At 56.5% G+C, this 70,479-nt stretch overlaps 5 non-coding genes and 2 pseudogenes across 5 annotated transcripts; 4 read left to right on the plus strand and 3 right to left on the minus strand.

Moving 5' to 3' along the window:
• Window positions 1-15,457: 15,457 nt before the first annotated feature.
• LOC135892206 (splicing factor U2AF 26 kDa subunit-like) lies at window positions 15,458-16,908 on the plus strand (annotated as a pseudogene).
• A 15,892-nt stretch (window positions 16,909-32,800) lies between these two features.
• On the plus strand, window positions 32,801-32,986 carry LOC135892854 (U2 spliceosomal RNA). The gene has a single exon (XR_010562309.1). It is a non-coding gene; the product is annotated as a U2 spliceosomal RNA (small nuclear RNA).
• Window positions 32,987-34,393: 1,407 nt separating this feature from the next.
• LOC135892849 (U2 spliceosomal RNA) lies at window positions 34,394-34,600 on the minus strand (annotated as a pseudogene).
• A 26,728-nt stretch (window positions 34,601-61,328) lies between these two features.
• On the plus strand, window positions 61,329-61,514 carry LOC135892856 (U2 spliceosomal RNA). The gene has a single exon (XR_010562311.1). It is a non-coding gene; the product is annotated as a U2 spliceosomal RNA (small nuclear RNA).
• A 1,205-nt stretch (window positions 61,515-62,719) lies between these two features.
• Window positions 62,720-62,904, minus strand: LOC135892848 (U2 spliceosomal RNA). The gene has a single exon (XR_010562304.1). It is a non-coding gene; the product is annotated as a U2 spliceosomal RNA (small nuclear RNA).
• Window positions 62,905-66,673: 3,769 nt separating this feature from the next.
• On the plus strand, window positions 66,674-66,859 carry LOC135892853 (U2 spliceosomal RNA). Its single transcript, XR_010562308.1, has one exon. It is a non-coding gene; the product is annotated as a U2 spliceosomal RNA (small nuclear RNA).
• A 1,405-nt stretch (window positions 66,860-68,264) lies between these two features.
• LOC135892866 (U2 spliceosomal RNA) lies at window positions 68,265-68,456 on the minus strand. Its single transcript, XR_010562319.1, has one exon. It is a non-coding gene; the product is annotated as a U2 spliceosomal RNA (small nuclear RNA).
• Window positions 68,457-70,479: the final 2,023 nt, after the last annotated feature.

A 70,479-nucleotide genomic window follows, 5' to 3' on the forward strand; every position in this document is an offset into this window, starting at 1 on the left:
CCCTGCGTGAGCGGGGTTAGGTTCCCCCCAGTGGGGGCCGTAGTGTATGAGCCCCATTGTATTGACATGGGTCAGTCCTCGCCTCGCAGGGGGATCTCCCGTCGCAGGGGTCAGGGACAAGAGCAAGCCCTGGTGCAGTGGCTCTGTGCTGCCCATAGAACTGCGCTGTCCTTGCTATAAAGTGTGGCCATCGCTTCGAGAGACCCCTGGCTCCCGGCTACAGAGCCTTGGCGTGAAGGCGTGAAGGCGAGGGAGCCACCGGGAGATCAGCCCTGAGGCTAGTGGTGGGTGTACCCTGGGCTGGGCAGGTGCTGGGGCCCGGCTGGCTCTGGGGTGAAGGATCCTCCACATCCTTCGTCCCGGCAAAGCGACTCTCTGAGCAGCGTCCACAAGTCCCACGGCCAGGAGGGCAAAGGATCCACACAGCCAGTATCACAGACAGGGTCACGGTGCCCAGACAGGCCACCAGCAGCCAGACGTGGCTGCATCTCTGCCCTGCAAGAGAGAGCCCAGAGCTTCCTGTGAACAGGGCCCAAGAGCTGGAGCGAGCTCCCCAGGCTCAGCGTGTCGCCCTCCCGCCCGGGCTGTTGTGGAGAAGCCCAAACTTGGGGCTACCACGCAGCAATACCCCACTCTGCCACTGGAGGGAGACAATGGGTTAAATAACTTTGCTCAGCCGCTAATCCCCTCCCCACGTCCCGCTGTGGGGCAGAGCCCTGCACCAGCTGGACAATTCCCATCCCCCTTCCCTCACTCACCGGGTCCTGCTGCCACTGTGATGTGCTGCACGGGGGTCTCCCGCCCGGGCACTGTCACCAGGAGCACAGTGAGGTTGGTGCTCTGCCCCATGGGCACGGCCAGCTCGCTGCACAGGGTGTAAAGGCCCCGGGTGTCCACAGACTCTGTGGTAGTGCTGAGCTCTGTCAGGTTGGTTCCCATCCCGTCCCTCCACGCCACGCTTGCCCGGGGGTACCCGCCCCCCGAGCTGAAAGTCAAGAGGGTGTGGCCCAGCCGAAACGAGAGGTCAAGGGTCAGATGAGGCTCACTGTAGGGTGCTGAAAGGAAAAACACTTCCCATGTCTCTGGAGTTTTTCACCTCCAGTTGCTTGACAGGCTCCAAACACAGGAATTGCTCCCCCAGTGCAGAGATGCAGCCGCCTCTGGGGTGGAACAGCCAGGTAACAGCTGCCCAGCAAGACAGCACAAGAGGTTAAGTTTTGCAGTTTGAGGTTAAGACATGAAGTTTGGGGTTTGAGCCAGCTTTGAGGAGGGACATCGCCTGCCGTTTGTCTGAGATCAGATCCACTCGGGATGGCCAGTGTCCACCCCACACACAAACACTCTCCCCACCTTGGTCTTACCAGCCAGAGCCAGTTACCATTTACAGGAATACTGGTTTCCTTCTGCAGAAGATGTTTTGACACCAGATAGGGATCTGGCCCCAATTGGCCATAGCGCCATTGGAATCAATGGGGCTATGCTGGAGAATCTTGTCCTCGGGGTTTCAGTTTTGTTTCCAACATTAACTTCATTTTCTTCCCACTGATATTTAAGAACATAAAACGTCCAGACTGGGTCAGACCAAAGGTCCATCTAGCCCAGTATCCTGTCTTCTGACAGTGGCCAGTGCCGGGTGCCCCAGTGGGAATGAACAGAACAGGGAATCATCAAGTGATCCATCCCCTGTTGCCATCCCCAGCTTTTGGCAAACAGAGGCTAAGGACACCATTCCTGCCCATCCTGGCTAATAGCCATTGATGGACCTATCCTCCAGGAACTTATCTAGTTCTTTTCTGAACCCTGTTATAGTCTTGGCCTTCACAACATCCTCTGGCAATGGGTTCCACAGGTTGACTGTGCGTTGTGTGAGGAAATACTTCCTTCTGTTTGTTTTAAACCTGCTGCCTATTAATTTCCTTGGGTGACCCATAGTTCTTGTATTATGGGAAGGAGTAAATAACACTTCCTTATTTACTTTCTCCATACCTGTCATGAGTTTATAGACCTCTATCATATCCCCCCTTGGTTGTCTCTTTTCCAAGTTGAACAGTCCCAGTCTTATTAATCTCTCTTCATATGGCAGCAGTTCCATACCTCTAATAATTTTTGTTGCCCTTTTCTGAACCTTTTCCAATTCCAATATATCTTTTTCGAGATGGGGCGACCACATCCGCACTCAGTATTCAAGATGTGGGTGTACCATGGATTTCTACAGAAGCAACATGATATTTTCTGTCTTATTATCTATCCCTTTCTTAATGATTCCCAACATTCTGTTCGCTTTTTTGACTGCCGCTGCACATTGAGTGGATGTTTTCAGAGAACTATCCACAGTGACTCCAAGATCTTTCTTGAGGGGTAACAGCTAATTTAGACCCCATCACTTTGTATGTATAGTTGGGATTATGTTTTCCAATGTGCATTACTTTGCATTTATCAACAAATGAATTTCATCTGCCACTTTCTTGCCCAGTAACCCAGTTTTGTGAGACCCCTTTCTAACTTTTCACAGTCTGCTTAGGACTTAACTATCTTGAAGAAGTTTGTATCATCTGCAAATGTTGCCACCTCACTGTTTACCCCTTTTTCTAGATCATTTCTGAATATATTGAACAGCACAAGTCCCAGTACAGACCCCTGGGGGACACCACTGTTTACCTCTCTCCATTCTGAAAACTGACCATTTATTCCTACCTTTGTTTCCTGTCTTTGAACAAAAACAACAACAAAAAAAGAATGAGGAGTCTGGTGGCACCTTAAAGACTAACAGATTTATTTGGGCATAAGCTTTCCTGGGTAAAAAACACATGGAGTCTGAAGTGGTTTTTTAACCACAAAAGCTTATGCCCAAATAAATCTGTTAGTCTTTAAGGTACCACCAGACTCCTCGTTGTTTTTGTGGATACAGCCTAACACGGCTCCCCCCAGATACTTGTCTTTTAACCAGTTACCATCCATCAGAGAACCTTCCCTCTTAGCCCATGACAGCTTACTTTGCTTAAGAGACAGAACCCAATTTGTGCCTCTAGTTCTACCCCCCCCCCCCCCAGTCTGAACTGTAGAGTCTGGAGTGCCGGTGGCCAGCCTGGAAGGACACATTTCTGAATCTGTGGATAACTACCACTCTCTGCCATCCTTCAGCCCTCTATGGCACATTGCCTTGAGCCCCAGACCCCTAAATGGAGTTGGTAAAGCAGTAAAGGCTGATTCTAGGCAATACTTCTCCCACCACAGTACAAGCCTAACCCATGGAACTCCTTCCCACAGATATCACTGAGGCCAGGAGCACAGAAAGATTGAAGTAACGATTGGACATTGCTATGGCGCAAAGAATCCAGAGTCGTGATCGAGGGCTGCAAACCCTCCTGCTTTGGGGAATCAGCTGTAGGTCGGAGATCTTCGAATCTCTGCTCCTGACAGGAGACCTCTCGAGGTCCCTTCCAGCCCCACATTTCGATGCTAAGATGCCGTGTCCACGTTCGTCTATCACTGTGCACTAGAGTTACCCTTGCCTCTGCCTCTCAGCAGCTGGCCACCCTTGGAAACGGGCTACCGGGCTACGTGGCCCCATGGATCTGAGTCAACCTTATCTTCTCCGGGCAGCTGGTGGAGCCTGTAAACCTACGTCACAGCATCTGGGGTCAGCGCCGATTATACCCACAGTGCCAGGCACTGACCTCTCCCGTCCTGCTGCCCGCTGGCATTAGGTGGGAGATTATCGCCGAATAAACTAGCTTCCAGCCCAGCCTCCCTCAGCCCATCGGCTATCGAAAGGCAATGGAGCATTAGGAGAAACTTCAGGTGGAATGAGCCGTACCCATCACTGTAACCTGCCTCGTCTCCGAAGTTGTGCCCAGCTCCGAGGTGACGTGGCAGCGATAGACGCCCTCATCCTGCGTGCGGACACCCCTCAGCATCAGGGACGCGATCCCCCGAGCCAGCCCCTCTGGATCCAGCCAGGTCCGGTTCCTATAAGCCTCGTCCTGTCTCGCCAGCTGGTCCGTCCCGTAATAGTGACTATGAACCACCAGGGCCTCTGCCCCCACCTGCTCCTTCTGCCAGGTGAGGGTCAGGTGCTGGAGGTTCATCCCAGGCTGGGACAGGAAGAGGCAGCTCAGGGTGACGTCCCTCCCGAACTGAGCAGTGACGGGCGACTCGGCTGTGATGAGCCCTGAAAGGGAAACAGAGTCAGGGACAGAGATTCCAGCCACTGCCCAGTCTCCCCCTGCCCTGGGGCCTCTGTAACCCTAGGGGTTAGTACCAAATGGGATGGGAGCTTGGGGGCAGGAAGAGATGAAAGGGGACACGGGCTGACATGCTTCAGGGACCAGGACATGGAGCCTTTCACACGTCAGCCATTAGGTCAGTCAGTGGCTCATATGTGAGACGAGTTGGTGGTCTCAGCCCAGTTCCTAGCAGGACCGGCCGTCCACACCAATAAAACCACCCTCCCAACGGGCCCTTTGCTTAGCAGCAGAGAGGCTGAAGGCTCGACAGGCTCCAGAGCTTGATCTCCAGCCATCCCCCTATATGGCAGTGGGGCAAATTGGTGGAGGGGTAAGAAAAGGATCTCCGTGATGCTCTCTCCCCTAGCATGGACATGGCTGACACTGAAACAGAAAGGCTGGGGAGACGTTTGAACACTGGAGCCATGAGCTTGGCGTAGTAATCAGGCAATTGTAACTAATAATACACGGGCTGTTCTGCTCATTGGCCTTCTGGCTTCCGAGCCCTCGGGCTGCACCAGGTCGGGTTTGCAATAGAGCGGGTCAAAAGTTTGGTCTGAATTGTTGTTTTCAAACAAAAAATGGCTTCTGAGGTTGAAATGAACACACGTCCCCCCCGGCCCCAATGGCTGAACGGTTTTGGGCAGCCAAAATCCCCCAAATTTGAGTCACAAGCAAAAATATTCTCAATTTTCTAATTTTCAGGGTTTTCAATGAAAACGCCCCAAAATTCTGAGGAAAAATGTCAGCAAAACCCCAAACTTTTCCACTGACGTTTTTCTTGGCAACAAAAATCCACATCCCGGCCCGCTCGGGCTTCAAAGCTTTTCTCCACAAACGTGAGGGCGGAAATCTTAGTTTTGAACCACATAATCCTCTGTAATCCCCAGTCAGCAAGAGCTGGGCTTTCCGTGAAACGCTCAATATCACCATCAAGTCGTGACCCTTTGGGACGGAACGGGCAGAGTGTGTGGGGAAAGGAGGTTTCTTAATCGAAATGGTTTTAGAGAGCTGAACAAATATCAACTTGTTTTCCTGTTCGTGTTCAAAAACACCATTCCCCGCACTGGCGGGCACTAGAGCGTCGGCCCCGAACCTGAGCTCGGGAGCTACAAGGGAGCTCGGGAAACTCCCCGTGGTTTGTAAACAGGGCAGGACAGGACAGCAGGGGCTAGCAAGTGAGATACTCACCCCAACGAGCCCGCCACACAAGGAACAGGAAAATTGGGGAACAAAGGCCGGGGCACATCACACGCTGCAGAGACTCAGATTTGCCCTGCAAGGGAAGCGCAGACACTGATTGGCAAAGCGACCCCCCAACGCCCTACGGAATTGATTTCACAGTTATGCCCCCCCGTCCTCCAACAACATCTCCCAGCTCCCAAGCAGGGCCCAACTCAAACCAGCGACTTCATCCCAGCCCCAGGTCAGCAACGAGCAAAAGCCGGTGCCATTTCACACCTCCTAATGGATGTACTGGCTCAGCCAGCCCCATTCCGAGCGTATCAGCCCCCTCTTGAGCCCACTGTCCCACCCCATTGCCCTCCCTCCGCCTCTCGGCCATGATCAGAGGTCAAGACATTCCGTGCCCTGGATCAGACATCGCTGCTCAGCCACGGGGCAGATCCCGTCCCAACCGTGGAGACAGGCGGATGCTGTCTGAGACAAGCAACCCGAGTCACTGACGTACTCACCGGAGCAGCCCAGCAGGACCCAGCAGACAGAGAGCCCAGAGAGAGTCGTGGTCAGGAAATGGGGGACCGGCACAGGCAGCGTGGCCTCCTGAAGCCTGCTCTGAATATCAGTCGCTCCTTGTTGGGTATTTAAATTGCTGAGCTAGGGAATTCCCAGCAGCCGATTACTATGGGGGGAAGCACAGGGGTTTTCAAATACAGTGAAAGAAAATGTCCCCAAACTGATTGGTTTTAGCCCCCCCATGACCAATTTCCTGTAACCAAGGTGGAAGACGAAACAGACGGCATCCCCCGTAGTTTGCTTTGGTCTTCGACCCCCCAACATAGGCAGCCTCTGAGGGACCTGCTGCTTCTCACCGTGGAGCTGTCAGACCCGTCAATGGCTGGGGGGGTTAAACGGCCTGTGACCACAGCGTATCCTGTGGTAACTGAACCCTTCCGCCAGGTGGGGTCAGCAGCAACAAGGGCCGGGTTCCGTATCCAGGGGTCCCTCTTAACAACGCAGCGGAGAGCCGGCACGAGCCCCCACCCAGTAACCTGGGAAATTACACACCAACCCCAGGAGCACCTCAGTGTCCCAAAACCCTGAGTCAGTGCACAGCAAAAAAAAACCCGAACTTTTAATACAAAGGGGAAGGGAACCTGGCATTGATTTGGGAAAACACCACACTCATGACTGAAACATCTGACCACGAGAAACCCCCCGCCCCCGAGTCATCTTGGCAGCGTCCTTTGCCTCAGTTTCTCACTGTGCAGTGTGAAAGTCTGTCAGACAAATGCCCCTTTAACACCCCGCTCCCATTTCCCCACCACCACACCCCACTCACCGCTGCTACCCTGGGTCAGCGAAGACCCAGAGGTCAGAGGTGTGTTCATGTGACTTCATCTCCCACCGGAGGGGAACGTGGAGCAGCGCCTCCATTGCTGTCACCACCATGCCACTGTCTGCCCTGCTGTCGATGGCCCTGCACCGTCAGTTTCCGCTGCCACCTACCTCTCTGCTGCGACTCTGCCGCTCGGTCTCTTGAGGCTCCCCCCGGCTCTCCGGGATTTCAGCGGATAGTGAGGGAACCTCACAGCTAGGGCAGGCTGGGCAGATTCTTCCACAAGAATATGGTGCCACAGCAGGGGGGAGCAGGGTCTGCCTTAGGGAAAATGGCGCCCGGGGTGAACTTGTATTTTGACGCCCCCCCCATCACCCCTCCACGGGCCCCACAGGCTCCCTACTCCATCACCTCTGGGCCCCGCTGCCTACCCCCCGTGCTTAATTTGTACTGAAAGAGATGCCAGAGCTCAGCCCTGGCACAAATTAAGCCCTGGCAGGGCTGCCTAATACCAGTGGGTGCTGGCCGGGCGCCCAGCTCTCAAGACAACACCACCGCCAGCAGCAGCGCAGACGTAAGGGTGGCCTGGCATATGGCGTATTGCCACCCGTACGTCTGCACTGCTCCTGTGGCTTGTGGGGCCTGGTGCTCGGCATGTGGCTTAAGGCGGGCTTTGCGCTGTCACATGGGGGCTGCATTTTGCCAGAGCCCATGGCCCTCCTGCAGCCCCCTGGCCACTCCTGGCTCACCGGGGTGCCATTTCAGATTTTCGGGGGTGGGGTGGGAGGAAACTTTAACCATGATTTCAGGGACTACTTAGGCACCTGAAAACTCTCGGAGCTTTTGCAGATAATAACTTAGGAATTAGCCGACAGGAGCTCTGTATCTAATTGTTATATAGGGGGCGGGATAGCGTTTGTTAAATGGGGGAGGGATAGCTCAATGGTTTGAGCATTGGCCTGCTAAACCAAGGGTTGTGAGCTCAATCCTTGAGAGGGCCATTTAGAGATCTGGGACAAAAATCTGTCTGGGGATTGGTCCTGCTTTGAGCAGGGGGTTGGACTAGATGACCTCCTGAGGTCCCTTCCAACCCTGACATTCTATGAAACATACAGGTATCACTTTCCACAGCAGACTTACTCAGCCTCAGCAAACCTGGGGACAAATTAAGCCCTGGATGGATAGGCAGCAGGGACCAGGGGCAATGGGGGGGGGGGGAGGCAGCAGGGAGCCAGAGCCTGACGGCTGGGGGACAGGCCCCCCAGAAGGAGCTTAAAGCCCCATGGCCAGAGCCTGCCACCCCACCATCCCAGGGCTGAAGCCCAAGCCCCACCACCCCTGGGAAAGTGGGGAATTCACAGGTTGCCTTCTCCTCCAGTGTTGTGTCCCAGGTGTTTCCAGAGGGGGGGGCAGTGGCAGGGGCCAGCCCCAGCAACCTACATCAAATTGGCACATCCAGGAGCAACAGGGAGGGGGAGGGATGGCTGCTTTTCCCCCCCGGAGGCTGTGGCCACAAGAAAAGCCTCTGGTGGCCACATGCGGCCATGGTGACCGCATTTGAGAATCACTGCTTTATACACTATCTTTAGCAGAGATAAATACAAATCAATAAATCGGATTAAAATCTGTTTACTTTCTCTAACAGACACACTCTGTGTTACTACCATTATCTTAGTCAATTGTTTTTCACTCCACTAAAACATACTTAATGTTAACATACCTGATTAAGGGTTTATTAAGAACGGGAATTTATTTTTCTAATTATTCTGGCATTTATGTTTACCGATCACAATCATGTACGTGACTCACTAACATTTGACTCCACCATTGCTATTAGTATCATACCTGGAACTGCATTTATTTTCATACACATTTTAAGTTATTTTAGGGGCTGGTCTACACTGGGGGGGAGGGGGAAGGAGGAGGATAGATTCAGCTACGCGAATAGCGTAGCTGAAGTCGAAGTATCTTGGATCGAATTACCTGGGGTCCACACGGCGCGGGATCGACAGCCGCGGCTCCCCCGTCGCCTGCGCTACCGCCGCTCACTCTGGTGGAGTTCCAGAGTCGACGGTGAGCGCGTTCGGGGATCGATATATCGCGTCTTAACGAGACGCGATATATCGATCCCGGATAACTCGATTGCTACCCGCTGATACGGCGGGTAGTGAAGACATACCCTTACAGATATAACTAAAAATACAATTTGAAAATAAGTGACCTTCATCTGCCCAGTATCTAAAGTTATGTTTTTAGCTAATGTTTTTTAAACTGGCACTGCTAAGGTGAGTACAAGCTAAAGTTACATTCTAGAAGGATACTATTATTTGATTGTACTATTTAAAATAAGGACTGTCAAAGCACAATATGGTAATAAAAGTAATAATGATAATTACTCCAGCCAGGATAGGTTAGGCATTTTAGAACTCACTACTCAAAGAATTAAATTTCAGCATCAGAGGGAAATAAAATTATGAAATGCACAGACCAGTCAAAACACTAAAATAACAGCACTGCAATCCTTAATGAAGTTTGAAAGAACAAAATTCCAGAGAATGTATGTGAATTGCCCATTTCAACAGGAAGTACCAAGAAGTATAACAATAATAATACAAGTGTGTGTTGCGTGGAGAGTGTGTGTATTGGGGGAGTGAGAGACTCTGTGTGTGTGTGCAAGAGAGAGCACGCACGCGCATTGGGGGAGTGTGTGTGTGTGTGTTGGGGGAGTGAGAGACTCTGTGTGTGTGTGCAAGAGAGAGCACGCACGCGCATGGGGGAGTGTGTGTGTGTGTGTTGGGGGAGTGAGAGACTCTGTGTGTGTGTGTAAGAGAGCACGCACGCGCATTGGGGGAGTGTGTGTGTGTGTGTTGGGGGAGTGAGAGACTCTGTGTGTGTGTGCAAGAGAGAGCACGCACGCGCATTGGGGGAGTGTGTGTGTGTGTGTGTGTGTTGGGGGAATGAGAGACTCTGTGTATGTGTGTGTGTAAGAGAGAGCACGCATGCGCATTGGGGGAGTGTGTGTGTGTGTGTTGGGGGAGTGAGAGACTCTGTGTGTGTGTGTAAGAGAGCACGCACGCGCATTGGGGGAGTGTGTGTGTGTGTGTTGGGGGAGTGAGAGACTCTGTGTGTGTGTGCAAGAGAGAGCACGCACGCGCCTTGGGGGAGTGTGTGTGTGTGTGTGTGTGTTGGGGGAATGAGAGACTCTGTGTGTATGTGTGTGTGTAAGAGAGAGCACGCATGCGCATTGGGGGAGTCTGTGTGTGTGTGTTGGGGGAGTGAGAGACTCTGTGTGTGTGTGTGTGTGTAAGAGAGAGCACGCACACGCATTGGGGGAGTGTGTGTGTGTTGGGGGAGTGAGAGACTCTGTGTGTGTGTGTGTGTAAGAGAGAGCACGCACACGCATTGGGGGAGTGTGTGTGTGTTGGGGGAGTGAGAGACTCTCTGTGTGTGTGTGTGTGTAAGAGAGAGCACGCACACGCATTGGGGGAGTGTGTGTGTGTTGGGGGAGTGAGAGACTCTCTGTGTGTGTGTGTGTGTAAGAGAGAGCACGCACGCACATTGGGGGAGTGTGTGTGTGTGTGTTGGGGGAGTGAGAGACTCTGTGTGTGTGTGTAAGAGAGAGCACGCACGCGCATTGGGGGAGTGTGTGTGTGTGTAAGAGAGAGCACGCACATTGGGGGAGTGTGTGTGTGTGTGTGTGTTGGGGGAATGAGAGACTCTGTGTGTGTGTGTGTGTAAGAGAGAGCACGCACACGCATTGGGGGAGTGTGTGTGTGTTGGGGGAGTGAGAGACTCTCTGTGTGTGTGTGTGTGTAAGAGAGAGCACGCACGCACATTGGGGGAGTGTGTGTGTGTGTGTTGGGGGAGTGAGAGACTCTGTGTGTGTGTGTAAGAGAGAGCACGCACGCGCATTGGGGGAGTGTGTGTGTGTGTGTTGGGGGAGTGAGAGACTCTGTGTGTGTGTGTGTGTGTGTGTAAGAGAGAGCATGCACGCGCACTGGGGGAGTGTGTGTGTGTGTGTGTGTTGGGGGAGTGAGAGACTCTGTGTGTGTGTGTGTGTGTGTGTAAGAGAGAGCACGCACGCACATTGGGGGAGTGTGTGTGTGTGTGTTGGGGGAGTGAGAGACTCTGTGTGTGTGTGTGCAAGAGAGAGCACGCACGCGCATTGGGGGAGTGTGTGTGTGTGTGTTGGGGGAATGAGAGACTCTGTGTGTATGTGTGTGTGTAAGAGAGAGCACGCATGCGCATTGGGGGAGTGTGTGTGTATGTGTTGGGGGAGTGAGAGACTCTGTGTGTGTGTAAGAGAGCACGCACGCGCATTGGGGGAGTGTGTGTGTGTGTGTTGGGGGAGTGAGAGACTCTGTGTGTGTGTGTAAGAGAGAGCACACACGCGCATTGGGGGAGTGTGTGTGTGTGTGCGTTGGGGGAGTGAGAGACTCTGTGTGTGTGTGCAAGAGAGAGCACGCACGCACATTGGGGGAGTGTGTGTGTGTGTGTGTTGGGGGAATGAGAGACTCTGTGTGTATGTGTGTGTGTAAGAGAGAGCACGCATGCGCATTGGGGGAGTGTGTGTGTGTGTTGGAGGAGTGAGAGACTCTGTGTGTGTGTGTGTGTAAGAGAGAGCACGCACACGCATTGGGGGAGTGTGTGTGTGTTGGGGGAGTGAGAGACTCTGTGTGTGTGTGTGTGTAAGAGAGAGCATGCACGCGCATTGGGGGAGTGTGTGTGTGTGTGTTGGGGGAGTGAGAGACTCTGTGTGTGTGTGTAAGAGAGAGCACGCACGCGCATTGGGGGAGTGTGTGTGTGTGTGTTGGGGGAGTGAGGGGGGGCAGTGTGTTGTCACTTTAAACAGAGCACTCACTAGTCTGAAGGCGGCTTGCTCAGTCCAGCGGCCGCAGCAGCCTGCAGCTCCCACTCCTGACTAGCCCAGACTCCTGTCCCCCACCCCAGCTCAGCAGAGACAGGGTACACTCATTAGGGTGACCAGACGTCCCGATTTTATAGGCACAGTCCCAATATCTGGGGCCTTTTCTTATATAGGTGCCGATTACCCCCAACCCCCTGTCCCGATTTTTCACACTTGCTATCTGGTCACCCTAGTACACAGGCAGGGGCAGAGAGGACAGCCTGAAATCAGCCCCCCCCCACCCTCTGCACAGAAGACAGGAGGCTCCTGAGAGCAGCTTGGCCAGGGGGGGCTGCAGATGGCAGCAGAGTGAGGAGGGGGCACCCCTGGGCAGTCACCCAACCTACCCACCCCTAAGGCCGGCCCTGGGTGTAAGGCTTAACGCTGCTTAGCCCTGGTTATCTGTGATTTCAGCTCTCCCCACAAACCCCAAGACTCTCAGCTGAGTCTAATGAGCTCTGTCTTTAAACAGTGCAGAAAGAGAGGATCAAAAAATGCCTATGCCGCTTAGGCAGAGCCCACAGCCTTAGCCAGTGCATGTTCGTCGAGGGTGACAGCCCTCCAACAGGGCGTGCGAAGCACAGTTCTGCCGCCCCTTTGGACACACAATTGGGAGAACAACATTTCATTACCGCGTCCCTCAAGACTAGTGTGAGTTGTGGTCCTTTGGAAGCAGAGCCCGCACGCTGTGCATGGAAGCAGAGTGGGCGTGTTCTGTGCAAACAAGGTCTGGTCCTCAAGGCTTTGGCCCCAGCTCATCGCTAGATGTCGGGGAGCTCATTCAGACCCTGCTTAGACACCTAAAAATCATTTGATGAGCATGGAGCAAATTCAGGACAGCAGAATCCTGAGCCCTGCAGGGTCCACCCGCCTTCCCCGGTCAGCACTGGATTGGGGCCCTGCCCGGTCGGTGGCTCCAGTCCCCATTTGGACCAGCCTGGTAGGTACCATCGCAGGAGCCGTTGTTGGTGCCAGTGGTGTTAGTTTGCTGGGGAAAAGGAGACTGGGAGGGAGCCCAGGATGGGATGGGGGAGTCAGCGGTGAAGGAGGGGGCTGGGTGACACTCCTCTCCTCATATGGGCCAGGCACCCCTCTGTCCCTCCCACCCGTCCCCGGCCAGGTGAATTGGAACAGGCTAGACTGGAATAATCGGAAACCACCTTCACAGTTTCCCGGGCACCATGGGCAAAGTAAGGCATGGAGCTGAGGGGAAGGGAGGTCAGCCCACTTGTGGGTGGGGGTGGCTCTGATCTACATTAGGCTCAATGTGTGTGTGTGGGGGGAAGATCTGCAGCTCATAGGCGAAGGTCCTGGGGATGGACAGGAGAAGGGCCCGTCCGGGGTGGGGGAGCCGCGAGCTGGCAGGCAGAGCCGAAGGATGAATGTCCTAGCCGAAATGGGGGAGAATGACCTCGAGCGCTGGGGCTTGGGGGGAGGGGGGAGGCATTTTTAAGTGGGGAAACGCTGGACATTGCCAGGTTCGAGAACGCGACGCTGGAGAGAAGCATCACAACCGCCCCGGGTTGACCAACCCTTCCCCGCCCCCGTCTCTGGTGAGTTTCAGGTTCCTTTTCACGCTCTCACGAAACTGAAACGCACCAAAATGCCCCAGGTTGCTGCCCAGACCTGGCCCTGTCCCCGCTGGTGTGACGCGCGGAGGCCAGCGGTGGGGAACAGTCCCTCGGCGACGGCTTTGTCCCCAGGAGGCGGGAGGGGCAGGAAGGGTTTGATGTGGCCCAGCGAGCTCAGGGGAACTTTGTTGGCCTGCTCATTTCTGAGCCTTTGTGGGCCTTGTCTTCTAGCTTTCCTGTGCAGCCGGGCGGGCGCCGAGCCGCTCCCCTGACTCCAGGAGCTCAGAAAATATCACGAGGCTTCAGTGTCACTTAAACTGTCCTGCGAGTGAGACACCCCCGATGAAATGGTTCATCCCCTCCCTGCTCTGTGACTCATTGTGCTCCCCTTCCTGCCCCCTCCTACCCCTCACTCCCCCTCCAGCCCCCTTCTCCCCCTCCTGCCCCCCTCACCTCTCTCATCCTGTCTCTCCCCTACCCCTCCTCAGCTCCTGACCCATCTCCCTTCCCCCCCAGTACTTCCCTCTCCCCTCCCCAGATCTCTCCTCCCGTCTGGATTCGGCACTCACACCCTGCCGTCCTCCTGGGGCTGACCTGCCACCGCCAGGAGCCATGCGGCTGGGCCTGGGAGGGCCAGACATGGCAAAAGGGGCTCCTAGGGGATGGCAGAGGGGGCGCGGGCGGGTGAGGCAGGTGGCAGGATGAGGGTGGCTGCTGCCTGGCTCGGGGCAGGCTCCAGCCTGTCAGAACACAGAGCAAACACCCCAAAGGGGTGGGGTGGTTTATAATTAGATTTACACCCACAAACGTGAACTCCTGGATTACGGCACCAGTCTCACCTCAGAGACCCAGACAATTCCCCAGGGCTCTCCAGTCTGTCTCGCCCCCAGGCAAGTCAGATTTAGTGATCAGTGGTCACTGACACCAAAAACACCACCACATCCAGGTTGTTCCTAGTCCCAAGAGACCAGATTTCCAAAGGGGGCCACACCACCATCCAGAATTTTTTAGGGGGCAACAAATGTAAAAAGGTTGAAACCCCCTGGCCTAGATCTTCCCCCAAAGACAACACCTGTAGCCAATTCTAGAGTAAACTAACGAAAGGCTTATTAGCTAAGAAAAAGAAAGGGGAGTTTTTGAGAGGGTAAAGCAGAAGTGACAGTCTGTAATTCCCAATACTTGCTAGAGAAGTAGTAATCTGCTAGTTGCACAGAAGTCTCTCAGGACTGCCCAGAATAACCCTGGGGATTTCCGTCTTCTCGTTCGGTTATTCCGCCCTGTTAGAATCCAAACAGTCCAGAGATGCAGGATCTTTCCCTGAATCCATACCAGGAAAACAAGCTGACGGGGTCACCGCCCATGTGGGCTCTTCCTTTGAGGACGGAGAGACAGGAACGCAGCTAGAGGCTTTGATCTCTGATCATCACACACAGCGCCCACTTGCTTTAAAATTAGCCCTTCTCTGTTAAAGTGCTTCATTTGCATAAGGTTGCCAGGGGTCCGGTTTTCGACTGGAAAGTGTGGTCGAAAAGGGGACCTGGCAGTGTCTGCTCAGATGTACTGACCAAATACTCAACATCTGGTGACCGCAGGGCAGGGGGAGGTACCAGGTCATTGGGGCGGCCTCCTACCTGCAGGCAGGTTCCTTTTCAGGCTGCAGCAGCTCCAGTCCCAGCCCAGGAGCACAGGGAGCTCAGCTGGGGGGGAGGGAGGTGGAGACTATCCAGAGATGAGGAAATGGGTGGGGAGAGCAGCAAGTGAGGGGAGAGGTGGCCTCACACAGTGGCAGAGTAGTTAATAGAAGCCAGGCGTTCTGCTCCCAGCCCCTCTCCCCGCTGTGACCCACCAGACCCCACTCCTGTCAGGGCTGGGGAGAGAACCCAGGAGTCCTGGCTCCCCACTACCCCCACTCTCACCCACTAGCTCCCACAGCACGTGCATGCAGACAGACACAGAGCCCCTCCCTCATAACACCCCGTGCTCAGGAGAGGGGCGTGGGGTGGGGGAAATACCCCAATGATTTGTCTGTCGCAGATTCACCAGTGATGTGGTGAGTCACTATTGATGACTCAGCACCTGGCCAGTGCATGGGTCCTGCCCCATTGATTCGCCTGCCCGCCCGTCACCCCAATGGTTAACAGCTTCATTGCCGCTGTGTGGAGCATAGATAAATACATAGATTCCCACCCAGTGGGAGCTGTGGAGCCTACACCCAGGGCCCAGGAGCCACAGGGACATGCCGGCTGCTTTCGGGAGCTGTGCGGAGCCAGGGTGGGCAGCGCCTGCCTTAGCCCCACCGACCAGACTTTTAACGGCCCAGTCAGCAGTGCTGGCTAGTGCTCATCTCTGTTTGGAGACCATCGTGCCGCTGAATCTGTATCGGACCCCCAGAACACGGCCCAGTCAGCAGACGGCTCGCACTGTGAGTACCCGCTACCCCCTCCTGGCCCAGCTGCATGGGACACTGTCTGGGGAAGTGCACAGCCTCCCAGCCCTTCCCATTCCTTAACACCCTGGTCGGGCCTCCGTCCATGAGCCTCGGCTGTGCCTTGCTTGTAAGGAAGCTCGCGGCCTCCGAAGACGCCCCCCACTCCTGGTGACAGGAGGCACAGGGGGTACCGCATGCAGCTTGCCCATTGTCTGACAGCCGTGAGTCTGTGTCTCTCTCCTCCAGGTCATGTCAGCGATGTGGAAGTGCAGGAGCATTACGACAATTTCTTTGAGGTGAGTCACTGAAAGTGGGCTGGGAATAAAACCCAGGAGTCCTGGCTCTCAGCCCTCTCCCCCCCGCTCTAACCACTAGGCACCACTCCCCTCCCAGAGCTAGGATAGAACCAAGGAGTCCTGACTCCCAGCTCCCCCCACACCCTCACCACCAGACCCCACTCCCCTCCCAGAGCTGGGAATAGAAGCCAGAAATCCTGACTGCTCCTCACACCAGGCAAGCCATCCTTACGTGGCATCGCTGTGTGGCTGTTCCCCACCTGCCCTGCCCCAGAGGTAGCTGCATCCCCGGGCCAGGCGAGCCGTCCTGTGCAGTGTCGCTGGGTATTCGCCCCATGAAGCTCATTCTGTCCCTGCACCAGCAGGTCTTCACAGAGCTGGAGGAGAAGTATTGGGAGATCGAGGAGATGAACATTTGTGACAACCTTGGGGACCACCTGGTTGGCAAAATCTATGTCAAGGTAACCCCCAGCTCCCCCCTCTGCCTCCCCAAGCCAGCCAGTCCCTGCCCTGGGCCCGGATCAGGGCCAGCGCCCCCCAGAGGCAGGCCCTTTTGACTCTTGTCCCTCGCCAGTTCCGGCGGGAGGACGCCGCCGAGCGGCCTGTGGGGGAGCTGAACCCTCGCTGGTTCAATGGCCAGGCCGTATGGGCCGAGCTGCCCCGGTCACCGACTTTCCCACGTCCTGCTGCCGCTAGTACAAGTTGGGGTAAGTGACTGGGCACAGGGATGGGACTCTACTCTTGTTAACCCCTCGGAGACCTCCCCTCCCCAGCAAGTACCCGCTGGGCACCCAGGTCCCATTAACCCTTCAGGGTCAGTGCCCCTTGGCCAGCATGAGGTGCCCCCATCGCCGACCGTCACCTCCTTGCTCTCTGCCCCCCAGGGAGTGCATGCAAGGCGGGTTCTGCAACTTCATGCACCTGCGGCCCATATCCCGGCAGCTGCGCTACAGGTGTCCGTAGGAACCCAGCCCTAACTCCAAGTGGCTACCCATAGGAACCCTGACCACAGACACGGGAACCCAACCCACAGGAACTCTAACCCTAGGGCTGGGATCACTGAGCATAGGAGCCCTACCCCTCGGCCCCGGAGCCCTACCCGTAGGAAACCGAACAGTGAATCCAAGCGGCCTTCGCATAGGAACCATCACCCTCGGGCAGGGAGCCCTAGCCATAGGATCCCTGAACCTACCCATAGGAACCCTAACCCTAGGGCATGGAGCACTTCCCTTAGGAACCCTAAACCTAAACCAAAGTGGCCTACCCATAGGAACCCTAACTATAGACCGGGGAGCCCTACCCATAGGAATCATAACCCTATGGCGGGGTGATCAGAGCCGGGGTGCTGCTGACAGGCGGATCACAGAGGGGGAAGCGGGAGGCACTTGGCAGCCCTCGGGTCTGTGCTGCTGGTTCTGCCCCAGCCCCCAGGTATGCAGCATCGCTGTGGGGCTCCAAGCCGGCCCCTCCAAGCAGTGTCCGGTCCCCAAACGGATCCCCCAGCAGGGGGTGCCTCAGAGCCGTGAGATATCATAGGCGCTGCAAGGAAAAGGGAGAGAGGGTGAGGGAGGCTGGGTTGGGCTGGGGGGACCCAGCGGTGCCCAAGAGGGGACGGGGGCAGCTCTCACCTCCTCCGCTTCCAGCTCCCACATCCGGGGAGCTTCCCGTATTTACCACCTGGGGATGGAGAGAGAACGAGTGTGAACCCAGGCATCCTGGCTCCCAGCCCCCAGCCCGGATCTACCCATCAGACCCCACGCCCCTCCCAGAGCTGGGGAGCGAACCAGGTGTCCTGGCTCCCAGCCCCCAGCCCAGATCTACCCATCAGACCCTACGCCCCTCCCAGAGCTGGGGAGAGAACCCAGGCATCCTGGCTCCCAGCCCTGCTCCACCCATCAGACCCTACGCCCTTCCCAGAGCTGGGGAGAGAATCCAGGAGTCCTGGCTCCCAGCCTGGATCTACCCATCAGACCCTACGCCCCTCCCAGAGCCGGGGAGAGAACCCAGGTGTCCTGGCTCCAGGCCCTACTCACAGGTGAGGATGAGGATGCCCAGGACGAAGAGGATGGCGGCGGCTATCAGGCCCCACTTGCGCAGGGAGTGGTAATCTGGAAGGGAGGGGGAAGGGGGTGACTGTGAGTTGAGTGAGGTGAGGAGCAGCACCCCCTGCTGCTCAGGGCAGGAACAGCTGCTACCCACCGTAAGTGAAGATTTCCTCTTGGCTTTGGCCGGCTCCTGCGGGGGCAGAGAGAGAATTACTCCAAATGCCCAGCTCGGGGGCGGGGGGGGGAGGAATGGGGCAGGGACCTTTCCCCTCTGGGGGGCTCCGGCTCCGATCCGGCCCCAGGGCACTCACCTGATCTGGCCGAGCTCCCGGGCTCTCTGTGGGTAACAGGCCTCGTGGAGCCTAGAAAGAACAAGCTTTGGGGTGAAAAGGATCCAGAGACCCCAGCTAAGACCTGCTCTCCCCCCCCCCCCGCCTCTGGGATGGGGCTCAGGGCAGCTGGTTATCCAGGGAGCCCTCTCCCGGCCCCGAGATGCAGCCGCCTCTGGGGTGGGATGTGTGGGGGGGCTGGTTATCCAGGGACCCCTCGCCCAGCCCCGATATGTGGCTGCCTCTGGGGTGTTACCTGTCAGCTCTATGCCCTTGGGGAACCAGGGTGCAGTATCCAGCCTGTCTGATTCACGAAGGACACCCCCCACCCCCCCCCGCCCAGACACCATTGCTCTTTCCCTACAAAAACCCCTACCCACGCTCAAGTAAGTGTTCTGATGCCTGGATCCAACATCTGCATCAGTTCCATTGAGACTTCTTCTCCTGACTGATCGTGCTGGGGGCTCTGCCTGTCTCCAGCACTCTGGACCCTCCCCTACCACCACCACCTGGGACCCCCGACCGGTTCAAGCTTCACAGAGTGGCGAGAACCCAGCTCTCTCTCCAGGTGTAGCCCTCTGACCCTGACTTGTGTGATCACTTATAGTTTTCTAAACCGGATTTTTGTAATCAAATTTAAGCTAGATTCAATAATGTCACTGTTTTCTTTGTTTGGCTCCCCTTGTATCGTTACTACCTGGCAATAAATAACGTTTATGGTTAAGCTGGTTGCTTCCCTCCCTCTCTCTCTCTCTTTTGTGTTTTTGGCTTCCCCATTCGCTCTGCAGCAACGCCCCTCTGACCTAAGCTACAGATCCCTGCAGCGCCCAAAAATCCTGTGGGGTTTGCTCATCGAGTGGGTTCCGACCGGAACGATTGTAACGTGACAGTGGGGATAGGGACGTGCTGAACCTGTGGCTTAGGAGGGTGACAGCTTGGAGGTGCTCAACCAGCCTGCTGAGTCCAGGGACATATAGGGGATCAGCTTGAAAGTGCTGATTGACCCGGTCCGCTCAGACTTGCTCTGTTAGTGTGTGAGTGTGTGTGTGTCTGTGTGTGTGTTCATCTGATTCTGGGGCTGGAGGAACCCAGCACTGGGGAACCTAGGTCCTGGGGAACTTGCAGAAGGGAGAAGAAGAGCTCTGTATGAGAACACAAGTGACACAAGCAGTACATGGATAGAATTACCGACACCGCCCCGCAGGAGAGTAACCCTAATAAATGAGCGTACCCCAAAGTAACAGGCAAATCTGGTAACAGGGCCCGGATCCCAGTCTGCCTCACCCGAGGCTAGTTCCTCGTCTCCCCCCATTCCCCACTCTCCTTAGTTCCTCTTCCTCCCCAGGCCGGGCTCCAGGCCAGGCACTTCCCTCCCCAGGGAGAGAACAGCTTGTTGTCCGAAGCAGTCAGCTCCTTGTCTTCTTCTTCTTTTGGTGCTAGGGCTGGGTGGCTTTCTGCGCTGCCCCCCATTTCCTCCCTTCAGGACGCCACGAACGGGAAGGAAGAGGAAATTTTTTGTACCAGAAGGAAAGAGCGGAGGGGGGGGGGCGTTTGTGGAGCCGGGGCGCGCACCAGAGAGAGGAACTGAACGCAGCCCAGCGTGAGCCCAGCGCCAGCTGGAGCCAAGACACCCACACCTGGAGGAGCATCTCCAGAACCTACCTTGATGGTGCCGTCCATCGCTGCTCCCGCACGGAGCTCCCCGCCTAGACCTCCATGGACGAGGAGAGGTGGTGCATTGGCAAAGGGGGCCGGATGAGCGGGGCTCTGTGTGTGTGTGTGTGTGTGTGTGTGTGTGTGTGTGTGTGTGTGTGTGTGTGTGTGTGTGCGTCTAATTTTGGGAAGTGAAGTCACTAACCGCCGGGGCTGGTTTCCTATTGGTGTGACCGATTTTTGCAAAGCTTTTTTTTTTGGTCTTCTTCTTTTGGCGCTAGGGCTGGGTGGCTTTCTGCGCTGCTGTTGAAAAGCAGCGGCACAAGGGGCTCGGGGAGGAGAATCGGGGAGCGGGGGGCGGAAGGGTGCATGGGGGGTCACAGGGATAAGAATCACATTTAGCCCTTGCATAGCAATGGCGGTGCAACGCCTTTAGTATTCAGGACTATTGATCTGTACAACAGCAGCCCCGAAAGAGACCGGGGCAGAATCAAGGCCCCCGTTGTGCTGGGGGCTGCACAGACACAGAGACAGGCCCTGCCCCAGCTGAGATCAGGGCCCTGTTGGGCCAGACGCAGCGAGAGACAGGCCCTGCCCCAAAGAGTTTACAGGCTCCATACCCAAAAAGTTGGGAGGAGAAACAGAGGCCCAGTGTCACACAGCAGCACTGAGAATAGAACCCAGGAGTCCTGGCTCCTCCTACTCTAACCAGTAGCCCCCACTCCCCTCCCAGAGCCTGGATGGAACCCAAGTGTCCTGGCTCCCAAAAAGGGCGGGAATGGGGTCTAGTGGTTAGAGGAAGGGAAGCTGGGCATCAGGACTCCTGGGTTCCATTCCCAACTCTGGGGTTAGAGTGGGGTCTGGTACGTTAGCACAGCTGCGGCTGGGAGCCAGGACTCCTGGGTTCTTCCCATCCCCCCATTAACCATCTCACACAGCAGGAGGGGGCTGGGCAGGAAGTGGTGATGGGGTGAAAACTACCAAGAAATGCTAATCCTCGAAGGAACCTGTGCCCCCTCTCCACCTCTTATCCCCCCTTGACTGGCATTGGATCGTGCCCCCTGGGCTGCCAATCCACCCCCTACGGGTCCCGGGGGGCAGAGAATAGCCACAGCGCAGGGCGGCCCGCCCACATCCCCAATCGGTCCCCTACGGCCCCTGGGGGACAGGGAATAGCCACAGTGCAGGGTGGCCTGGCCACACCCCCAATCTGTCCCCTACGGGCCCTGGGGGGCAGAGAATAGACACGGTCCTGGGCACCCCATCCAATGGAAGTGTTAAGTGACGCAGTGACCCAAGGTGCGTGTATAGGAGGGGAATGGTGTGTGTGTGTGTACGGATTTGTGCATGTGTTTGTGTATGTCTCGGGTTCTGCAGCGGTTATGTGTGTGGGCGGGTGTTTGTATAGCTGTGGGGGGGGGTTGTGTGTGTGGCTGTGCAGGTGTGTGTGTTCGTGTGGCTGGATTTGTGCATGTGTTTGCATCTTTAGCGGTTGTGCAAGTGTGTGGCTGGATTTGTGTGGGTGTTTGTGTATGTTAGTAATAATGTGTGTGTGGCTGGATTCATGCATGTGTTTGTGTATGTTTGCAATCGTTTGTGTGTGTGCATGCTCTGCTGTCCTCTGCTGGCAGCAGTAACAACCGCTTCTCCATGTGTCACAGCCCCCATACCGTCAACCCCGGTGGCGATTCCACCATCCTACAAGGGCTGGCTGGCCTGACCCTTCGCCCATCTGCGTAGTGTGATGGGGGCTGCAGCTCACCCCCGTCGCGCAGGAGGGCACAGGTGTGGGGCGCTGGGCTCAGATGCACCTGGAGGGCAGCTCGGGTTGGGCGGGGCAGGGCCTGTGGTTTCCGTTCTGCATTGCCTGGTGCTGGGCCGTTGCACAATCCCCAGCCACGCCGCACAGTGTGCCCCGAGAGGGAGTGGGGGGCCAAGTAGATGATCCAGCACCAGGGGGGAGAGGATATGTGGTTGGGGGGAGGGAAGGCCTTGGGCTGCACTGGGGGAGAGCAGAGCGGGGGTGACACCCCAAAAACCTGCAGCGAAGGGATGGACAGATGGAGGGGGTGGGGTAGGTGGATAGAGGAGTCAGCGAGCCTAAAACCTAAAAGGGGAGGGGGGGGTCTAGTGGTTGTGTGTGTGGGGGGGGGCTGGTGGTCAGAATTGCTGGGTTTTATCCCCAGCCCTGGGAAGAGAGTGGGGTCTAGTGTTTGGAGTGGAGGGGGGAGGGGCGAGCCAGGACTCCTGGGTTCTCTCCCTGGCTCTGACTCTCTCTCGTACAATCCCTCGGCAGTTACCCAACCCGCCAGCGTGTGGGAGCGAGGGGGTGGGGCCGGGTTGCGACAGGGCCCAGAGTCCCGTGTCGCCCCTTTGTTACTCAACCAGGGGCAGGGTGGGGGATGGCCTGGGAGACCCGCTAAGAAAGGTGCTTTCGGTGGGTTTGTGTGTGGGTCACGCTGCCCCCTGCTGGATAGACGGTTCTAGATCAGACACATGGGCCCCTTTAGCCCAGTCTCAGCCCGGGCCAGCCCCTGGGAGCCCATCCCCCTCTGTCGCCACGGCTATGTCTGTTGGTCTCTTGGAAAGGTCCATTCCCATTGGTAGCTGTCCAGTGGCAGTGAGTTCCACGGGCCTCAGCACGTGCTGTGTGGGGCAGGAGGTCCTTGTGTTGGGAGCAGTGGGAGGGAACTGTGTGTGGTTGTGTCTCTGAGCATGATTGTGAATATTCTGGTGTGTGGGGGGGTGATTGTGTGTGTGGCTGGAGGTGTGTTTGTTTCTCTTTGAGGGAGGGGTGGGCTAATGTGTGCCCCAAGTGTGTCGTATGTGAGTGTCTGGGATTGTGAGTCCCTTTGTGCGTCAGCGTGTGTGACTGTCTGGCTGTGTGGAGTTGTGGATTTGTGTGTGGTAGCTGTGGTCTCTGTGTGTGTGTGTGTGTGTGACCTGCTGCAGGATACAAAGTCCTGCAAAAGCATTTCCTACCAATTAGCCCAGCAACACGCTGACACTGATACAAACACAGTGTCTCTCACACACACACACACACACACACACACACACACACACACACACACACACACACACACACAGCAGGGCTCAGCCCCTCCAGCAGGGGGCAGCAGGGACACACACATCTCCCTAGCGCCAGCTTGGATGAGTTCCCATCCCGGCACGGTGCTGGTGCCCCCACACGGGGGTGGGCAGTGAAGGGAAGGCACTGATGTGATGGATTTGGAAGGAAGCACTTCGGGAAAATCAGTCAAGGCCCTTAGCCGAGCTGGGACACAGCCACAGTTACCCCTGCACCACCCTGGGAGGGGAGTGGGGTCTAGTGGTCAGAGCGGGGTGGGGGCTGGGTGCCAGGACCCCTGGGTTCTATCCCTGACTCTGGGAGCAGAGTGGGGGGCTAGAGATTAGAGCAGGGGGACTGGGAGCCAGGACTCCTGGGTTCCATAGTGGCAGCTGTTTTTTCCTGTGTCTCCCTCCCTAGAGATCCCAGCCCAGCCCCCTAGAGGAATCTGAGCGGAGTTGGGGGGCGGGGGGGGGGGGGGGGAGATTGCTCTGCCACTTCAGAGTCATGATTCGATCCCCTCCCCCCCCCACGTCAGAAAGTAGGAGCCCCTCCCCACATGTGGAGGAAGCTAGTGAGTTTCTTGGGGGTCTCTGGCAGAGGTGACAGCACCCACCAGACACCCCCTCCTGGCTGCAAGGAGACCCCCCTGCACCCTCCTGGACAGCCCCCTGCTACGAGCGGCCCAGGGGCGCCCAGCCAGGGTCAGGAGGTGAGATGGGGCCGCAGTGGCAGGAATGGGGCAGAACTGGGGGCTGGCTACATGGGAAAACACCCACGCTGCTCTGTTAAATATTTCCAAGGTTATCGCTGAATACAGGTTTCGGGAATGACTTTATGGAAATAGTTTGTTTCCAAACAGACTCCATATACCAAACGATGGTGCTAATACGCTCCCCCTGCGCCCCTCCCCCATCACCCCAGTATTTGAGCATCTTCCTAATTTGCAGGGTAGTTCCCCTCCCAGGCTCGGGCGAGGGTGGGAAGCGCCGCCAGCCCCGTTTCCCGGACAGGAGAACTGAGGCCCAGAGAGACTGAGTGATGTGCCCGAGGGCACCCGGGAACGGGAGGCTGGGCCCGGATTCTTTTTCTTAAGGAAGTTTCTGCCCTCCCGCCTCCCCGGTCTGGCCTGCTCCCGGGTCGCTGGGTGGTGCAGGGGCGGGGCCGAGGGGGAAGGGGCGGGCCGAGGGCGGGGCCTTGGAGGAAGAAGCGGCGCGGGGGCAGGGCTGCTGGGAGAAGGGCTGGTGCAGGGGCAGCGTCCTGGGGAGAAGGGGCGGTGCGAGGGCGGGGCCTCAGGGAAAGGGGCGGTGCAGGGGCGGGCCCTAGAGGGGAGGGGCAATCCGGGAGCAGGGATTGGGGGAAGGGGCGAGTGAGGGCGGGGGATTCGGGGAAAGGGGTGGGGTGGGGGCAGGGCCTTGGGGGAAGGGTCGGGGCAGGGCCAGGCTTTCAGGAAGAAGGGGAAGCACAAGGGCGGGAACTCGGGGGAAGAGGCGGTGCGGGGGCGGGGATTCGGTGGAAGAAGCGGTGTGAGGGCGGGGGATCGGGGAGAAAGTGAAGCGCAAGGGGGGAATTTAGGAGAAGGGGCGGTGCGAGGGCGGGGCCTCAGGGAAAGGGGCGGTGCAGGGGCGGGCCCTAGAGTGAAGGGGCAATCTGGGAGCAGGGATTGGGGGAAGAGGCGAGTGAGGGCAGGGGATTGGGGGAAAGGGGCGGGGCGGGGGCAGCGTCTTGGGGGAAGGGCTGGTGTGGGGACGGGGCCTTGGGGGAAGGAGCGGGGCAGGGCCAGGGTTTCAGGAAGAAGGGGAAGCACAAGGGCAGGAACTCGGGGGAAGAGGCGGTGCGGGATTGGGGAATCGGGAAAAGGGGCGGTGCGGGGGCAGGGATTCAGGAGAAGGGGCGGTGTGAGGGCGGGGCCTTGGCGGAATGGGCGGGGCTTAGGGGGAGGGGCAACGTGGGAGCGGGGATTCGGGGAAGGCGTGAGGGCGGGGACTAGGAGGGAAGGGCGGTGCGAGGGCGGGGCATCGGGGAAGGGGCGATGCGGAGACGGGGATTAGGGGGAATGGGTGGAGCGAGGGCGGGGCCTGCAGGTGAAGGTGACGCGTAAGGGAGGGGGCTCGGAGGAAGGGGGGCGGCCACGTTCCGGCGCTGGTGCCCCCCCTCACTTTTAGGGACCAGAAATTCCGTCACCCCTGCACACCCCCCGCCCCCAGAAAACTCCCCTTGATACACAGCCCAGCTCTCGCTGCCCGGCTCCCTGCGCTGAGCGCAGCCGCTGGGGGGAGCGCAGGGCAGGGACGGTGCGGGCCCGGGGGCTGGATCAGTGGCGGAGGGACGCGCCCCCAGGACTGGTTCCGAGAGCGGGGCTCCGGTAGCACGGGGCACACAGCGTCTGTTGCAGGCAGGGAGAGTAGTGGACACCGAGGGAAGGCGTCACACGTCAGTTGGCGGGGTTATGCCGATCAGCGGTGTCTGGCTGAACCCAAGGAAGCGGGCGGAGAGAATTCTCTGTGTGGGAGCAGAATTCGGTTTGGAGAGTTGGTGCTTTGAGTGACTGTATCGGAGTCACTTCGGGGCAGCGATTGCCACTTAGCTACGAAGGTCTGAAAGCAGGTCCTGGTGCCATAGAAAGCAATGGGAGCGCGAGGGGAGCGCGCTGTTCGGAGGCAAGGTATCGCTTCCCGGCTCTATGAGCTAAGATCAAAGTGTAAGTAGTCTCTGGGTCTATCCAAGGCCGTGATCAAGTGTCTTGATGTTTTTGGTCTTTTGGTCTCGCGATGAAAGCCTTATCTTTGTTTCTGGGATCTTGAAATGAAAAAAAAATCTCTAAGTTATATCTGTTCTTATCAGTTTAATCTTCATTTATTATAACTGATAAGCTCCTATACTGCTACAATGTATCTGCAACTCTAAGAAAGAGGTAATGGGATGCATCCTGCTACCCATAAAACACAGCCCCAAAAACCTGGCTGCTACTCCAGCACGTCACAGACTCCCGGCTGTTGCTCCCGCTGCCCCGAGAAAGACCCTCGGGCTCTCAGAGCCACGGCGAAGCAGCAGGTGCAGAGAAAAGAGCAAGAGTGGAAAGGACCCCCCTCGAGATGCCGTTACAGAAAGCTCCCACATCCCGAGACCAGCCTGCCGGGACATCGCGGAGAGGAGGAACATCCATCTTGCTCTCCGGCCGCTGAGGGGTCGCCCCGCCGTGGTCCTGCCACCAGAAGACCCTCTGACCGACCACCAGCGGCTACAGCCATCGGGAATCTGCCCTGCCGCGCTCCTGCCGCCAGAGAAGCCCCGCAGCGATAGCCAGCAGCAGGGAGCCTGCCCCACCACCCGCCTGCCACAGGGAGCATCACGGACCGATCGCCTGCAGCTATGGTTGCTGAGCGACTGTCCCCCCGCACCCCTGCCGCCGGAGGACCCTGCTGCCGACCAGCCGCTGCTCCCCCCGCCGGGGGACTGCCCCCTCAGGTCCCAGCCGCCCGGGAGACCCCCTGTCGCCCAGCTGCTGCTCCTGAGGCCAGGTAAGTGCCCCACTGAACCCCAGCACCTGCCCGCAGGAGGGGACTCTCCCACCGCCCATGCCACCGGCCGCCGCTGCCTGTGCAACCCAGGGAACCCCGCCACGTGCTCCAGCCCCCGCTGACCGAGCCGCCGGGGGATCCCTGCCCCGAGCCCCAGCCGCATGTGCAGCTCGGGGAGCCCCGCCGTGTGCTCCAGCCGCTGCTGCCCCAGACGCCGGCGGGGGGCTCCTGCCCCACGCCCTGGCTACCGCTGCCTAGGCAGCCCAGGGAGCCCCACGGCACGCTGCAGCCTCTGCTGCCGTAGCCGCCGCTGGGGGATCCCTGGCCCGCTCCCCGGCTGCCACTTCCCGAGCAGCCCGGGGAGCCCTGCGGCGTGCTCCAGCCGCCGCCGCCGCCCGGGACGCCGGGTGTCCCCAGCCCCGCTCCCCGGCCCCCGCTGGCCGAGCGGCCCGAGGAGCCCCGCGGCACACCGCGGCCGACGCTGTTCCGACCTCCAGGGGACTCCTACTCCGCCCCCCAGCTGCGGCTACCCGGGGAGCCCCACCACGTGGCCCAGCCACCGCTGCCTTGGCCACCGGGGATCTCCTGCTCTGCGCTGCTGCCGCCTACGCAGCCGGGGGATCCCCACCACCCGCCCCAGCCACCGCTGTCTGAGTCCCCGGGGGTCTCGTGCCCTGCGCCGCTGCCGCCTATGCAGCCAGGGGACCCCCACCCCTTGCCACAGCCGCCACCGCTCACAGTGCCCGAGGAGCTCCCTGAGGCACCGCAGCAGACAAGACTACGACCTGCCACCCATCACCCGCTACAGAACCTGTGACCTACCCGCCCATCACCTAACACCCCAGCTGCCGAATGACTCCCCCGCTATCCACCAGCTGCTCCAGCCGCCGGGGGCCCCCCCAACCACTCCCCTGCTGCCCCAACCGCTAGGGACCCCCTCCACGCCCCTGCTGTTCCAGCCAACGAGAGACCCCCGCACCGCCCCACAGCAGCCGCAACTACTGACCACTCTCCCCCATGCCCCCCAGTTGCCCAGGGAACCCTGCACTACGCCCCAGCCGCCACGAGTCGTCTCCCCTGTTCCCCTGTGGTCCCCGGACACGCCCCTTGCTCCCCAGCAGCCCCAGCCGTCTGGAGATGGCTCCCCTGTCCTCCAGCAGACACCAGACACACCCCCTGTCCCCCAGCAGCCCCCGCCGCTGGGAGATGACCCCCCCGACCCTCAGCGGGACACCCCCGCTGGAGAAACCTCTACTGCCACTGGGACCCCCGCTCCACAAAGGACCGCCGATGACACCATCTACCTGACATATCCCCTTTCCGCTGATGCGCTCATCTGCTCCATCTGCTTGCCGCCCCGACGTTTCCACCTCCTCGGAGGAGTCACCAGGCACCTGAAGAGGTGCCATGGCAAATCCACCGCCTTCAGCTGCGCCCTCTGCAGCCTGCCCTTCGAATCTCAGAAGAAATGCAAGGCACACCAGGCCAGCTGCAAGAAAGCCCACACAGCGGCAACTCTGGTTCCAGTCTCCCGCCCTCCTGTGTCCCGGCCCGCTGCTCCTACGCCGCAGGGAAGCCGGGCGCCCCCGCCAACCGCTACCCTGAAAGCCACCCCAGTCCCCGAGCCAGTGCACCAGGGCCCCAGCACCGAGTCGACGCCTCCCGCAGCGGGAAACGTCGACCGAGCCCCTGCCAGATGGGGACCTTTCACACCCACCCAGGTAGCCCGGAAGCTCTGTGAGCTGAGGCGTCTCAGCGCCCTCCCGACGCCCAACCAATGCGACCCCATTCCAAGAAGGGTCAGCGCCCCACCACGCGTGACCGCCCGAAATCCTGCCTCCCGCGGAACCGACGCCGGCCCTCAGGCCACTCTACGGGCAACAACCACAGGAAGAGCCAACGCGGCTCCTCAACCTGCACCGCGAACCCCACCCGCCGAGGATACGGGGTCCACCGCCCAGATCGCTCCACACACTGCTGCTGTCACAGGAGCCAACGCCACAACCAGGCCGCAGCACCAGACCCCCATCATCAGACGGACCAGTACGGCCCCAGAAGCCGCCAGGCCGATCCCTGCCGCCAGACGGTCTCACGCTTCCACAACAACCCCTCAGACAACAGCCGCAAACGGAAGACCTGGCATCACCCCCGCACCCATCGACCCGCTCCAGATCCCGCCAACAACCAGCGGCGATGCTACCCCACCAGCGACTGCGCCCCGGGACCCAACCGCGGAGTCCCCCGATCCGCAAGCGAGACAACCCGCCGACCACGCGACAAACTCTCTGCCCACGCCGACCGAGGAGCCCGAGGACCAGCGGCCGAAGACTAGGCCAGCCACGCCTTGGCAGGCCGCCTGGATCAAGGAGCTCCAAGCGGCAGCTTCCTTCACGGAATTCGACCCGCTCATCGACAGGCTCACCCGCGAGCTGTCCGCGGAGATTGCCTTCAGGAGGACACCGAACCAGGAGACCATCCGGCCTGCCCCCAGACGGCCAGTCCCGCACCGTGACACCAACACTAGGGGAGCTGGAAGGAGGAACACCGGCCGCCGCTACGACCCGGCAGCGGCTTCAAGGATCCAGAAGCTGTACCGGACGAACCGCCTCAAAGCTGTAAGAGAGGTCCTCGACGGGCCCCCGTCCTACTGCACGATCCCACCCGAGCGCCTCCACAACTACTTCCATGGAGTGTTCGGCAGCGTGCCCAGGAACGACGCGCAGCGCCCAGAGTGCCTCCGCCCCCTGCCCCGCGTTACCGAGGCAGACGGTCTGAAGGCCGACTTCACCCCTAAAGAGGTGATGGCCAGGTTCTCCAGAACCAAGAACACCGCACCTGGCAAAGACGGCATCCCCTACGGCCTCCTAAAGAAGCGAGACCCCGGCTGCCTAGTGCTATCTACCATCTTCAACTTGTGCAAGCGATTCGGCCGATCTCCCACCTCCTGGAAGAAGGCCATGACCGTCTTGATTCACAAGAAGGGCGAGCGAGACGACCCCAGCAACTGGAGATCCATCTCCCTCTGCTCCACCATGTACAAACTATACGCCAGCTGCCTGGCAGCCAGGATCATGGAGTGGGCGACGACCGGGGGTGCCATCAGCCCCGCCCAGAAGGGCTTCATGCCATCAGAGGGGTGCTACGAGCACAACTTCTTGCTTCAGACCGTCATCCAGATGACCAGGAGAACGCGGAAGCAGTGCGCGATAGCGTGGCTCGACCTGGCCAACGCCTTCGGGTCCATCCCCCACCACCACATCTTCGACACGCTGCAGGAGTTCGGGATGCCAGAGACCTTCCTCCACCTGGTCCGGGAACTGTACGAGGGCTGCAGCACCACCATCCGCTCGGTAGAAGGGGAGACCGCCGAGATACCGATCCGCAGCGGCGTGAAGCAGGGCTGCCCCCTCAGCCCGATCGTCTTCAATCTCGCCATGGAGCCGCTCCTGCGGGCGATCTCCGACGGCACCGACGGCTTCGACCTGCATGGCGAGAGGGTGAGCGTCTTGGCCTATGCGGACGACCTGGTCCTGATCGCGGACGACCCCGAGAGGCTCCAGGGCATGCTCGACACCATCGGGAGAGCCGCGGACTGGACGGGACTCCGCTTCAATGCCAAGAAGTGCGCGTCCCTCCACGTTGACGGGAACAAGAGGGACTCGGTACTGACGACGGAGTTCCTCATACAGGGCGAGTCCGTCGTTCCCCTGGCGGAGGGGCAGGCATACCAGCACCTCGGCACGCCGACGGGCTTCCGCGTCCGGCAGACCCCCGAGGACACCATCCAGGAGATCCTACAGGACGCCGCCAAGATCGACGCATCCCTGCTCGCGCCGTGGCAGAAAATCAATGCCCTCAACACCTTCCTGATCCCCCGCATCGCCTTCGTCCTGAGAGGATCCGCCGTGGCAAAGGTGCCCCTCAACAAGGCGGACAACACCATCCGGCAGCTGGTCAAGAAATGGCTGTCCCTGCCCCAGAGAGCCAGCAACGAGCTCATATACATCCCGCACAGGCACGGTGGCACCAACGTCCCCCGCATGGGAGACCTGTGCGACATCGCGGTCATCACGCACGCCTTCCGCCTCCTGACGTGCCCGGACACCAAGGTGAAGAACGTCGCGACGACAGCCCTGCACGCTGCCACCGAGAAACGAATCGGCAGACCTCCCTCCGACCGAGATGTGGCCACCTATCTGAGCGGCTCCCTGGACGGCGAATTCGCCCGGGACAGGGGCGACTTCGCTTCACTATGGTCCCGCGCCCGCAATGCCACGCGCCGCCTGGGGAAGCGACTGGGCTGCCGCTGGGTTTGGACCGAGGAAAGACAGGAGCTGGGAGTCCTGGTGCCGTGGATCGGGACGGAGGACAGCACCATCGTCACCCCCGGAGCCAGAGGCGTCCTGGAGAGATCCCTGAAGGCCGCCGTCCGCGCGCTCTACGTGGACACCCTGAAGAGAAAACCGGACCAGGGTAAGGCCTTCGAGGTGACCAGTAAGTGGGACTCCAGCAACCACTTCCTCCCCACGGGCAGCTTCACCCGGTTCGCCGACTGGCAGTTCATACACCGCGCCCGGCTGAACTGCGTCCCCCTCAACGGAGCCATCTGCCACGGGAACCGGGACAAGCACTGCAGGAAGTGTGGGTATGCCACCGAAACCCTGCCCCACGTCCTGTGCAGTTGCAAACCCCACGCCAGAGCCTGGCAGCTGCGACACAATGCCGTCCAGGACCGCCTGGTGAAGGCCATCGACCCGCGCCTGGGGGAAGTCACCGTTAACCGCGCCGTCCCCGGCACCGACAGCCCGCTGCACCCAGACATCGTCATCAGGGACGAGGTCGGGAAAAAGGTCATCCTGGTCGACATAACGATCCCGTTCGAGAACAGGACCCCAGCCTTCCGTGAAGCGCGAGCCCGCAAGCTTGAAAAATACACCCCCCTGGCTGACACCCTACGGTCAAAGGGCTACGAGGTACACACAGACGCCCTACTTGTCGGGGCCCTGGGTGCCTGGGACCCATGCAACGAGCGAGTGCTGAGGACCTGTGGAGTGGGCCGTCACTACGCACGGCTCATGAGACGCCTAATGGTCTCAGACACTATCCGTTGGTCACGGGACAACTACACGGAACACATCACCGGCCACCGCCAATACCAAGAGTGAGCCGATTAGACCTCGCCCACCTGCAAAGGAGAAGGGGCCCGTATCACCTCCCCCCCCCGCTGGACCTTATCCCCTGAGCCCCAGCCCCACCCAACCTCACCGGCCACCGCCAATGCCAAGAGTGAGCCGGGGAGACCTCACCCACCCGCAAGGGGACAGGGACCTAGTAACCCCCCCCACCCTGCTGGGCCTTTTCCCCTGAACCCCGAACCCACCCAACCTCACCGGCCGCCGCCAATACCGAGAGCGAGCCGGGGAGACCTCGCCCACCCACAAGGGACCTGTCATGCCCCCCGCCCCACTGGGCCTTACCCCCTGAGCCCCGAACCCACCTCACCCCACCGGCCGCCGACAATGCCAAGAGCGAGCCAGGGAGACCTCACCCACCTGCAAGGGGGAAGGGACCTTACCCCCTGAGCCCCGACCCCACCCAACCTCACCGGCCACTGCCAATGCCAAGAGTGAGCCGGGGAGACCTCGCCCACCCGCAAGGGGACAGGGACCTAGTAACCCCCCCCCACCCTGCTGGGCCTTTTCCCCTGAACCCCGAACCCACCCAACCTCACCGGCCGCCGCCAATACCGAGAGCGAGCCGGGGAGACCTCGCCCACCCACAAGGGACCTGTCATGCCCCCCGCCCCACTGGGCCTTACCCCCTGAGCCCCGAACCCACCTCACCCCACCGGCCGCCGACAAAGCCAAGAGCGAGCCAGGGAGACCTCACCCACCTGCAAGGGGGAAGGGACCTATTACCCCCACCCCCCGCTGGGCCTTTTCCCCTGAATCCCGAACCTACCCAACCAGCTGAATCCCACCACGTGAGGGTCGCCCCATCACCATTACCCAGCCCACCTACTTATACCCCCGGCTCTTTGTACCCCCTGTGTGGATGATTGACCCTCACCGCTTATCACCTGTGTCTGGATCTCGCCCACTGCCTACCCCCCCATTGGAGACATTACAGCCTGTACGTATTATGTGTGCTGCACAACCCCAACATAACAACATCCCCCCCATACTCTGTATGTTCCCCCCAATGATCGACAACTGACTCTTCAAATCTTTTGTACCGTTTATTTTAAATATTCTCTAATAAAAATTTAAATCTGTTCTTATCAGTTTAATATCGGATATGTTCTCGATGTGAGAACTTTATATTAAATGGATTTTTGGAACAGGGAGTTGGACTAGGAGCTTGCTCCATCCACTCCATGCATCAACCTGGTATTGCAGTACTTCCAGGTACGGTGCGCCTCCCCCTGGGGAGAGCTTGCTGGTTCAAAAAATAGAAAAGAAACTTTGTGGTGTATCAGTGCTCATAACATTCAAATGTGATTTCTATTCCTTTGTCTGTTTTCTCCCCCCCCCCCCCCCGTTAATGGAGGTTTTCCCACTTTGGCAGCTGCTTTTTTCATCTTTTTTCTACTGTTGTTTCATAAAACTATCATGAATATTTAACTGGACAAGAATAAATTCTCTTCATACAGTGTTACTTAGAATCATAGAATATCAGGGTTGGAAGGGACCTGAGGAGGTCACCTAGTCCACCCCCCTGCATCGTTATTGGGAAGTCCTGACGTCTTATAAGCAACATAATACATAAAACATTATTGAGGCATACAAATTACACAAATACTGCATTTGAAACTGCCTGCTTCTTTTAGGGAGATAACTAATTTCTTACCTTGAGTAGAGAGACAAATACAATTGCAAAGGATTGTTGCGTGGGATGCACTGATTCAGAATTATGGTTCCCATAATGGAAGAGGCACATCTTTTTAATAGGGTCACCTCGGAACCCCATTTCTTAGTGTGCAAGCCATCGTTATTGGGAAGTCCTTCGCTGGCAACATTTGCAGCGCTGACTCACAGTCCTCTTCTAAGGGCTTGATCTTGTTTTACGGCTGAGAGACACTGACCCAAAGCCCACACTTTCATAACGCGTGGAATACATAATCTGCAATATCCCCGATTGGGGGTAAAAGGTTGATGGGTCAAAGTACAGACATTGAGATATGAGGGTATGAAGTTCATAGAGTGGTTGTGTATAACCACTTGAGCATAGAAGTTTCTGGTTATTAGGGAATAACATACAGATTATCGAGGGTGCAAAATTTGGTTTAAAATCAGGTGGCATGAGAAATACATAATCTGCGATATCCCCGATTGGGGATAAAAGGTTGATGGGTCAAAGTACAGACAAGCAACCTAAGAAATGGGGTTCCATGGTATTTGTCTCTCTACTCAGGGAGTAGTAGATAATTAGTTATCTCTCTAAAACAAGCAGGCAGTTTCAAATGCAGTATTTGTGTAATTTATAAGATGTCAGGACTTCCCAATAACGATGCAGGGGGGTAGACTAGATGACCTCCTCAGATCCCTTCCAACCCATGATTCTAAGTAACAGTATATGAAAAGAATTTTATCTTTTTGCAGATACAGACTATATGAAGAGAATTTATTCTTGTCCACTTAAATATTCATGACAGTTTTATGAAACAACAATAGAAAAAAAAACGAAAAAAACAATTGCCAAAGTGGGTAAACCTCCATGAAAGGAAAAAAAATAACAGAGAAAGGAATAGAAAACACAGTTGGACATTATAAGCACGGATACAGCACTAAGTTTTTTTTCTATTTTTTAAACCAGCAAGCTCTCCCCAGGGGGAGACGCACCGTACCTGGAAGTACTGCAATACCAGGTTGATGCATGGAGTGAAAGAAACAAGCTTCTAGTCCAACTCCCTGTTCCAAAAATCCGTTTAATATAAAGTTCTCACATCGAGAACATATCAGATATTAAACTGATAAGAACAGATATAACTTAGATAATTTTTTCACTTGACCAGAGCTCAAAGAGCCGCGAAGCGATATCTTTCCTCCGAACAGCGCGCTCCCCTCGCGCTCCCATTTCTTTCTATGTCACCAGGACCTGCTTTCAAACCTTCGTAGCTACGTGCCAATCGCTGCCCCGAAGTGACTCCGATACACTCACTCAAAGCACCAACTCTCCACACCGAATTCTGCTCCCACACAGAGAATTCTCTCCGCCCGCTTCCTTGGGATCAGCCAGCTGGTCTGTGTTGCTGCCAGACACCGCTGATCTGCATAACCCCGCCTACTGACGTGTGACGCCTTCCCTCGGTGTCCACTACTCTCGCTGCCTGCAACAGACGCTGTGTGCCACGTGCTGCCGGAGCCCCGCTCTCGGAACCAGCCCGTCGGGGCGCCTCCCTCCGCCACTGATCCAGCCCCCGGGCCCGCACCGGCCCTGCCCTGCGCTCCCCCCAGCGGCTGCGCTCAGCGCAGGGAGCCGGGCAGCGAGAGCCGGGCTGTGTATCAAGGGGAGATTTCTGGGGGCGGGGGGAGGGTGCAGGGGGGATGGAATTTCCGGTCCCTAAAAGTAGGGGGGGGGGCACCAGCGCCGGAACGTGGCCGCCCCCCCTTCCTCCGAGCCACCTCCCTTACGCGTCACCTGCACCTGCAGGCCCCGCCCTCGCTCCGCCCATTCCCCCAAACCCCCGTCCCCGCATCGCCCCTTCCCCGATGCCCCGCCCTCGCACCGCCCTTCCCTCCTAGTCCCCGCCCTCACGCCTTCCCCAATCCCCGCTCCCACGTTGACCCCTCCCCTAAGCCCCGCCCATTCCTCTAAGGCCCCGCCCCTTCTCCTGAATTCCCCCCCTTGCGCTTCACTTTCTCCCCGATCCCCCGCCCTCACACCTCCTCTTCCCCCGAATCCCCGCCCCCGCACCGCCTCTTCCCCCGAGTTCCCGCCCTTGTGCTTCCCCTCCTTCCTGAAACCCTGGCCCTGCCCCGACCCTTCCCAAAGGGCCCCGCCCCCACACCAGCCCTTCCCCCAAGACTCCGTCCCCGCCCTCACTCGCCCCTTCCCCCAATCCCTGCTCCCGGATTGCCCCTCCCCTCTAGGGCCCGCCCCTGCACCGCCCCTTCTCCCCAGGACCCTCCCTGCCCCTGCACCAGCCCTTCTCCCGGAGGCCCTGCCCCCGCGCCGCTTCTTCCTCCAAGGCCCCGCCCTCGGCCCGCCCCTCCCCCCTCGGCCCCGCCCCTCCCCCCTCGGCCCCGCCCCTGCACCACCCAGCGACCCGGGAGCAGGCCAGACCGGGGAGGCGGGAGGGCAGAAACTTCCTTAAGAAAAAGAATCCGGGCCCAGCCTCCCGTTCCCGGGTGCCCTCGGGCACATCACTCAGTCTCTCTGGGCCTCAGTTCTCCCGGCCGGGAAATGGGGCTGGCGGCGCTTCCCGCCGTCCCACGAGCCTGGGAGGGGAACTACCCTGCGGATTAGGAAGATGCTCAAATACTGGGGTGATGGGGGAGGGGCGCAGGGGGAGCGTATTAGCACCATCGTTTGGTATATGGAGTCTGTTTGGAAACAAACTATTTCCATAAAGTCATTCCCAAAACCTGTATTCAGCGATAACCTTGGAAATATTTAACAGAGCAGCGTGGGTGTTTTCCCGTGTAGCCAGCCCCCAGTTCTGCCCCATTCCTGCCACTGCGGCCCCATCTCACCTCCTGACCCTGGCTGGGCGCCCCTGGGCCGCTCGTAGCAGGGGGCTGTCCAGGAGGGTGCAGGGGGGGTCTCCTTGCAGCCAGGAGGGGGTGTCTGGTGGGTGCTGTCACCTCTGCCAGAGACCCCCAAGAAACTCACTAGCTTCCTCCACATGTGGGGAGGGGCTCCTACTTTCTGACGTGGGGGGGGGAGGGGATCGAATCATAACTCTGAAGTGGCAGGGCAACCTCCCCCCCCACCCCCCAACCCTGCTCAGATTCCTCTAGGGGGCTGGGCTGGGATCTCTAGGGAGGGAGACACAGGAAAAAACAGCTGCCACTATGGAACCCAGGAGTCTTGGCTTGGCTCGGCTCCCAGTCCCCAGTCCCCCTGCTCTAACCTCTAGCCCCCCCCCCTCCGCTCCCAGAGCCAGGGATAGAACCCAGGGGTCCTGGCACCCAGCCCCCACCCCGCTCTGACCACTAGACCCCACTCCCCTCCCAGGGTAGTGCAGGGGTAACTGTGTCTGTGTCCCAGCTCGGCAAAGGGCCTTGACTGATTATCCCGAAGTGCTTCCTTCCAAATCCATCACATCAGCGCCTTCCCTTCACTGCCCACCCCCGTGTGGGGGCAGCAGCACCGTGCCGTGTCGGGATGGGAACTCATCCAAGCTGGTGCTAGGGAGATGTGTGTGTCCCTGCTGCCCCCTGCTGGAGGGGCTGAGCCCTGCTGTGTGTGTGTGTGTGTGTGTGTGTGTGTGTGTGTGTGTGTGTGTGTGTGTGTGTGTGACACACTGTGTTTGTATAAGTGTCAGCGTGTTGCTGGGCTAACTGGTAGGAAATGCTTTTGCAGGATTTTGTATCCTGCAGCAGGTCTCTCACACCCACACACACACACACAAATCCACAACTCCACACAGCCAGACAGTCACACACGCTGACGCACAAAGGGACTCACACAGTGCATTTTATGTCATCATTTTTTTTGTGCGAAAGCCAGCAAAAGGAATAAAAGTCAAAGGGTTAGGCTGCAAATTTTATTCACACAGGTATACACACGTGCAGCAATACACACACCTCCCTACACAAAGACACAGTCTCTTCCACACATACAAGGCATGCATGCACACACTTGTCTGCACAGACACTTTTTCATACACTTTTCCATGGGCTGCCTAAATCACCCAGCCGGGAAGGGAGGAGGGCGGGTTGGAGGGGGGGAAAAAAGGGGTGGTGGTGGACAGGGAGGGATGCAGTGATGGGGATGGAGGTGCAGGGGGATGGGGGCACGGGGGGTTGGGACGGGGAGGGATGCAGTGAGGGAGATGGAGGTGCAGGGGGATGGGGGTGCGGGATAGGGAGGGATGCAGTGATGGGAGATGGGGGTGCAGCCCCATTCCCAGCACTCAGAGACAGGGATACACATACCTGTAACTCCTGGGTGCCAGCGATGGGGCAACAGATTGCACGTGGTTCACCACAGGAGCAGGCGCAGTACAGGTGTGACGACACATATAGCAACCCTCCCGTTTTGCAACTGGGTGCAGTTTCCGCCACGCAACGTGACCATCTGGGCTACTTGCTACTTGCCTGGTCCATGGGGTTGTGAATCAGGAGGGATGGGGTTTGTGGTCAAAAACACTCACAATCTGTTTCCTCCTGGCTAATGTGCCAAATTGATCTATTGGACGATTGAGGCGCGCTGTTTCACTTTTTTGTGTGTGAATCCGTGAAAAGGGAGGTAAGGTTTGGGGGTACAGTGCATACCCCTGAGCCCAAGGTGAGACCAGAGTTGCACCTTTGATCGATCTGCTTCCTCCTGGCTAATGAGACGTTTGTGTCATTACACCGGAACTCAAGCCCAGCCACAGGACGAGCATGAGGAGAGCGGGGCGCACCATGACTCCTCAACAGCTGTCTGCTGAGCGCTCACAAGTTGCGCTAGATCTGCCCTGACCCAGCCAATGGGAGCTGCCCCTGCGGGCAGATGACAGGGCAGCATATGGGCACACCTGGCCACCCCAAGGCTAAGAGCTGGACATGCCATCTGCTTCCCAACCCAGGAGCCACGCGGCTGCTAGCAGGGAGTCTGCCAGCCCAGCTGCATAGCGCGGCAGCCCTGCCAACCGGACAGTCTGCAGCCCGGTCGGCAGTGAGCTTCCCTGGGGGTTCTGGAGCTGGGCTGCAGCCAGGATCTCTGGGGTCGCTGGGCAGCAGAATCTCTGTTCTGAGCTTTCCCCGGGGTTCTGGAGCTGGGGCTGCAGCCAGGATCTCTGGGGTCGCTGGGCAGCGGGATCTCTGTTCTGAGCTTTCCCCGGGGTTCTGGAGCTGGTCTGCAGCCAGGTTCTCTGGGGTCGCTGGGCAGTGGGATCTCTGTTCTGAGCTTTCCCCGGGGTTCTGGAGTTGGGCTGCAGCCAGGTTCTCTGCAGTCGCTGGGCAGTGGGATCTCTGTTCTGAGCTTTCCCCAGGGTTCTGGAGCTGGGCTGCAGCCAGGTTCTCTGCGGTTGCTGGGCAGCGGGATCTCTGTTCTGAGCTTTCCCCGGGGGTTCTGGAGCTGGGGCTGCAGCCAGGATCTCTGGGGTCGCTGGGCAGCAGGATCTCTGTTCTGAGCTTTCCCCGGGGGTTCTGGAGCTGGGGCTGCAGCCAGGATCTCTGCGGTTGCTGGGCAGTGGGATCTCTGTTCTGAGCTTTCCCCGGGGATCTGGAGCTGGGCTGCAGCCAGGTTCTCTGGGGTCGCTGGGCAGCGGGATCTCTGTTCTGAGCTTTCCCCGGGGTTCTGGAGTTGGGCTGCAGCCAGGTTCTCTGGGGTCGCTGGGCAGCGGGATCTCTGTTCTGAGCTTTCCCGGGAGTTCTGGAGCTGGGGCTGCAGCCAGGTTCTCTGGGGTCGCTGGGCAGCGGGATCTCTGTTCTGAGCTTTCCCCGGGGGTTCTGGAGCTGGGGCTGCAGCCAGGATCTCTGCGGTTGCTGGGCAGTGGGATCTCTGTTCTGAGCTTTCCCCGGGGTTCTGGAGCTGGGGCTGCAGCAGGATCTCTGTTCTGAGCTTTCCCGGGGGTTCTGGAGCTGGGGCTGCAGCCAGGTTCTCTGGGGTCGCTGGGCAACAGGATCTCTGCCCCTGACTTTGCTTCCCTTTCAGGACTCATCACAGCCAAGTCACCTATCACTGCTTGGTTGGGGGCGGGGGAGGCTCACCCTGAGCTGCCTCTTCCCGTCCCAGCTCAGGATGAACCTCCAGCACGTGACCCTCACCTGGCAGAAGGACGGGGACCTGACCCCTCCTTTTCCCTCAGTTCCTGGCCCAGGGTCCTGAGCAGCTCACACCTCTAAGTGGTGGGAGATCTTTCCCCCAGCCATGGGGGTCAGGACGCTTTCCTAGGCTGCTCCCTATGCAGGTCCTTAAGTTTGGGGCATGGCCCCAGCGCAGTCCAGTTTCCCGGCAGTCAGGGCTTAGCTGTACGTTCCCCTTAGCGGGAGAAGACCTACTCATTTCCCGTGACTGCTTTGAGACAGGCAAAGGAAGAGTTCCTGCCTCTTCACCACCCCTGACTGAGCCAGGCTCCCTTCTTTTCTCCCTGCTCCACGCCTGGCATTGGCTGCAGGTATAACGGGGCGGGGCTAGCTGAACCCACAGGTTTTCTTTAACCCCTGATGGGCCAGGCAGCAGTCTCTGGGCTCCTTCACAATTACACGCATTAAAACAAAAGTACCTGAAACAATATCAAATTCAGACGACTAAAAGTCTTAACACAACTGCTGTAGGAATTGAGTCCAGTCACTTTAGCTGTCCACATGGTCCAGGCATTGAATGTTGGGACAGTGCTAATTGCATACTCAAAATGTTTGCAAAATTGGGCACCGTGCAAAGTCAGCTCATTAGCATCACAATTGTGGTGGAAGCCTAATATTGTGACATCGGTAATTTCGGGAATGAAGTCGGGCCTTAATAATAACAGAAATTGACATACAGGCTAAGGAAGAAAAATGCTGCTTGGGAACGCATCAGAATTTGATTTCAGGATATTTACAGATGTATATTTTGACCTGGGATGCTGCTAATTTGTGTTGTTGTAGCGGTGTTGGTCCCAGGATCTTAGAGAGACAAGGAGGTTGAGGGAATAGCTTTTATTGAACCAACTTTTTCTGGTGACAGGGACACGCTTTGGAGGTACCCAGAGCTCTTCTTCAGGTCCACTGTTTAGGGGATTCCCCCACACCAGTAACGGGGTTTCTCGCCACCCGCTTTGTAACTTTAGGTGGCTTAATGCTCTGCTCCCCTGACACCAGTACCCCGCCCACAAGCATAACAATTTCACCCTGGCTCCGGACAGCCTGGCTACCCCTTACAGGATGACCTCAACTGCCCTTCTGGTCCTGCGTGTCCCCGAATCCGTCCATCCCGAGTTCTCAACTACCAGCCGGTTGGACTTTTCCCCTTGGTTGTCACCCCCAGAGGGGTGGAATCAGCCCCCCACTATCACTTCACTCTGGCCCATACCGTTTGCACCCCAGATCCACCCGGGGTAAAAATAAACAAAAGTTTATTTAATAAAGAGGAACTCACAGATTCAAAGTAAGGCACAGCTCCAGGTACAAATTGTCTGTGATCATGGAATTAAAGATCCTAATGCATATGCACAAGGGGACTGAATTAAGATTACACAGGCAACCTTAATGCTGGCATTTCCTAACTTTTTGAGGGTTTGATTGTGGAAACATAAAGTTCTTTTAGTGTAGTTTGAATTTTCTGTAACATTCTTGTTTGGTTTCTCTACATACAGTGTATTTCTAATCAAAAGCCTTTGAAATTGTACTCTTGCTAAAAGCTGCCCTTGGAATCTTTCTTTGTTGACACATCTTTTAAACAAGTTGTCTATCCATGCAAAATTTACTAGTGAGGTTTATCTTGAATAGATTTGTGGTGACAAATAAATTGGGGGGTGGGGTGGATTTCTGATAATTTTTCGCCATTTTTCATCGTAACTGAACTTTTATGAACCAGTGGATAAACGCTAAGTGCCGCACAGATAAATTATATGCTCATGCATCTAAAAGTTACGTGCTGTACACATAAGCCATGTGTGCAAAAGCATAATGGGTGTATGCTTGTAAAATAGATACTCTGTGTGCATAAGCATGTGTACAAATAAGCAATCTGGCTGGGGGTGCGGGCTCTGGGGTGGGGCAGGGCTAGGGATGAGTTTGAGGTGCAGACAGAGGAGAACTTCCCCCAGCCCTCTCTGCACCGGCAGCAGTGAGCTCTGGGGGAGGGGCAGGGTAAGGGCAGCTGTCCTGGCACTATGGTGTGGCGCACTAGGACCCTGCAGCAGCAGTTGATTCTGGGAGCCGGCAGAGCAGAGTCAGTGTGGAGCTACAGGGGAGAGGCAGGGGTGCTCTGGGGCACGGCGGGGCGGGGGAGGGGGGCGGGGGGGCAGCAAGTGGGGCCGGGGCCCAGGCCCTGAATATTGCTGGAGCCCGGGCACCATGGGCCCATACATCTCGCCACCCCCTGGGGGAGAACTGGGGAATGTGGGGGTGAGTGAGATGGAGCAGCAGGGACTGAGCTAGAGTCCATGGGGTCTAGAATAAGATCTAGTGGATGCAGCTGCAGGGGGACTCCTGGGCTCTGTTCTGGGTTCTGGGAGGGGTCTGGTGGTTAGAGCAAGGAGAGCTTATAGTCAGGACTCCTGGGTTCTATTCCCAACTGCTCAGCTGACTCCCTATTTGACCTTGGCAAGATATTTGATCAGTTTATGCCTGAGTTTCTGGGGATACTAAGGCCTGTCCCATTCAATGGTCAAAGCAGATTGAAACCATAGTGGGAGATCTCCTTGCATTCTCCGAGAGCAATGGGGAAGGGTACTTTCATAGAATCATAGAATATCAGGGTTGGAATGGACCTCATCAGGTCATCTAGTCCAACCCCCTGCTCACAGAGCTAGAGAGAGATAGGGCCATGTCCTTTTCTTTCAGCAGACATAGGGATCTCTATTTTCTAGAGCTGAGAGGGAAATTGTTTTCCCATCCCATGAAAATAATTGAGATTTTGACATTTTTTGCCATCCTCAAATGGGAAGAAAAGTCAAAATGTTGAAAAAAAAACCTGATAATCTGAAAATTGTTTTGGATCAGATCAACTGAAATGTTTCATTTCCATAATTTTGAAATGATTCGTTTTGATTTTGATTTTTAAAAATGTTTAAACTTTTTTTGTTTTTATAAATTAACTAACATTTCTAAATGAGAAGTTGTTTTGAACTGAAAACCGAAACTTGTCATTTAGTAAAGGTCAAAAATGGGACGTTTCAACAATTTCTTTACGAATTTTTCAACAGTTTTTTGAATTGGGAGATTTATTGAAATTGACCGTCCCAAACAGATTCGGTTTTGACAAATTGATATTTCCTGATGAAAAAAAACCATTTTGTCTGAAAATTCCCAACCAGCTCTGGTATTTCCCCCTCCTGCCCCTTACTTTAGTCCCAGGTAGGGGTTATGGGGATTAATTCACTAATATTTATCAAGGCCTTGGAGACACTAGATCAGAGTGAAGGATTTTTCACTTGGGCTCCAACTGATGTAGGAAGGTTTTGCCACCTTGGCTCAGCATGTTCCAACCCAGTCCCCTCTTACCCAGGTCTCCATGTTATTGTTCACAGTGATAAGAGCTTCTCAGAAAAAAACAAAGATGTCCGCACAAGCTGGTATTCCATCATTGGTGCAACTGCTGATGTCTACCACCACCTTGAACCAAGCAGGAGAGCTCTCGTCACAGAGCGAGGCCACTTTGTACGTCCCACTGTAGAGGAGTTTCCCCTTGGCACCATCAAAGGTGGTGAGGTAAGTGCCCGGAGAGACCATGCACCGGCCTTCCTTCTTCACGCATCCATGCAGCCCATCCCTGAACATGCAGATCTCGCCAGTGGCGCAGCTGTTTTTCTCACAGATGAGCCCACCTGATGGGTGGCAAGTGCATTTCTCTGAGCAGTCACTGGAGAGGACATTCTCCCTGGACTGAGGGAAATTCCAAAATAAACAACTTTCTAAAACTTTCTGTTAGGTCAGATATTAGCCTCCCAAGATCAACAGCAACAGTGTTAGAATACCTAGGGAAATTAATACCAAGAGGAGACGAAAGACCAGATGGGGAAAGACAAAGGATGACGAGAATGATCAAATAAAGAACAGAAAGACAAAGGCAATGACCCAAGAAACAAGGAGAAGATAAAGGACAATGGTGAGGATCAAAGAAACATGGAAACTTCAAAGGATGATGGTATACCTTTGAGAGGATACCAATCAAAGGAAGAAGGAAAAGACAAAGGATGACTGTGAAGATCAAGGAAACAAGCAATTAAAGGATGATAGTGACTTTTACAGAAATAAGGAAAAGACAAAGGATGTCAGTGCTGACCGAAGAAAGAAGGAAAAGACAAGGAATAATGTCAATGACCCAAGAAAGAAGGAAAAGACAAAAGACAATGGACATGACTCAAGAAACAAGGACAATTATTTTGTATTTATTATGGTAGTGCCTAGGGGCAAGTCAAGAATGAGGCCTCATTGTGCCAGACACTGTACAAACATACAGTGAGAGAGCCCACACCCCAAAGAGCTTAACATTTAAATAGACAAGGCAGGCAAAGTAGAGGGGAACATATAAAGGATAAGCATGATGACCAAAGAAAGAAGGAAAAGATAACAGAAGAAGGTGCTGACTAACCACAGTCAAGAAGGAGAACAACAATGACAGATCATTATGACAGGCCACAGAAATGACATCTGAACAGAATGAGAACCATAAACCAAAATTAAAGACCAGGAAATGAAGATGGAAAAATGAAACCTAGGTCTGTCATAAGAACATAAGAACGGCCATACTGGGTCAGACCAAAGGTCCATCCAGCCCAGTATCCTGTCTACCGACAGTGACCAGTGCCAGGTGTCCCAGAGGGAGTGAACCTAACAGGTAATGGACAAGTGATCTCTCTCCTGCCATCCATCTCCACCCTCTGAAAAACAGAGGATAAGGGACACCATTCCTTACCCATCCTGGCTAATAGCCATTAATATACTTAACCTCCATGAATTTATCTAGTTCTCTTTTAAACCCTGTTCTAGTCCTAGCCTTCACAACCTCCTCGGGCAAGGAGTTCCACAGGTTGACTGTGTGCTGTGTGAAGAAGAACTTCCTTTTATTTGTTTTAAACCTGCTGCCCATTAATTTCATTTGGTGTCCCCTAGTTCTTATATTATAGGAATGAGTAAATAACCTTTTCTTATCCACTTTCTCCACACCACTCATGATTTTATATACCTCTATCATATCCCCCCTTAATCTCCTCTTTTCCAAGCTGAAAAGTCCTAGCCTCTTTAATCTCTCCTTATGGGACCCGTTCCAAACCCCTAATCATTTTAATTGCCCTTCTCTGAACCTTTTCTAAGGCCAGTATATCTTTTTTGAGATGAGGAGACCACATCTGTATACAGTATTCAAGATGTGGGCATACCATGGATTTATACAAGGGCAATAAGATATTCTCCGTCTTATTCTCTATCCCTCTTTGAATGATTCCTAACATCCTGTTTGCTTTTTTGACTGCCGCTGCACACTGCGTGGACGTCTTCAGAGAACTATCCACAATTACTCCAAGATCTCTTTCCTGATTAGTTGTAGCTAAATTAGCTCCCATCATATTGTATGTATAGTTGGGGTTATTTTTTCCAATGTGCATTACTTTACATTTATCCACATTAAATTTCATTTGCCATTTTGTTGCCCAATCACTTTTGTGAGATCTTTTTGAAGTTCTTCACAGTCTGCTTTGGTCTTAACTAACTTGAGCAGTTTAGTATCATCTGCAAACTTTGCCACCTCATTATTTACCCCTTTATCCAGATCATTTATGAATAAGTTGAATAGGATTGGTCCTAGGACTGACCCTTGGGGAACACCACTAGTTACCCTTCTCCATTCTGAGAATTTACCATTTATTCCTACCCTTTGTTCCCTGTCATTTAACCAGTTCTCAAGCCATGAAAGGATTTTCCCTCTTATCCCATGACAACGTAATTTAAGTAAGAGCCTTTGGTGAGGGACCTTGTCAAAGGCTTTCTGGAAATCTAAGTACACTATGTCCACTGGATCCCCCTTGTCCACATGTTTGTTGACCCCTTCAAAGAACTCTAATAGATTAGTAAGACAATTTCCTTTTACCGGTCTGTAAATGCTGGGATCACCTCTAGAGCCCTTTTTAAATATTGGCGTTACATTAGCTATCTTCCAGTCATTGGGTACAGAAGCTGATTTAAAGGACAGGTTATAAACCATAGTTAATAGTTCCGCAATTTCACGTTTGAGTTCCTTCAGAACTCTTGGGTGAATGCCATCTGGTCCCGGTGTCTTGTTACTGTTAAGTTTATCAATTCATTCCAAAACCTCCTCTAGTGACACTTCAATCTGTGACAATTCCTCAGATTTGTTACCTAGAAAGGACGGCTCAGGTTTGGGAATCTCCCTAACATCCTCAGCCGTGAAGACTGAAGCATACTAATGAAATCTGTTCTCTATTGCTGGAGTCCACTGGAAACTCTTAGAAAACTCATACACTTTTTACCAATTCTGCCCTGTTATTCTAAGGCTCTGAGGGCACCAACTGCACAGAACAGCCAGGACCCACCTTGATGTAGCGTCCATCGTTCATGCAGCCGCACCTGTCCATGGACACGCACTCCTCCCCATCGAACATGTAGCCAGTGTTGCACTGGCAGCCTTCAAAGCATTTCTGGGTGCACTGAGCAGGGGCAGACAAGCCAGCACAGGTGAAATCGCAGGACTTGGTGCACAGCTCATAGTGGCTGTTGAGTGGGCAGGCAAGGGCTGGAGAGAGAGAAGCAAGAGAGAAAGAGGATGGAGTGAAGGTTTAGAAATAATTTCCACTGGAGACATAGTTACATTGTCTAGTACAGTGCCACCTAGCTCAGAGCTGGGTGCTGCGGTGGGTTGACTCAGTGGTGGGATCACCTCAGATATGGCTTAACCGTAGCATTTACTGCAGTGCAGTGTCCCAGAGCACCAGACATTGGAGTCAGAGCCAGAGGACAGTGTTTCCCCCATTGGGTCACCGACGTTCTTCCAGTCCTGACCCAAAGACCCATGGAGATCTGACCCAAGGGTGGTCTGGCTGGACAAAACCAATCAAAAACACAGGTGCGTAAATTGCAATCAGGCATGCTGCAGATGATGTGGCTACAGAGGGGCCACAAACACTCCAAGATATAATAAACCTGAGCTCTAAGTTGCCATCAGGAAAAAAAATCTTCTGGGGGCTAATGGGCTTGAAATGAAGCCAATGGAAAGACCAGGGCTGTAGGTTGCTCTATAAACTCACGGCAGAAGGAGGCGGTTCTCCAGGCTCTGATCTTGGCCTCAGTTGTCTGGCATGCGGCCGCATAGGCCTGGAGGCTCTGGCAGAGGGTCTCCCCCGTCCCGTTGGTAGCACACATGTCGTGGAGACAGTGGTTGAAGTACGTGGCCGGGCTGACCAGCGAGTGACAATCTCTGAAGGGACCTGAGGTGGCTCTGATCAGCCCACAGGAGCTCTCGGACTGGTACGGTGCTGTCTGGGCCCCATCACAGACGGGACATCTCTCACCACAGCCATCGGAGCACATGGCACCATCAACAGGCACCTTCCAGGAGGCGACGAACTCGCTCAGACTTTGGGTGCTCTTTCCATTGGGCAGCAGGGAGTCATCGTTTTTGTCACCATTGAAATTGCCGCACAAGCCGCACATGTGTCCCTTGTAGGTGCTGGGGATGGACACTAGGAGGTAGGAGGCAGTGTCATAAAAGACTTGGAGGCCAGAGGCAGACTGGACAATGATGTTGTTCCCTTCCTGGTTGATCCGAAGTTTCCCGTCGTCCATAATCAGTGGGAGGGGGTAGAGCTCTCCACCCACCTGTGCCAATGAGAGGGAAATTCACCCATCACTAGTGGGGACTCAGCAGCTGTGTCCACACACACACACACACACACACACACACACACACACACACACGTCCGGATCACAAATGATGTGAGTCACTCACTTGGCTTCAATGAGACTAATCTCAAGCAGGGACTTACCGCCACCTTCCACTTCCTCCCCCTCTCCAGAGAGATGGTGTAACCATTCACGGAGACCACCACCGCCCTCGTCCGAACCACGCGGCCACCGCCAGCGCTCTCGTTCTCAACCACCATGGAGAATTCCACCAGCCGGGGGTCACTGCTGCAGACCTTGGCTAAGGTGTAAGCGCAAGAGCCCTGGATGTCAAAGGCCTGTCCATCAAATGAGATGTAGTGAGGGTCACCGGACACTACGCAGGTTCCATACTCCATGGAATGTGTAACAGGGTTGGGACTCACCACTGCGGCGCCTGCTACTGGTTGCCCTGCCCTCCTTCTCTCCCTCCGTCTGTCCACATCCCTGGGCCATTTCCTCTTCAGCCCCTTGCACCGGCTAGGCCCTTCCCCTCAGGGCCTGCAGCCTGACAGACACTGGGCTGGAGTTCCCTTCTGCTCCCCCGGGGCCTGCCCAGCACTGCACTGTGCCAGGTGCTAGTCTCCCAGCTCTGGAGATAGACCTTCGCCTCTCAAAGGCCTGGGACAGACTAACTCTCCCTTCCTGGGCAGCCTTCTTATAGGGCTGAGCCTGGCCCTGATTGGCTGCCTCCAATCTGGGCTCTGATTGGCTCCCAATAAGCCCTTCTCTTATTGGCTGCCCGTCTGCGCAGGAACCTGCCCTGCCCCCCCCCCCCACAGAAGGTGAGTTTTTTACACAGGAGGATGGGAGCATGAAGCAGCCAAACTACAACTCCCAAGAGTCACCACCATCGCACTTCAGCATAGAAGTACTTCACATTTCGATTTTTCACAGAAAACTTGAAATTTTCCCTGTGGAGTTAAAAAAAGAAAATGTGATTGGTTCTAGGCAGGCTCCTAGATAAGCTTCTTGGAGCTCCCTGTGCAAAGAGTTTTATGAAACATTCAGTTCTGGAGATAGGTGGTCCAGGCTGCTCCATCTAAGGGTATGTGGAAGTATTGCAAGCTCCATGCAGGCAGGAATAGACCATTGACGGTCCACGCCATGTCTTTTCCAGGTGGATGGTGTTTTCGCGGACCTGCCCTTCTCCCACCAGCACAAGTTCAAGGCCTACATCAGTGGTGTTCATGGTTTCATCAAGACCGACTTTAGGGTGACCAGATGACAGGAAGAAAATATCGGGACACAAGCGGGGGGGGGGGGGGGGGGTCACCGGTGGAGCAAAAAAACCCAAAAACCGAGTGCTGCCGGTGTACTGACACAAACAGCTCCCTCTCCCAATTCCCTACTGTGGCCCAGTGCTGCCGGCAGTCAGCGGGGGTGTGTGTGTGTGTTGTACAGACAAACTCATACAGGATCGTTTTAGGGGTCAAGACAAAGATGCCACATTTATTATGATAACAATTTGATTTATGACCAATAACTAATATCTAATATCTTAATCCTTATACACACACACATATACCCAATACCTATACACACACACACACACACACATCCATCAGATGTTCTGCAGCTGCTGCATAGTTACCAGTCCTGCTTGAGTCTGTGGCTTGAGTTTGCAGCTTGGGTTCGTAGCTTGTGGCGGCTAACTGGCCAGGAAAGCCGGGCACAAGGACAAGCTGGGTCTCTATTGGGAATGCACCGATGCCCTTCCATGTTGGCAGCAGAATGTTACCCTTCTCCCAAAGTTTTCCATCTCACCCATCCTTTTTGTAGGCTTTCCTTTGAATCCAGAGTCTATAGGTCTTGCTGTGTCACACTGCCTCTGGGTTTGGTGATTGATCACCCATCAATTGCAGACATGACTTTCAGCCTGGGACACGGCTTTGATCTTCCTTCTATTGTACCTTTTCTTTTTAGGGTGGATTCTTCTTACTTTGTTAGGGCTCTTGTCTGCATCTTCAGCCCTTGGTGTTTGAACTCTATTTAATCAGGACAGGCTGGGGCTGGAGGTTGATTCCATCATCCATACATACCTCATTCACACATTTAAACTAAACTAATAAGATTACACCAGGGTTTGCAAAAATGAAGGTTGCAGCAAGCCCTTACAAAATGGAGTAAGCCTTTTAAAATGGGGTTTGAATTACAATATGGCAAATAGTTAACAGACGTTACAATATAGACAAGTATAGTGGATGGCAAACAGTGAACAGAAGTTACACTGTAGGCAAGTGTAATAAATGGTGAACAGAAGTTACAATACTGAAACAGTGCAAGTCTCAGTGGTTTAAGCAGGAATTGGATTGATAGTGAAACTTACTGAGGCAGCTGACTGAACAGCTATGGCTCTTAACAGGCATCTTAATTGTTATTTAGCCAGTTATTGGGGTAACCGGTTTTATGAATGAATGTTGTTTCATTCATAAAACTTTACTTATGGAGTTGCATTAATAAAGTGAACAATTAAAAACAATTTCATTCATCAGTCCTACGGGGGGGGGGGGGGGGGGGAGCCGAGAACAGCCCAGTGCTGCGGGCAGTCAGAGAAGATTATGCACCCTCCCTTAGCTATACATACCTTCAGCCTCTGGTTTTCAGGAGGGGGTGGGAGGGGAAACCAACCGAGAACAGCTGAGTGCTGCCGGCAGTCAGAGGAGAGGGGAGGGGGGGGAAAGCCGAGAACAGCCGAGTACTGCCGGCGGAGAAGGGAAAAAAAAAAAAAAAAAAGCGGAGTGCAGCACCCCGACCGAAGATCGATCGGGACGCGGGACAAACACCTAAATATCGGGACGGTCCCGATTTTATCGGGACGTCTGGTCACCCTAACCGACTTCGACCTGAGAGTGAGCTTCGACTGGTACAGCTACGCCAGTCATCATACCCAATACGGACGCCAACGCTGTCTGCGGCCTCTGTGGCAATGCCAATCAGGACCCCAGCGACGATCTGACCATGAAGGATGGAACTCAGACATCTGATGAGATTCAGTTCGCTGACAGCTGGAAGAGGTCCCAGGGTGCTCGTCTAGCTGCACCAGGGACTGCTCAGTCTGCAGTGAGTCTCAGAAACAAACCTACAAGGGAGACCAGTACTGTGGGGTCCTCATCCGACAGAACGGGCCATTCAGTCAGTGCCACGGGGCCATCAACCCAGCCCCCTTCTTTGATGATTGTGTCTTTGACACCTGCCACTACAAGGGTCATGGTGATACTTTGTGCAGCGCAATCAGTGCCTATGTGACAGCCTGCCAGGCCAGGGGCATCCGGATAGGGCAGTGGAGATCGGCCTCATTCTGCAGTAAGTGTCACTTCCTGAACATGTTGCTATAAGTTTAAATTTTATTAGAGAATATTTAAAAATAAACGGTACAAAAGATTTGAAGAGTCAGTTGTCGGTCATTGGGGGAACATACAGAGTATGGGGGGGATGTTGTTATGTCAGGGTTGGCAGCACACATAATACATACAGACTGTGATGTCTCCAATGGGGGGGGTAAGCGGTGGGCGAGATCAAGACACAGTTGGTAAGCGGTGAGGGTCAATCATCCGCATAGGGGGTACAAATAGTCATGGGTACGAGTAGGTGGGCTGGGTAATGGTGATGGGGCGACCCTCACGTGGTGGGATTCGGTTAGGTTGGGTAGGTTCGGGGTTCAGCGAAAGAGGCCCAGCGGGGGGGAGGGGTTAATAGGTCCCTTCCCCCTTGTGGGTGGGTGAGGTCTCCCCGGCTCACTCTTGGCATTGGCGGTGGCCGGTGAGGTTGGGTGGGTTCAGGGCTCAAGGGATAAGGCCCATAATACAATCACAAACTGGCCAGCGAGCACATGCATCCAGCGCCCTCTGTTGGGTGGAATTAGAACTGCTCACCCATGTGTCATAGGCAAAGCCTTTCAAAAAACAGGGGGAGTGGGGACATTTAATAAAAAATTCCTAAATATTCAAGTTTGCATTTTGCAGGGCTCATAATGTAACAATTTTCCAGTTTTCCTGGGTTTACAATGCCTGGTGGTAGGATAATTGCAACACCCCTGTAATGCATTTTGCCTTAAATTACTGATAGGTATTCTCAGCCTTAGCGCCATTTAACAAGTTTTGTCTAGAAACTGATATTATTGTCGGTGCTGTTGTTGACTGCACCCTGCTCTAACCATTAGATTCTGCTCCACTCCCAAAGCTGGGGAGAGACCTTAGGTGTCCTGGCTCCCAGCCCCTCTGCTCTAACCCACCAGACCCCACTTCCCTTCCAGAGATGGGGAGAGAACTCAGGAGTCCTGGCTCCCAGCCCCCCTGCTCTAGGTTAGAATTGGCGGGGGGCTGGGAGCCAGGACTTCTGGGTTCTGTCCCCAGCCCTGGGAGTGGGGGTCCAATGGGTTAGAACAGGGGGGCTGGGCACCAGGACTAATCCCTGACCTACCATGTCATCTTGGCTGCTTCTCTGGGCCTCAGTTTCTACTCCTGCTCTTTATCTGTTCAGACCGTGAGCTCCTTAGACAGGGCCTGTCTCTCGCTGTGTCTGGGCAGCGCCTGGCTCAAGAGGGCCCTGATCTCAGCCGGGCAGGACCTGTCTCTTCCTTAGGATGACCAGACAGCAAATGTGAAAAATGGGGACGGGGGGGGGGGGGTAATAGGAGCCTATATAAGAAAAAGACCCCAAAATCGGGACTGTCCCTATAAAATCGGGACATCTGGTCATCCTACCCCCCCTGCCTGTCTGTGCAGCACCCGGGTCAGAAAGAGCCAATTGGGCACATTTGCCTCGGCATATGCAGGCTCCAGGCTGATCCCCAGGAAACTGCCCCAGCAAAGCCCCGCAGACAATTCCCCTGGGCACGGCCAAGATGCCGCTGGCCAAGGAGACGACGGGCCCCCACTGTCATTGCCAAGGCTTCTAATTCCCCACAGCCCAGTCGTGGCCTGGCTGGTTAAAACACCCTCTCACCGGACAGTGCTTAAAGTGGCCTGAGAACCGGGTCTGGGGGATCTAGCATCCTCTGGGTGCAGCAGCTTTCGTCCAACAGGCCCAGACCTTCCCAGGCATTTCAGTGCCTCACTGCCACTGATTTCCAGGATTGACAGTGGATCAATATTAATAGACCTGGTGATTTCCTTGCTGGCTCTGGGACACCCTCCCCTTGCAGCTCCCCTTTTGCTCCCCACTGTACAAACCGGCTTTAAGCTCCATCTCTCCCTACTGAGGAACAAATGTAGTATCCGAGCACGATCCCAAAGAGCTAGAATCCTGGAGACCATCAAAGTGGCTCTGAGCCCTAGAAAGGCCTGCCCTGCCCCTCGGATAAAGATGCAACGCCGCCTCCAAAATCCAGCGGGGGCTCGGCCACGGATCTTGTTCCCTTGATACCAACAGGTTTTCGGTTTGATGCAGTGCACAAGATTCCCAGCTTCCCAGGCCAGCCATGGGCCTGTCAGCGGAGCTGCTGGGTAACACATAACACTAATCCACCTGCCCCGAAAGCTGTGTGCGAGGAGAACCCGCCTGGCTCGGAAGGGAGTGAGTGAAAAAAATAACCAGCGAGAGAGAGAGAGAGAGAAAAGAATGTGAAAGGCAGTGAAAGAAATAAAGGGAGAGAAAAAATGGTAGAACATAAAGGAAAGAAAGAAAGAGCATGAAAGGTAGAAGGGGAAAAAAGCAAAAGAAAGCAAGAACATGCAAGCTAGAGAAGGAAAGGAACGAAAAAGAATGAATGAACGAACATGAGTGCTAGAGAAAGCTAGAATGGGACAGTGACAGAAAGAAGGACAGACTGACCTGTTAAGCAAGGTTGCACCCCAGAATCTCCAAGTTGGGGGCACAGGCCCCCCCATTTCCATCCTGGCCTGAGATGCTTTCTGCCCTGCTTTGGGGGGACCATCCATAGGTGCCCCATGGCACCCCCATGTTCCATGGAGGGGGTGAGTCCCCCATTTCCTCCCTTCGGGACGCGGGCTCTCCCCGATCCTGACCCCCTTCCCGCACGCTCCTGGGAACGGGGGCAGGGGGAGGTGTGTGCCTTTGTGGGGCTCTGGCTGAGCAGTGTCGTGGGTGTCTCTCTCTGGGGCGGTTTGGTTTGGGTTATTTAAGCTCAGCGACATCGACCGCCACGAACGGGAAGGAAGAGGAAATTTTTTGTACCAGAAGGAAAGAGCGGGGGGGGGGGGCGTTTGTGGAGCCGGGGCGCGCACCAGAGAGAGGAACTGAACGCAGCCCAGCGTGAGCCCAGCGCCAGCTGGAGCCAAGACACCCACACCTGGAGGAGCATCTCCAGAACCTACCTTGATGGTGCCGTCCATCGCTGCTCCCGCACGGAGCTCCCCGCCTAGACCTCCATGGACGAGGAGAGGTGGTGCATTGGCAAAGGGGGCCGGATGAGCGGGGCTCTGTGTGTGTGTGTGTGTGTGTCTGTATGTGTGTGTGTGCGTCTAATTTTGGGAAGTGAAGTCACTAACCGCCGGGGCTGGTTTCCTATTGGTGTGACCGATTTTTGCAAAGCTTTTTTTTTTGGTCTTCTTCTTTTGGCGCTAGGGCTGGGTGGCTTTCTGCGCTGCTGTTGACGAGAGCAGCGGCACAAGGGGCTCGGGGAGGAGAATCGGGGAGCGGGGGGCGGAAGGGTGCACGGGGGGGTCACAGGGATAAGAATCACATTTAGCCCTTGCATAGCAATGGCGGTGCAACGCCTTTAGTATTCAGGACTATTGATCTGTACAACAGCAGCACCCAAAGAGACCGGGGCAGAACCAAGGCCCCCGTTGTGCTGGGGGCTGCACAGACACAGAGACAGGCCCTGCCCCAGCTGAGATCAGGGCCCTGTTGGGCCAGACGCAGCGAGAGACAGGCCCTGCCCCAAAGAGTTTACAGGCTCCATACCCAAAAAGTTGGGAGGAGAAACAGAGGCCCAGTGTCACACAGCAGCACTGAGAATAGAACCCAGGAGTCCTGGCTCCTCCTACTCTAACCAGTAGCCCCCACTCCCCTCCCAGAGCCTGTATAGAACCCAGGTGTCCTGGCTCCCAAAAAGGGCGGGAATGGGGTCTAGTGGTTAGAGGAAGGGAAGCTAGGCATCAGGACTCCTGGGTTCCATTCCCAACTCTGGGGTTAGAGTGGGGTCTGGTACGTTAGCACAGCTGCGGCTGGGAGCCAGGACTCCTGGGTTCTTCCCATCCCCCCATTAACCATCTCACACAGCAGGAGGGGGCTGGGCAGGAAGTGGTGATGGGGTGAAAACTACCAAGAAATGCTAATCCTCGAAGGCGCCTGTGCCAGGAACCGGGTGGTGCAGAAACCACGGCCCCCTCCCCACCTCTTATCCCCCCTTGACTGGCATTGGATCGTGCCCCCTGGGCTGCCAATCCACCCCCTACGGGTCCCGGGGGGCAGAGAATAGCCACAGCGCAGGGCGGCCCCCCCACACCCCCAATCGGTCCCCTACGGCCCCTGGGGGACAGGGAATAGCCACAGTGCAGGGTGGCCTGGCCACACCCCCAATCTGTCCCCTACGGGCCCTGGGGGGCAGAGAATAGACACGGTCCTGGGCACCCCATCCAATGGAAGTGTTAAGTGACGCAGTGACCCAAGGTGCGTGTATAGGAGGGGAATGGTGTGTGTGTGTACGGATTTGTGCATGTGTTTGTGTATGTCTCGGGTTCTGCAGCGGTTATGTGTGTGGGCGGGTGTTTGTATAGCTGGGGGGGGGGTTGTGTGTGTGGCTGTGCAGGTGTGTGTGTTCGTGTGGCTGGATTTGTGCATGTGTTTGCATCTTTAGCGGTTGTGCAAGTGTGTGGCTGGATTTGTGTGGGTGTTTGTGTATGTTAGTAATAATGTGTGTGTGGCTGGATTCATGCATGTGTTTGTGTATGTTTGCAATCGTTTGTGTGTGTGCATGCTCTGCTGCCCTCTGCCAGCAGCAGCATCAACTGCTTCTCCATGTGTCACAGCCCCCATACCGTCAACCCCGGTGGCGATTCCACCATCCTACAAGGGCTGGCTGGCCTGACCCTTCGCCCGTCTGCGTAGTGTGATGGGGGCTGCAGCTCACCCCCGTCGCGCAGGAGGGCACAGGTGTGGGGCGCTGGGCTCAGATGCACCTGGAGGGCAGCTCGGGTTGGGCGGGGAAGGGCCTGTGGTTTCCGTTCTGCATTGCCTGGTGCTGGGCCATTGCACAATCCCCAGCCACGACGCACAGTGTGCCCCGAGAGGGAGTGGGGGGCCAAGCAGATGAAATTTAAAAATAATTTCCACTGGAGACATAGTTACATTGTCTAGCAAGTATAGTAAATGGTGAACAGAAGTTACACTACTGAAACAATGCAAGTCTCAGTGATTTAAGCAGGAATTGGATTGATAGTGAAACTTACAGAGGCAGCTGACTGAACAGCCATGGCTCTTAACAGGCATCTTAATTGTTATTTAGCCAGTTATTGGGGTAACCGGTTTTATGAATGAATATTATTTCATTCATAAAACTTTACTTATGAAGTTGCATTAATAAAGTGAACAATTAAAAACAATTTCATTCATCAGTCCTACACCGTGTGCTCCAGCCGCTGCTGCCCCAGACGCCGGCGGGGGGCTCCTGCCCCACGCCCTGGCTACCGCTGCCTAGGCAGCCCAGGGAGCCCCACGGCACCCTGCTGCCGGAGCCGCCGCTGGGGGATCCCTGGCCCGCTCCCAGGCCGGGGAGCCCTGCGGCGTGCTCCAGCCGCCGCCGCCGCCCGGGACGCCGGGTGTCCCCAGCCCCGCTCCCCGGTCCCCGCTGGCCGAGCAGTCCGAGGAGTCCCGCGGCACACCGCGGCCGACGCTGTTCCGACCTCCAGGGGACTCCTACTCCGCCCCCCAGCTGCGGCTACCCGGGGAGCCCCACCACGTGGCCCAGCCACCGCTGCCTTGGCCACCGGGGATCTCCTGCTCTGTGCTGCCGCCGCCTATGCAGCCGGGGGATCCCCACCACCCGCCCCACCCATCGCTGTCTGAGTCCCCGGGGGTCTCGTGCCCTGCGCCGCTGCCGCCTATGCAGCCGGGGGATCCCCACCCCGCGCCACAGCCGCCACTGCTCACAGTGCCCGAGGAGCTCCCTGAGGCACCGCAGCAGACAAGACTACGACCTGCCACCCATCACCCGCTACAGAACCTGAGACCTACCCGCCCATCACCTAACACCCCAGCTGCCGAATGACTCCCCCGCTATCCACCAGCTGCTCCAGCCGCCGGGGGGCCCCCCAACCACTCCCCTGCTGCCCCAACCGCTAGGGACCCCCTCCACGCCCCTGCTTTTCCAGCCAACGAGAGACCCCCGCACCGCCCCACAGCAGCCGCAACTACTGACCACTCTCCCCCATGCCCCCCAGTTGCCCAGGGAACCTGCACTACGCCCCAGCCGCCACGAGTCGTCTCCCCTGTTCCCCTGTGGTCCCCGGACACGCCCCTTGCTCCCCAGCAGCCCCAGCCGTCTGGAGATGGCTCCCCTGTCCTCCAGCAGACACCAGACACACCCCCTGTTCCCCAGCAGCCCCCGCCGCTGGGAGATGACCCCCCCGACCCTCAGCGGGACACCCCGGCTGGAGAAACCTCTACTGCCACTGGGACCCCCGCTCCACAAAGGACCGCCGATGACACCATCTACCTGACATATCCCCTTACCGCTGATGCGCTCATCTGCTCCATCTGCTTGCCGCCCCGACGTTTCCACCTCCTCGGAGGAGTCACCAGGCACCTGAAGAGGTGCCATGGCAAATCCACCGCCTTCAGCTGCGCCCTCTGCAGCCTGCCCTTCGAATCTCAGAAGAAATGCAAGGCACACCAGGCCAGCTGCAAGAAAGCCCACACAGCGGCAACTCTGGTTCCAGCCTCCCGCCCTCCTGTGTCCCGGCCCGCTGCTCCTACGCCGCAGGGAAGCCGGGCGCCCCCGCCAACCGCTACCCTGAAAGCCACCCCAGTCCCCGAGCCAGTGCACCAGGGCCCCACCACCGAGTCGACGCCTCCCGCAGCGGGAAACGTCGACCGAGCCCCTGCCAGATGGGGACCTTTCACACCCACCCAGGTAGCCCGGAAGCTCTCTGAGCTGAGGCGTCTCAGCGCCCTCCCGACGCCCAACCAATGCGACCCCATCCCAAGAAGGGTCAGCGCCCCACCACGCGTGACCGCCCGAAATCCTGCCTCTAGCGGAACCGACGCCGGCCCTCAGGCCACTCTACGGGCAACAACCACAGGAAGAGCCAACGCGACTCCTCAACCTGCACCGCGAACCCCACCCGCCGAGGATACGGGGTCCACCACCCAGATCGCTCCACACACTGCTGCTGTCACAGGAGCCAACGCCACAACCAGGCCGCAGCACCAGACCCCCATCATCAGACGGACCAGTACGGCCCCAGAAGCCGCCAGGCCGATCCCTGCCGCCAGACGGTCTCACGCTTCCACAACAACCCCTCAGACAACAGCCGCAAACGGAAGACCTGGCATCACCCCAGCACCCATCGACCCGCTCCAGATCCCGCCAACAACCAGCGGCGATGCTACCCCACCAGCGACTGCGCCCCGGGACCCAACCGCGGAGTCCCCCGATCCGCAAGCGAGACAACCCGCCGACCATGCGACAAACTCTCTGCCCACGCCGACCGAGGAGCCCGAGGACCAGCGGCCGAAGACTAGGCCAGCCACGCCTTGGCAGGCCGCCTGGATCGACGAGCTCCAAGCGTCAGCCTCCTTCACGGAATTCGACCCGCTCATCGACAGGCTCACCCGCGAGCTGTCCGCGGAGATTGCCTTCAGGAGGACACCGAACCAGGAGACCATCCGGCCTGCCCCCAGACGGCCCGCCCTGCACCGTGACACCAACACTAGGGGAGCTGGAAGGAGGAACACCGGCCGCCGCTATGACCCGGCAGCGGCTTCAAGGATCCAGAAGCTGTTCCGGACAAATCGCCTCAAGGCTGTAAGAGAGGTCCTCGACGGGCCCCCGTCCTACTGCACGATCCCGCCCGAGCGCCTCTACAACTACTTCCACGGAGTGTTCGGCGGCGTGCCCAGGAACGACGCACAGCGCCCAGAGTGCCTCCGCCCCCTGCCCCGCGTTACCGAGGCAGACGGTCTGAAGGCCGACTTCACCCCTAAAGAGATGATGGCCAAGTTCTCCAGAACCAAGAACACCGCACCTGGCAAAGACGGCATCCCCTACGGCCTCCTAAAGAAGCGAGACCCCGGCTATCTAGTGCTATCTACCATCTTCAACTTGTGCAAGCGATTTGGCCGATCTCCCACCTCCTGGAAGAAGGCCATGACCGTCTTGATTCACAAGAAGGGCGAGCGAGACGACCCCAGCAACTGGAGACCCATCTCCCTCTGCTCCACCATGTACAAACTATACGCCAGCTGCCTGGCAGCCAGGATCACGGAGTGGGTGACGACCGGGGGTGCCATCAGCCCCGCCCAGAAGGGCTTCATGCCATCAGAGGGGTGCTACGAGCACAACTTCTTGCTCCAGACCGTCATCCAGACGACCAGGAGAACGCGGAAGCAGTGCGCGATAGCGTGGCTCGACCTGGCCAACGCCTTCGGGTCCATCCCCCACCACCACATCTTCAACACGCTGCAGGAGTTCGGGATGCCAGAGACCTTCCTCCACCTGGTCCGGGAACTGTACGAGGGCTGCAGCACCACCATCCGCTCGGTAGAAGGGGAGACCGCCGAGATACCGATCCGCAGCGGCGTGAAGCAGGGTTGCCCCCTCAGCCCGATCGTCTTCAATCTCGCCATGGAGCCGCTCCTGCGGGCGATCTCTGACGGCACCGACGGCTTCGACCTGCACGGCGAGAGGGTGAGCGTCTTGGCCTATGCGGACGACCTGGTCCTGATCGCGGACGACCCCGAGAGGCTCCAGGGCATGCTCGACACCATCGGGAGAGCCGCGGACTGGACGGGACTCCGCTTCAATGCCAAGAAGTGCGCGTCCCTCCACGTTGACGGGAACAAGAGGGACTCGGTACTGACGACGGAGTTCCTCATCCAGGGCGGGTCCGTCGTCCCTCTGGCGGAGGGGCAGGCATACCAGCACCTCGGCACGCCGACGGGCTTCCGCGTCCGGCAGACCCCCGAGGACACCATCCAGGAGATCCTACAGGACGCCGCCAAGATCGACGCATCCCTGCTCGCGCCGTGGCAGAAAATCAATGCCCTCAACACCTTCCTGATCCCCCGCATCGCCTTTGTCCTGAGAGGATCCGCCGTGGCAAAGGTGCCCCTCAACAAGGCGGACAACACCATCCGGCAGCTGGTCAAGAAATGGCTGTCCCTGCCCCGGAGAGCCAGCAACGAGCTCATATACATCCCGCACAGGCACGGTGGCGCCAACGTCCCCAGCATGGGAGACCTGTGCGACATCGCGGTCATCACGCACGCCTTCCACCTCCTGACGTGCCCGGACACCAAGGTGAAGAACGTCGCGACGACCGCCCTGCATGCTGCCACCGAGAAACGAATCGGCAGACCTCCCTCCGACCGAGATGTGGCCACCTATCTGAGCGGCTCCCTGGACGGCGAATTCGCCCGGGACAGGGGCGACTTCGCTTCACTATGGTCCCGCGCCCGCAATGCCACGCGCCGCCTGGGGAAGCGACTGGGCTGCCGCTGGGTTTGGACCGAGGAAAGACAGGAGCTGGGAGTCCTGGTGCCGCGGATCGGGACGGAGGACAGCACCATCGTCACCCCCGGAGCCAGAGGCGTCCTGGAGAGATCCCTGAAGGCCGCCGTCCGCGCGCTCTACGTGGACACCCTGAAGAGAAAACCGGACCAGGGTAAGGCCTTCGAGGTGACCAGTAAGTGGGACTCCAGCAACCACTTCCTCCCCACGGGCAGCTTCACCCGGTTCGCCGACTGGCGGTTCATACACCGCGCCCGGCTGAACTGCGTCCTCCTCAACGGAGCCATCTGCCACGGGAACCGGGACAAGCACTGCAGGAAGTGCGGGTATGCCACCGAAACCCTGCCCCACATCCTGTGCAGTTGCAAACCCCACGCCAGAGCCTGGCAGCTGTGACACAACGCCGTCCAGGACCGCCTGGTGAAGGCCATATCGACCCGCGCCTGGGGGAAGTCACCGTTAACCGCGCCGTCCCCGGCACCGACAGCCCGCTGCACCCAGACATCGTCATCAGGGACGAGGTCGGGAAAAAGGTCATCCTGGTCGACATAACGATCCCGTTCGAGAACAGGACCCCAGCCTTCCGTTAAGCGCGAGCCCGCAAGCTTGAAAAATATGCACCCCTGGCTGACACCCTACGGTCAAAGGGCTACGAGGTACACACAGACGCCCTACTTGTCGGGGCCCTGGGTGCCTGGGACCCATGCAACGAGCGAGTGCTGAGGACCTGTGGAGTGGGCCGTCACTACGCACGGCTCATGAGACGCCTAATGGTCTCAGACACTATCCGTTGGTCACGGGACAACTACACGGAACACATCACCGGCCACCGCCAATACCAAGAGTGAGCCGATTAGACCTCGCCCACCTGCAAAGGAGAAGGGGCCCGTATCCCCTCCCCCCCCCCGCTGGACCTTATCCCCTGAACCCCAAACCCACCCAACCTCACCGGCCACCGCCAATACCGAGAGCGAGCCGGGGAGACCTCACCCACCTGCAAGGGGGAAGGGACCTTACCCCCTGAGCCCCGACCCCACCCAACCTCACCGGCCACTGCCAATGCCAAGAGTGAGCCGGGGAGACCTCGCCCACCCGCAAGGGGACAGGGACCTAGTAACCCCCCCACCCTGCTGGGCCTTTTCCCCTGAATCCCGAACCTACCCAACCAGCTGAATCCCACCACGTGAGGGTCGCCCCATCACCATTACCCAGCCCACCTACTTATACCCCCGGCTCTTTGTACCCCCGTGTGGATGATTGACCCTCACCGCTTATCACCTGTGTCTGGATCTCGCCCACTGCCTACCCCCCCATTGGAGACATTACAGCCTGTACGTATTATGTGTGCTGCCAACCCCAACATAACAACATCCCCCCCATACTCTGTATGTTCCCCCCAATGATCGACAACTGACTCTTCAAATCTTTTGTACCGTTTATTTTAAATATTCTCTAATAAAAATTTAAATCTGTTCTTATCAGTTTAATATCGGATATGTTCTCGATGTGAGAACTTTATATTAAATGGATTTTTGGAACAGGGAGTTGGACTAGGAGCTTGCTCCATCCACTTCATGCATCAACCTGGTATTGCAGTGCTTCCAGGTACGGTGCGCCTCCCCCTGGGGAGAGCTTGCTGGTTCAAAAAATAGAAAAGAAACTTTGTGGTGTATCAGTGCTCATAACATTCAAATGTGATTTCTATTCCTTTGTCTGTTCCCCCCCCCCCCTTAATGGAGGTTTACCCACTTTGGCAGCTGCTTTTTTCATCTTTTTTCTACTGTTGTTTCATAAAACTATCATGAATATTTAACTGGACAAGAATAAATTCTCTTCATACAGTGTTACTTAGAATCATAGAATATCAGGGTTGGAAGGGACCTGAGGAGGTCACCTAGTCCACCCCCCTGCATCGTTATTGGGAAGTCCTGATGTCTTATAAGCAACATAATACATAAAACATTATTGAGGCATACAAATTACACAAATACTGCATTTGAAACTGCCTGCTTCTTTTAGGGAGATAACTAATTTCTTACCTTGAGTAGAGAGACAAATACAATTGCAAAGGATTGTTGCTTGGGCTGCACTGATTCAGAATTATGGTTCCCATAATGGAAGAGGCACATCTTTTTAATAGGGTCACCACGGAACCCCATTTCTTAGTGTCCAAGGCATCGTTATTGGGAAGTCCTTCGCTGGCAACATTTGCAGCGCTGACTCACAGTCCTCTTCTAAGGGCTTGATCTTGTTTTACGGCTGAGAGACACTGACCCAAAGCCCACACTTTCATAACGCGTGGAATACATAATCTGCAATATCCCCGATTGGGGGTAAAAGGTTGATGGGTCAAAGTACAGACAACCAACCTAAGAAATGGGGTTCAATGGTATTTGTCTCTCTACTCAGGGAGTAGTAGATAATTAGTTATCTCTCTAAAACAAGCAGGCAGTTTCAAATGCAGTATTTGTGTAATTTATAAGATGTCAGGACTTCCCAATAACGATGCAGGGGAGTAGACTAGATGATCTCCTCAGATCACTTCCAACCCATGATTCTAAGTAACAATATATGAAATTTTTTTTATCTTTTTGCAGATACAGACTATATGAAGAGAATTTATTCTTGTCCACTTAAATATTCATGACAGTTTTATGAAACAACAATAGAAAAAAAAATGAAAAAAGCAATTGCCAAAGTGGGTAAACCTCCATGAAGGGGAAAAAAATAACAGAGAAAGGAATAGAAAACACAGTTGAACGTTATGAGCACTGATACAACACCAAGTTTTTTTTCTATTTTTTAAACCAGCAAGCTCTCCCCAAAGGGAGACGCACCATACCTGGAAGTACTGCAATACCAGGTTGATGCATGGAGTGGATGGAGCAAGCTCCTAATCCAACTCCCTGTTCCAAAAATCTGTTTAATATAAAGTTCTCATATCGAGAACATATCAGATATTAAACTGATAAGAACAGATTTAAATTTTATTAGAGAATATTTAAAAATAAACGGTACAAAAGATTTGAAGAGTCAGTTGTCGATCATTGGGGGAACATACAGAGTATGGGGGGGATGTTGTTATGTCAGGGTTGGCAGCACACATAATACATACAGACTGTGATGTCTCCAATGGGGGGGGTAAGCGGTGGGCGAGATCAAGACACAGTTGGTAAGCGGTGAGGGTCAATCATCCGCATAGGGGGTACAAATAGTCATGGGTACGAGTAGGTGGGCTGGGTAATGGTGATGGGGCGACCCTCACGTGGTGGGATTCGGTTAGGTTGGGTAGGTTCGGGGTTCAGCGAAAGAGGCCCAGCGGGGGGGAGGGGTTAATAGGTCCCTTCCCCCTTGTGGGTGGGTGAGGTCTCCCCGGCTCACTCTTGGCATTGGCGGTGGCCGGTGAGGTTGGGTGGGTTCAGGGCTCAAGGGATAAGGCCCATCGGGGGGGGGGGGTATACAGGCCCCTTTCCCCTTGCGGGTGGGCGAGGTCCCACCGGCTCACTCTCGTTATCGGCGGTGGCCGGTGGGGTTGGCTGGTTCAGGGTTCGGGGGGGATATGGGTCCCTTCTCCCTTGCGGGTGGGCGAGGTCTCCCCGGCTCACTCACTGAGTTGTCGGTGGCCGGTGAGGTTGGGTGGGTTCAGGGCTCCGGGGGTAAGGTCCCGTAGGAGGGGGTTTAAGGGTCCCTTCCCCTTGCGGGTGGGTGAAGTCTCCCTGGCTCATTCTCGGTATTGGAACTGGCCGGTGGGGTTGGGGCTCAGGGGGTAAGGACCCTTCCCCCATGTAGGTGGGTGGGGTCTCCCCGGCTCGCTCTCGGAATTGGCGGCGGCCGGTGAGGTTGGGTGGGTTCGGGGCTCAGGCCCGGGGGGGGAGGGGGGGGGAGGGTTAGTGAGTCCCTTTTCCCTTGCAGGTGGGCGAGGTCTGGTCGGCTCACTCCTGGTATTGGCGGTGGCCGGTGATGTGTTCCGTGTAGATGTCCCGGGACCAACGGATAGTGTCTGAGACCATTAGGCGTCTCATGAGCCGTGCGTAGTGACGGCCCACTCCACAGGTCTTCAGCACTCGCTCGTTGCACGGGTCCCAGGCACCCAGGGCCCCGACAAGCAGAGCGTCTGTGTGAACCTCGTAGCCCTTTGACCGCAGGGTGTCAGCCAGGGGGGCGTATTTTTCAAGCTTGCGGGCTCGGGCTACACGGAAGGGCGGGGTCCTGTTCTCGAACGGGATCGTTACGTCGACCAGGATGATCTTTTTACCGACCTCGTCCGTGACGACGATGTCTGGGCGCAGCGGGCTGTCGGTGCCGGGGACGGTGCGGTTAACGGTGACTTCCCCCAGGCGCGGGTCGATGGCCTTCACCAGGCGGTCCTGGACGGCGTTGTGTCGCAGTTGCCAGGCTCTGGCGTGGGGCTTGCAACTGCATAGGACGTGGGGCAGGGTTTCGGTGACATACCCGCACTTCCTGCAGCGCTTGTCCCGGTTCCCGTGGCGGATGGCACCGTTGAGGGGGACGCAATTCAGCCGGGCGCGGTGTATGAACCGCCAGTCGGCGAACCGGGTGAAGCTGCCCGTGGGGAGGAAGTGGTTGCTGGAGTCCCACTTGCTGGTTACTTCGAAGGCCTTACCCTGGTCCGGTTTTTTCTTCAGGGTGTCCACGTAGAGCGCGTGGACGGCGGCCTTCAGGGATCTCTCCAGCACGCCTCTGGCTCCGGGGGCGACGATGGTGTTGTCCTCCGTTCCGATCCGCGGTATCAGGACTCCCAGCTCCTGACGTTCCTCGTTCCATTCCCAGCGGCAGCCCAGTCGCTTCCCCAGGCGGCGCATGGCATTGCGGGCGCGGGACCATAGTGAAGCGAAGTCGCCCCTGTCCCGGGCGAAGTCGCCGTCCAGGGAGCCGCTCAGGAAGGTGGCCACATCTCGGTCGGAGGGAGGTCTGCCGATTCGTTTCTCGGTGGCGGCGTGCAGGGCGGTCGTCGCGACGTTCTTCACCTTGGTGTCCGGGCATGTCAGGAGGCGGAAGGCGTGCGTGATGACCGCGATGTCACATAGGTCTCCCATACGGGGGACGCCGGCACCACCGTGCCTGTGCTTAATGTAGATGAGCTCATTGCTGGCTCTCCGGGGCAGGGACAGCCATTCCTTGACCAGCCGCCGGATGGTGCTGTCCGCCTTGTTGAGGGGCACCTTTGCCACGGCGGATCCTCTCAAGACGAAGGCGATGCGGGGGATCAGGAAGGTGTTGAGGGCGTTGATCTTCTGCCACGGCGCCAGCAGGGATGTGTCGATCTTAGTGGCGTCCTGCAGGATCTCCCGGATGGTGTCCTCGGGGGTCTGCCGGACGCGGAAGCCTGTCGGCGTGCCGAGGTGCTGGTACGCTTGCCTCTCCGCCAGGGGAACGACGGACTCGCCCTGGATGAGGAACTCCGTCATCAGTACCGGGTCCCTCTTGCTCCCGTCAACATGGAGGGACGCGCACTTCTTGGCATTGAAGCGGAGTCCTGTCCAGTCCGCGGCTCTCCCGATGGTGTCGAGCATGCCCTGGAGCCTCTCGGGGTCATCCGCGATCAGGACCAGGTCATCCGCGTAGGCCAAGACGCTCACCCTCTCGCCGTGTAGGTCGAAGCCGTCGGGGCCGTCGGAGATCGCCTGCAGGAGCGGCTCCATGGCGAGGTTAAAGACGATCGGGCTGAGGGGGCAGCCTTGCTTCACGCCGCTGTGGATCGGTATCTCGGCGGTCTCCCCTTCTACCGAGCGGATGGTGGTGCTGCAGCCCTCGTATAGCTCTCGGATCAGGTGGAGAAAGGCCTCCGGCATCCCAAACACATCACCGGCCACCGCCAATACCAAGAGTGAGCCGATTAGACCTCGCCCACCTGCAAAGGAGAAGGGGCCCGTATCCTCTCCCCCCCCCCGCTGGACCTTATCCCCTGAACCCCAAACCCACCCAACCTCACCAGCCGCCGCCAATACCGAGAGCGAGCCAGGGAGACCTCACCCACCTGCAAGGGGGAAGGGACCTTACCCCCTGAGCCCCAGCCCCACCCAACCTCACCGGCCACCGCCAATGCCAAGAGTGAGCCGGAGAGACCTCGCCCACCGGCAAGGGGACAGGAACCTAGTAACCCCCCCACACCCTGCTGGGCCTTTTCCCCTGAACCCCGAACCCACCCAACCTCACCGGCCGCCGCCAATACCGAGAGCGAGCCGGGGAGACCTCGCCCACCCACAAGGGACCTGTCATGCCCCCCGCCCCACTGGGCCTTACCCCCTGAGCCCCGAACCCACCTCACCCCACCGGCCGCCGACAATGCCAAGAGCGAGCCAGGGAGACCTCACCCACCTGCAAGGGGGAAGGGACCTTACCCCCTGAGCCCCGACCCCACCCAACCTCACCGGCCACTGCCAATGCCAAGAGTGAGCCGGGGAGACCTCGCCCACCCGCAAGGGGGAAGGGACCTATTACCCCCACCCCCCGCTGGGCCTTTTCCCCTGAATCCCGAACCTACCCAACCAGCTGAATCCCACCACGTGAGGGTCGCCCCATCACCATTACCCAGCCCACCTACTTATACCCCCGGCTCTTTGTACCCCCCGTGTGGATGATTGACCCTCACCGCTTATCACCTGTGTCTGGATCTCGCCCACTGCCTACCCCCCCATTGGAGACATTACAGCCTGTACGTATTATGTGTGCTGCACAACCCCAACATAACAACATCCCCCCCATACTCTGTATGTTCCCCCAATGATTGACAACTGACTCTTCAAATCTTTTGTACCGTTTATTTTAAATATTCTATAATAAAAATTTAAATCTGTTCTTATCAGTTTAATATCGGATACGTTCTCGATGTGAGAACTTTATATTAAATGGATTTTTGGAACAGGGAGTTGGACTAGAAGCTTGCTTCTTCCACTCCATGCATCAACCTGGTATTGCAGTACTTCCAGGTACGGTGCGCCTCCCCCTGGGGAGAGCTTGCTGGTTCAAAAAATAGAAAAGAAACTTTGTGGTGTATCAGTGCTCATAACATTCAAATGTGATTTCTATTCCTTTGTCTGTTTCCCCCCCCCCCCCGTTAATGGAGGTTTTCCCACTTTGGCAGCTGCTTTTTTCATCTTTTTTCTACTGTTGTTTCATAAAACTATCATGAATATTTAACTGGACAAGAATAAATTCTCTTCATACAGTGTTACTTAGAATCATAGAATATCAGGGTTGGAAGGGACCTGAGGAGGTCATCTAGTCCACCCCCCTGCATCGTTATTGGGAAGTCCTGACGTCTTATAAGCAACATAATACATAAAACATTATTGAGGCATACAAATTACACAAATACTGCATTTGAAACTGCCTGCTTCTTTTAGGGAGATAACTAATTTCTTACCTTGAGTAGAGAGACAAATACAATTGCAAAGGATTGTTGCTTGGGATGCACTGATTCAGAATTATGGTTCCCATAATGGAAGAGGCACATCTTTTTAATAGGGTCACCACGGAACCCCATTTCTTAGTGTGCAAGCCATCGTTATTGGGAAGTCCTTCGCTGGCAACATTTGCAGCGCTAACTCACAGTCCTCTTCTAAGGGCTTGATCTTGTTTTACGGCTGAGAGACACTGACCCAAAGCCCACACTTTCATAACGCGTGGAATACATAATCTGCAATATCCCCGATTGGGGGTAAAAGGTTGATGGGTCAAAGTACAGACATTGAGATATGAGGGTATGAAGTTCATAGAGTGGTTGTGTATAACCACTTGAGCATAGAAGTTTCTGGTTATTAGGGAATAACATACAGATTATCAAGGGTGCAAAGTTTGGTTTAAGATCAGGTGGCATGAGGAATACATAATCTGCGATATCCCTGATTGGGGATAAAAGGTTGATGGGTCAAAGTACAGACAACCAACCTAAGAAATGGGGTTCCATGGTATTTGTCTCTCTACTCAGGGAGTAGTAGATAGTTAGTTATCTCTCTAAAACAAGCAGGCAGTTTCAAATGCAGTATTTGTGTAATTTATAAGATGTCAGGACTTCCCAATAACGATGCAGGGGGGGGTAGACTAGATGACCTACTCAGATCCCTTCCAACCCATGATTCTAAGTAACAATATATGAAATTTTTTTTATCTTTTTGCAGATACAGACTATATGAAGAGAATTTATTCTTGTCCACTTAAATATTCATGACAGTTTTATGAAACAACAATAGAAAAATAAATGAAATAAGCAATTGCCAAAGTGGGCAAACCTCCATGAAAGGAAAAAAAAAAAGCAGAGAAAGGAAAAAAAACACAGTTGAACATTATAAGCACTGATACAACACCAAGTTTTTTTTTCTATTTTTTAAACCAGCAAGCTCTCCCCAGGGGGAGACGCACCGTACCTGGAAGTACTGCAATACCAGGTTGATGCATGGAGTGGAAGAAGCAAGCTTCTAGTCCAACTCCCTGTTCCAAAAATCCATTTAATATAAAGTTCTCACATCGAGAACATATCAGATATTAAACTGATAAGAACAGATACTACACTTGACCAGAGCTCAATGAGCCGAGAAGCGATACCTTTTTTTGGAACAGCGCGCTCCCCTCGCGCTCCCATTGCTTTCTATGGCACCAGGACCTGCTTTCAAACCTTCCTAGCTACGTGCCAATCGCTGCCCCGAAGTGACTCCGATACACTCACTCAAAGCACCAACTCTCCACACCGAATTCTGCTCCCACACAGAGAATTCTCTCCGCCCGCTTCCTTGGGATCAGCCAGCTGGTCTGTGTTGCTGCCAGACACCGCTGATCTGCATAACCCCGCCCACTGACGTGTGACGCCTTCCCTCGGTGTCCACTACTCGCCCTGCCTGCAACAGACGCTGTGTGCCACGTGCTGCCGGAGCCCCGCTCTCGGAACCGGCCCGTCGGGGCGCGTCCCTCCGCCACTGATCCAGCCCCCGGGCCCGCACCGGCCCTGCCCTGCGCTCCCCCCAGCGGCTGCGCTCAGCGCAGGGAGCCGGGCAGCGAGAGCCGGGCTGTGTATCAAGGGGAGTTTTCCGGGGGCGGGGGGGGTGCAGGGGGGATGGAATTTCCGGTCCCTAAAAGTGGGGGGGGCACCAGCGCCGGAACGTGGCCGCCCCCCTTCCTCCGAGCCCCCTCCCTTACGCGTCACCTGCACCTGCAGGCCCCGCCCTCGCTCCGCCCATTCCCCCTAATCCCCGTCCCCGCATCGCCCCTTCCCCGATGCCCCGCCCTCGCACCGCCCTTCCCTCCTAGTCCCCGCCCTCACGCCTTCCCCAATCCCCGCTCCCACGTTGACCCCTCCCCTAAGCCCCGCCCATTCCTCTAAGGCCCCGCCCCCACACCGCCCCTTCTCCTGAATTCCCCCCCTTGCGCTTCACTTTCTCCCCGATCCCCCGCCCTCACACCTCCTCTTCCCCCGAATCCCCGCCCCCGCACCGCCTCTTCCCCCGAGTTCCCGCCCTTGTGCTTCCCCTTCTTCCTGAAAGCCTGGCCCTGCCCCGACCCTTCCCAAAGGGCCCCGCCCCCACACCAGCCCTTCCCCCAAGACTCCGTCCCCGCCCTCACTCGCCCCTTCCCCCAATCCCTGCTCCCGGATTGCCCCTCCCCTCTAGGGCCCGCCCCTGCACCGCCCCTTCTCCCCAGGACCCTCCCTGCCCCTGCACCAGCCCTTCTCCCGGAGGCCCTGCCCCCGCGCCGCTTCTTCCTCCAAGGCCCCGCCCTCGGCCCGCCCCTCCCCCCTCGGCCCCGCCCCTCCCCCCTCGGCCCCGCCCCTGCACCACCCAGCGACCCGGGAGCAGGCCAGACCGGGGAGGCGGGAGGGCAGAAACTTAAGAAAAAGAATCCGGGCCCAGCCCCCCTGCTCCGCCCCAGACTTCCTGGGTGCCCTCGGGCACATCACTCAGTCTCTCTGGGCCTCAGTTCTCCGGGCCGGGAAATGGGGCTGGCGGCGCTTCCCACCCTCGCCCGAGCCTGGGAGGGGAACTACCCTGCGGATTAGGAAGATGCTCAAATACTGGGGTGATGGGGGAGGGGCGCAGGGGGAGCGTATTAGCACCATCGTTTGGTATATGGAGTCTGTTTGGAAACAAAATATTTCCCTCAAGTCATTCCCAAAACCTGTATTCAGCGATAACCTTGGAAATATTTAACAGAGCACCGTGGGTGTTTTCCCGTGTAGCCAGCCCCCAGTTCTGCCCCATTCCTGCCACTGCGGCCCCATCTCACCTCCTGACCCTGGCTGGGCGCCCCTGGGCCGCTCGTAGCAGGGGGCTGTCCAGGAGGGTGCAGGGGGGTCTCCTTGCAGCCAGGAGGGGGTGTCTGGTGGGTGCTGTCACCTCTGCCAGAGACCCCCAAGAAACTCACTAGCTTCCTCCACATGTGGGGAGGGGCTCCTACTTTCTGACGTGGGGGGGGGGGAGGGGATCGAATCATGACTCTGAACTGGCAGGGCAAACCCCACCCCCCGCCCCCCAACCCTGCTCAGATTCCTCTAGGGGGCTGGGCTGGGATCTCTAGGGAGGGAGACACAGGAAAAAACAGCTGCCACTATGGAACCCAGGAGTCTTGGCTTGGCT

The sequence above is a fragment of the Emys orbicularis genome, chromosome 20 (assembly GCF_028017835.1).
Source record: "Emys orbicularis isolate rEmyOrb1 chromosome 20, rEmyOrb1.hap1, whole genome shotgun sequence".
Lineage (NCBI taxonomy): Eukaryota > Metazoa > Chordata > Testudines > Emydidae > Emys > Emys orbicularis.